General features: G+C 42.4%; 2 protein-coding genes across 3 annotated transcripts; one reads left to right on the top strand and one right to left on the bottom strand.

Moving 5' to 3' along the window:
- Window positions 1–493: 493 nt before the first annotated feature.
- Window positions 494–2,003, bottom strand: LOC130102078 (uncharacterized). Its single transcript, XM_056267972.1, has 4 exons — window positions 1,697–2,003; window positions 1,397–1,498; window positions 996–1,265; window positions 494–534 (listed from the first exon to the last, which is right to left on the bottom strand). Exons 1-4 carry the CDS (start codon window positions 1,944–1,946, stop codon window positions 494–496), a joined length of 663 nt encoding a protein of 220 aa, XP_056123947.1. The 5' UTR covers window positions 1,947–2,003.
- Window positions 2,004–15,659: 13,656 nt separating this feature from the next.
- p2ry13 (purinergic receptor P2Y13) lies at window positions 15,660–52,089 on the top strand. Of its 2 annotated transcripts, none has more exons than XM_056267965.1 (4): window positions 15,660–15,735; window positions 48,739–48,853; window positions 49,820–50,529; window positions 51,754–52,089. In XM_056267965.1, exons 1-4 carry the CDS (start codon window positions 15,727–15,729, stop codon window positions 52,066–52,068), a joined length of 1,149 nt encoding a protein of 382 aa, XP_056123940.1. In that variant the 5' UTR covers window positions 15,660–15,726; the 3' UTR covers window positions 52,069–52,089. The 2 variants fall into 2 exon arrangements, with proteins under 2 accessions (XP_056123940.1, XP_056123941.1); XM_056267966.1 differs by having other exon boundaries at window positions 15,667–15,735; window positions 48,744–48,853.
- Window positions 52,090–60,801: the final 8,712 nt, after the last annotated feature.

Raw genomic sequence — 60,801 nt, forward strand, 5'->3', positions numbered from 1 at the left:
TTTGCAGACACGTCTGTACGCCGGAAATCCGGCGTGGCGCCGGAGCGCTATCAGGCCTGTGAGAGGGAGTATATACGAGGTGTGATCAGCAAATAGCTGTGGGTGAAATTCTGCAGCCACTTCTACAGAAGTGACCCCCACCCAAACCCATAAAGTTCTTCTTACCATTCATTGTAACCACAACTATGGACTGTCCTGCGATGACACTGGACGATACTCGTAGACAACCGCATATTGTCTCTGGCATCTCCAAAGGTACAATACGCTCTAAAAAAAAAAAAAAAAACACATGGATGAGAATTAAAGAATAACATTTATTTACTGGCAACTATTTTAAACAAGATGTACTTGACGGCTTCATCGACCTATCAGAAAACAGTATTTCGTTTTTCAGTCAAGTCTAAGAATGTGACTTTTAAAAACTTACCACACTGGGTGAGAACTCTCTCCACAACACAAGTTGTGGGAGGCACTGGATGAAAAAATGCATGTGTCATCGAATCCCTGTTGTGGAACACTTGACCTCGATGGACCCTGACATCACACTGGCCACAGAGGCAACATGACATCATGACTTTGCGTAAACATACACGCCACTTTCAATTCAAGTGGCGTGTTATCTATACGCATTTTGAAATATCCGCGTGTATGTCCACGCCGAAATCTTTTGCGTGTATGTCTACGCCATTAAATGTCCGAGTGATTCCGCGTGTATGTCTACGCCGTTAAATGTCCGAGCGAAACGAAGCAAAATCTATATCTACATCTGTGGAGCGATATTTCTTTTCCTAGGATGGTAGGAGAAGACTCATAAATGGTATTAACCCCAGTGACGGGTAGGTTTAGGGACGGGGTTGGGGTAGGTCATATATTTATATATACATAATACAGTAATATAACGTTAAGTCAAAGGCGTTGATAAACACGCTGAAAAGCGATTATGCGTGTTGATAGCACGCCAAAAATGGAAATACGAATTGGCGTGTCATACATACGCCATTTCATGAGATCAGTCTGACAGAGGAATGGGTGTGGTCGGCAGTCAGAACAACGGATAACGGCTGGACCATTTCCACAATGTTGGCAGATCCGAGTTGCCGCATGTTGTCGAGCCACCATGGTGTTGACCAGTCGGGGTCTCTCTTTCTCCCACCACCCTGATATGAGGCTCTTTCGGGTCGACCAGTCTGTTGAGGCCTGAAGTGCCGTTTCATCCTCATGTATGTCCTCACCCAGTGAGCTTTTAAGCTCTTGAAGGAAGGACTCTGTTAAAACAATGCAAAATATTTAAAAACAGTAGTTTATGTTAACAAAAGAGAATAGCATTGAACAATGGCCATTTTATAATAAATGAACATACAGTTTTGAACCAGTGAAGTCAAAATAAATAACACACCTGCAGTAACGGAAAGAAAGTCACTGGTCATTTCCGCACTGGTTTCCGGAGCCCTGACATGAGAGACACCAGTCTTTCGACTCTGGCTGTGACTGGGACCTGCTGTAGCAAAAAAGCTGTTGCTTTTTACACTCAATGACACAAACTTTACCTGATGCCAGGCACAGGTACGTAATAATAACCTCAGATATGTTCTAATTCAGACCCATGACTTGAGATCATATTGTATACCATTCCAAGATGCAAAACTAGATCTGGAGTCTACATTTTAATTAACATGAATGTAAAAAAAAATCATACCTGCTTGTTTCCGGGATGATCTGGGCCTGCCGTAAATAATGTTTCCATCACTGTCCCTCTTAATCCACCTAACATCTTGCTTGCTGTTTGATGACCGACTGGTGGATGGATTACTGGTGGAAGGCTGACTGGTGGATGGTTCTGCTTCCTGGTGCATGCTAATGAGCTGTTGGAGGTGAGCTTGATGTTCAGCCTGATCGACAAGGTCACTCATCTCATTCAGGAGACGGTCCATCTCAGGATCAGACATGGCACAAAATATAAACACACTATAAACACACAGGGACAAAAAAAGACAAAACAAACAAACAAACAAAAACCTCACTCAGAGGGGAGGGAGGAAGAGGGGGGAGGGGGGAGGGGGAGGGAGGAAGAGGGGGGAGGGGGGAGGGAGGAAGAGGGGGGGAGGGAGAGACAGTAAGACAGCAAGAGAGAGAGAGAGAGAGAACACAATACAACAGTAGAGAGAGTAAAGATACAAGACAAATGTGGCTCTTAAAAGTGCCTTTTTTTTCTCGATGTAATGAGGTGCTGTTTTTTTTTTAAAGGACAGGGATTAAGGAACCTGTAGAGAAAGAGAAGAACAAATCAAAAAAGAATAGATCACCAAACTACATATTACAATATGAATAACTAGGCTACTAGGCTAAGAATAACTACTAGGCTAAGAAGTTAAGTAAATGCTGCTCTTGTTCATTCATGAAATCACAATTATAAAAAAGGTCATTGTGTGAGCAAGGGTTCATGATATTTTGAACACATCCTTGTTCTGCCTTAATTCAAATGGATAAACAAACAGGAATAACATGATCAGGGTACTTGTATAAACTTTGCCTTGCCAGACTTAAACTTTTATATATATATATAAATATATCCCCCAATAATCATATAATATTATTTATGAGTATTTCACACAAAAACATGGTGTGTATATATGTATAGCCATAGGCCTACATCATTTTTATTTTATTTTATTAAACTCGTAATTTTATTAATTTTGGACGTGTAAATGCTTATTCATTTATATTGCTTTTTAGACTGTTGTAAGCGACTTACCGTGGTGGAATCGCGCTGGGCAATGGTTTCTGCGATGGTCGCACACAGTGACGTGTTGCACAAAATTGCGCCAAAATATCAATCATAATGAAAAAGTACAGTCTTAATATTTTATATACTTGCTCAAAATTTTAAAGGGGTCAGCGTAAATGTCTAAGTGAAAGAAACACGGGTGTATGTAGCCATTACATTTAAACACATCACTTCCCAGAATGCATCCATCTCTTTGCCAAAGGATATGTCCATATTAAGCAATTAACATTTCTGCAGTAGACTATCACAACCTCATAATCAGTATTGAGATGAAAGTTCTATAAAAGTAGGCTATTTTTTTTGTGCAAAAAAAGCAAAGTTGTAGGCTATACTGTTGTAGGCTCACTAAAGCCATTGCAAATTGAAATACCATCGACAATTATAAAATACCCCACCTAAATTAAGGCATTTTTTAAGCCTACAGCAAATAGGCCTATGCAGTCCTGCAATTATGTCGTTTTAATGTAGCCCAAAATTATATAAAAAAAGAGAAAAAAGTTGTCATAGCGATTTAGACAATGGTTTCTGCCCCACGAAAATGTATGGTCACCAATGAATAATTATAACAATATGCGCCGCACGCTACTGCAAAATACACATTTGCAGCATAAAATTAATCGCCTGAAACCATAATTTCCAGCGCAGGCAAACCGCTGGATGGATAACCCCATTTCGTCAAAATTCAAAGATGAGGGATTTGCACTCAAATCTATCGGACGACCCTCTACGTTATCAAGCGACGAATAGGGGGTACCCTCAACGTCGGCTTATGGACGTGAGGGGGAAATGACCAAACGGCAGTATGTGACGAATAGGGGTGAGACCGTGTTGGCCAAAACAGCAGATCCCTCCGCGGACAACATGGACACAGCAACAACAACACCAGCCCCAGCGGATGCCAGCCCCGAGGATAATAAAGTTTGGGTTTAGAGATTATGCGTACATGGCCAAGAAAAGAACGGGTGTGTGTAATATCTGCAGAGATAAGTGATTCATTGGCCACAACTTCAAATTTCATTCGTCACTTCAAGTTGCACAGCGAGAAGTAAGTGGTTTTGATAGTTTTCAAGCACGAGGTTTTCTGTGGTATCTATCTACTTCCCTCATAATGTTTTAAAGAAGAGTGGTTTGATTAAAGTGGTGGAAATAACGGTTGATGGACACAGAACGGTAACAATTACACACCCACCCGCGTGCAACAATACATCATTAGTTTAAATAGATGTTTTTCAGGGATGGTTAGATTATAAAAGAGTTCACATTCACTTTTCTTGAAAATATTTAGCTATTAGATCTATTTGAATGCTTCAGTTTGTTTTCATATTATAATAATATAATATGTAAACAAATTGAAGCATTTAAACTGATATATTATATCACTTCGAATACTTCAATTCGTTTTTTATATTATATTATGCCTATATTTTATTATATTATAAGCCTAAATAAAGAATCTCACAAGGGTATTGTTTAGGGCTCCTTGCCATTAAAAAGTTTGAAACCCCCTGCTAAAGAAAATATTGGAAATTCATAAGCAATAAACAATCATTTAACTTTGATGGTTTAATGCTTCCTGTGCACAATGAATTGACTGTCAAAAACACTTTATGGTTTTCCCAAACCATCTCGGTGCAACAGCTTACTTTTCTTTCATACTATATTATATTATTGTAAAGAATTGAACTGTCCTGCAGAAGATTTAGAAAATTATTTTTCATAAGGATTTCTTGGTAAAGACTACAGTTAACAGCACTGTAAAAAAATATCAGGTAACCTAAAATGTGCTTCATTTAGTGACTTCTTAATTTGTTAATAAGCTTGTTGGTAACACTTTTTTTAAGGTGCTTGTAATAAGCAGTAATTAACAGTTAATAAGACACTTATAAGACCTTAAGATGCATATAAGCATGAACTAATGATAATAAATAAATTAAATTAAATAATAAATTTCTCAAGTATCAATACATTGCACTTTTAGAACAGCCGAACAAACATAAATGGTAACACAAACTCCCAGGCCCTTAAAAATGGACCTTCCCAAGAGGGAGTAGTTTCCCTGATCTCTTCAGGGCATGGACCTTTAATTAACCCTTATATGAAGTAGTTAATGCTTATATGTATGCCTATATATGCATCTTATATATGTGTCTTATTAACTGTTAATTACTGCTTATTACAAGCACCTTAAAATAAAGTGTTACCAGCTTGTTTTTCGAAAATATGATTTATTACCAATAAGTTACATCAAGGGTCAAATAAAATAGAAATGGCACATTCAAGTTCAAAGTTACAACTGAATGTTGAACCCATTGTGTTTCTACGTATGCTGTACAGGTCAGGTATAAAGAATATTTGTGCTCAGGTGGTGAAAAATGTCCGCCCAATAGAAGAAAGTTTTGCTCAGCAAGAAAAAAAATTAGAGGGAACATTGGCTATGATGTTTGTCCATGTATCTACACGGTAAATTAAGAAATGAGAAAGTAAAGTAATAAGTAGTGAAGTTACTTTTCAAACGCAGTAACTAGTAAAGTAATCTCATTACAATTTACAGAAGTAACTAGTAACTAATTACTTTTTTTGAGTAACTACCCCAACACTGGTGTTGATTTCTTGAACGCAATGGCCAATCAGAAGCATTTAAGATAGACTCTCCTCACCGCTCATAACAGACGTTTTGTTCGGTGCTGAATTCTGTATGCTGGCAAATCCTCTGATTATAACAAACAAAGTGTGGATATTATGAAAGCTTCATTGATAACAGAGATGTGTGAGATCGCGATGAACTGATGTCAGCTTTTTAGGAATTATTAAGGGGCAAAACATAAATGTTGCGGGCGGGAGAAAGTAATATAGAAAGTGGTTGAGAACGTCAGTTATAACGACCCACGTATTAAAAAATAGTCGGGTTTAAATCATTTAAATGATTAGATTTGTTTTCTTAAAATTTCCATATAATATTTTGTGTTATGGGATCAAATCACCTGGATATTTAGAGTAAGAACATACAGACTTTGGCATACAGTACTACTTTAGAATGCAATATCTTTTAGTTTTCTTTTTTACAATATGGGAAAAGTTGTATTAATTCTTGTTTACTTCTGTTCATTTAATTTATTTTTATTTTAGAGCATTTAAAGTGCTTCTTAATGATATTTTATTTATTACACACAAGTTAATTAATTTATTTTTGTAACCCATCAGCCCTCTGTGTATAAATAAGTAATAAAAGTCCCAGAGTAAAAAAATGTGTAAAACTAGCCTGTGTGTGACTTGGTATGACTTGATGACTAAGTTGCGACTTGACTTGACCCTTAGAAACAGAATGACTTGACTTGACTTTGACTTGCAATGTTAAGACTTGGACTTGACTTGAGACTCGCATTTAGTGACTTATTCCCACCTCTGCTAGTCAGTGAGTATGCGGCTTCAGACGCAGCCACTGACTCTGTGTTCTAGCTGGGCATTTGCATATGTAATTTGATTGGGTGGACCTTCAAGATTATTATAATACTAATGTGTCAGACTCATGTGTACAAAGGAAATAGGGAAGTATAAGTGAGGAACAAGAATTGTTCATGGTCTAATTTCCATGTTGAGCAGAGATGAGTAATTGGGTTGACAGTATGCAGGATACGAAAGTATGCAAACTCATGTTTAATTTTAATTTTAATGAAGTATAAACCTAAGAAAAGGAGGGATGTAGTATAAAGAATGGAGAAGATGGTGTGGATGCATGCTGAGAAGTGTAATAAACAATGTTTAATATTAAAGTTTGCATCTGGGGCCTAAACCATGGGTGCTTCTCATTTCTTATGTGTGCATCCTCGCGTCTCAGCTCCACCCCTGTGGGAAGCGAGGGAAGAAAGTGAGGACGGAGGAATCGAAGGAAAGCTTATTTGTATATCGGAATATTCTTGATCACTCGAGCGTCACTTCACTGCGTCATCTAAAGCATTTAAAGCACATTCCTCCTTCCTCGCTCCTCGCTCCTCACTCCGCATTCCTCACTCCACACTCCTCACTCCGCATTCCTCACTCCGCGTTCCTCACTCCGCGTTACTCGCTCCTCACTCCGCGCTCCTCACTCCGCGCTCCTCACTCCGCATTCCTCACTCCGCGTTACTCGCTCCTCACTCCGCGCTCCTCACTCCGCGCTCCTCGCTCCTCACTCCGCGCTTCTCGCTCCTCACTCCGCGCTCCTCGTTCCTCATTCCTCGCTCCTCACTCCGCAGTCCTCACTCCTCGCTCCTCACTCCGCACTCCGCGCTTCTCGCTCCTCACTCCGCACTCCGCGCTCCTCGCTCCTCACTCCGCGCTCCTCGCTCCTCACTCCGCAGTCCTCACTCCTCGCTCCTCACTCCGCACTCCGCGCTTCTCGCTCCTCACTCCGCACTCCTCGCTCCTCACTCCGCGCTCCTCGTTCCTCGCTCCAGTGTAGCAATGTTCAGGGAAGAAGGAGGCGGGAACCGGCGGACAATCAAGATGGCTGAGCTCGATCGGTGTCCGGGTCACGGGCTGGCCTCTCTCCTCGCTCCGCGCTCCTCGCTCCTCATTCCTCGCTCCTCACTCCTCACTCCGCGCTCCTCATTCCTCGCTCCTCACTACGCGCTCCTCGTTCATCGCTCCACGCTCCTCACTCCGCGCTCCTTGTTCCTCGCTCCGCACTCCTCACTCTGCGCTCCTCACTCCTCACTCCTCGCTCCTCATTCCTCGCTCCGCGCTCCTCACTCCGCTCCTCGTTCCTCACTTCGCGCTCCTCACTCCGCGCTCCTCGCTCCTTGCTCCTCGCACCGCGCTCCTCACTCCTCGCTCCTCACTCCGCGCTCCTCAATACGCGCTCATCGTTCATCGCTCCGCGCTCCTCACTCCGCATTCCTCGCTCCTCACTCCGCATTCCTCACTCCGCGCTCCTCGCTCCTCACTCCGCGCTCCTCGTTCCTTGCTCCTCACTACGCGCTCATCGTTCATCGCTCCGCGCTCCTCACTCCGCATTCCTCGCTCCTGACTCCGCATTCCTCACTCCGCGCTCCTCGTTCCTCGCTCCTCACTACGCGCTCATCGTTCATCGCTCGGCACTCCTCGCTCCTCATTCCTCACTCCTCGCTCCTCACTTCGCGCTCCTCGCTCCTCAATCCGCGCTCCTCACTCCGCGCTCCTCACTCCGCGCTCCTCGCTCCTCACTCCGCATTCCTCGCTCCTCACTCCTCGCTCCTCACTCCGCGCTCTTCGCTCCTCGTTCCTCGCTCCGCGCTCCTCACTCCGCGCTCCTCACTCCGCACTCCTCGCTCTTCACTCCTCGCTCCTTGCTCCTCACTCCGCGCTCCTCACTCCGCACTCCTCACTCCGCGCTCCGTGCTCCTCACTCCGCATTCCTCACTCCGCGCTCCTCACTCCGCGCTCCTCGTTCCTCGCTCCTCACTCCTCACTACGCGCTCCTCGCTCCTCACTCCTCGCTCCGCGCTCCTCGCTCCTCACTCCACGCTCCTCACTCCGCGCTCCTCACTCTGCGCTCCTCGTTCCTCGCTCCTCACTACGCGCTCCTCGCTCCTCACTCCGCGCTCCTCACTACTCACTACGCGCTCCTTGTTCCTCACTCCGCGTTCCTCACTCCTCGCTCCGCACTCCTCACTCCTCGCTCCTCACTCCTCATTCCTCGCTTCGCACTCCTCACTCCGCGCACCTCACTCCGCACTCCTCGCTCTTCACTCCTCGCTCTTCACTCCTCGCTCCTCACTCCGCGCTCCTCGTTCCTCGCTCCTCACTCCGCGCCCCTCAATCCGCGCTCCTCGTTCCTCGTTCCTCACTTCGCGCTCCTCACTCCGCCCTCGTCGTTCCTCGCTCCTTGCTCCTCGCACCGCGCTCCTCACTCCGCACTCCTCACTCCGCGCTCCTCACTCCGCGCTCCTCACTCCGCATTCCTCGCTCCTCACTCCGCGCTCCTCACTCCTCACTTCTCGCTCCTCACTACGCACTCCTCGCTCCTCATTCCTCACTCCGCGCTCCTCGTTCCTCACTTCGCGCTCCTCACTCCGCGCTCCTCACTCCGCGCTCCTCGTTCCTCACTTCGCGCTCCTCACTCCGCGCATCTCGTTCCTCGCTACGCGCTCCTCGTTCCTCACTCCGCGCTCCTCACTCCTCGCGCCTCGCTCCTCACTCCGCGCTCCTCGTTCCTCACTTCGCGCTCCTCACTCCACGTTCCTCGCTCCTCACTCCTTGCAACGCGCTCCTCGCTCCTCACTCCGCACTCCTCGCTCCTCACTCCGCACTCCTCATTCCTCGCGGTGCAGTTAGAGAACTGAGATGTCCTTTAAGATGGCTGAGCTCGATCGGTGTCCGGGTCACGGGCTGGCCTCGCTCCTCACTTCGCGCTCCTCACTCCGCCCTCCTCGTTCCTCGCTCCTTGCTCCTCGCACCGCGCTCCTCGCTCCGCACTCCTCACTCCGCGCTCCTCACTCCGCGCTCCTCACTCCGCATTCCTCACTCCTCGCTCCTCACTCCGCGCTCCTCACTCCGCGCTCCTCGTTCCTCGCTCCTCACTTCTCGCTCCTCACTACGCGCTCCTCGCTCCTCATTCCTCGCTCCTCACTCCGTGCTCCTCGTTCCGCGCTCCTCACTCCGCGCTCCTCGTTCATCGCTCCGCGCTCCTCGTTCATCGCTCCGCGCTCCTCGTTCCTCACTCCTCGCTCCGCACTCCTCACTCTGCGCTCCTCACTCCTCACTCCTCGCTCCTCGCTCCGCGCTCCTCACTCCTCGCGCCTCATTCCTCACTTCGCGCTCCTCACTCCGCCCTCCTCGTTCCTCGCTCCTTGCTCCTCGCACCGCGCTCCTCGCTCCGCACTCCTCACTCCGCGCTCCTCACTCCGCATTCCTCACTCCTCGCTCCTCACTCCGCGCTCCTCACTCCGCGCTCCTCGTTCCTCGCTCCTCACTTCTCGCTCCTCACTACGCGCTCCTCGCTCCTCATTCCTCGCTCCTCACTCCGTGCTCCTCGTTCATCGCTCCGCGCTCCTCGTTCATCGCTCCGCGCTCCTCGTTCCTCACTCCTCGCTTCGCACTCCTCACTCTGCGCTCCTCACTCCTCACTCCTCGCTCCTCATTCCGCGCTCCTCGCGCCTCGCTCCTCATTCCTCACTTCGCGCTCCTCACTCCGCCCTCGTCGTTCCTCGCTCCTTGCTCCTCGCACCGCGCTCCTCGCTCCTCACTCCGCACTCCTCGCTCCTCACTCCGCGCTCCTCACTCCGCATTCCTCGCTCCTCACTCCGCGCTCCTCACTCCGCGCTCCTCGTTCCTCGCTCCTCACTTCTCGCTCCTCACTACGCACTCCTCGCTCCTCACTCCGCGCTCCTCGTTCCTCACTCCGCGCTCCTCACTCCGCGCTCCTCGTTCCTCACTTCGCGCTCCTCACTCCGCGCATCTCGTTCCTCGCTACGCGCTCCTCGTTCCTCACTCCGCGCTCCTCACTCCTCGCGCCTCGCTCCTCACTCCGCGCTCCTCGTTCCTCACTTCGCGCTCCTCACTCCACGTTCCTCGCTCCTCACTCCTTGCACCGCGCTCCTCACTCCGCACTCCTCGCTCCTCGCTCCTCACTCCGCACTCCTCATTCCTCGCGGTGCAGTTAGAGAACTGAGATGTCCTTTAAGATGGCTGAGCTCGATCGGTGTCCGGGTCACGGGCTGGCCTCGCTCCTCACTCCGCGCTCCTCGCTCCTCACTCCGCATTCCTCACTCCTCGCTCCTCACTCTGCGCTCCTCATTCCTCGCTCCTCACTACGCGCTCCTCGTTCATCGCTCCACGCTCCTCACTCCGCGCTCCTCGTTCCTCCCTCCTCGCTCCGCACTCCTCACTCTGCGCTCCTCGCTCCTCACTCCTCGCTCCTCATTCCTCGCTTCGCACTCCGCGCTCCTTGCTCCTCGCACCGCGCTCCTCGCTCCTCACTCCGCACTCCTCACTCCGCGCTCCTCACTCCGCGCTCCTCACTCCGCTCTCCTCACTCCTCGCTCCTCACTCCGCGCTCCTCGTTCCTCGCTCCTCACTTCTCGCTCCTCACTACGCGTTCCTCACTCCTCGCTCCTCACTCCTCGCTCCTCACTCCGCGCTCCTCACTCCTCGCGCCTCGCTCCTCATTCCTCACTTCGCGCTCCTCACTCCGCGCTCCTCACTCCGCGCATCTCGTTCCTCACTCCGCGCTCCTCGTTCCTCGCTCCTCACTTCTCGCTCCTCACTACGCGCTCCTCGCTCCGCGCTCCTCACTCCTTGCGCCTCGCTCCTCATTCCTCACTTCGCGCTCCTCAGTCCGCGCTCCTCGTTCCTCGCTCCTTGCTCCTCGCACCGCGCTCCTCGCTCCTCACTCCGCGCTCCTCACTCCGCGCTCCTCACTCCGCGCTCCTCACTCCGCGCTCCTCGTTCCTCGCTCCTCACTCCGCGCTCCTCGTTCCTCGCTCCTCACTTCTCGCTCCTCACTATGCGCTCCTCACTTCTCGCTCCTCACTATGCGCTCCTCGTTCCTCACTATGCGCTCCTCGTTCCTCACTCCTCGCTCCTCACTCCTCGCTCCTCACTCCTCGCGCCTCGCTCCTCATTCCTCACTCCTCGCTCCTCACTCCTTGTTCCTCGCTCCTTGTTCCTCACTCCTCTCATCGTGCTCCTCGCTCCTCACTCCGCGCTCCTCACTCCTCGCTCCTCACTCCGCGCTCCTCACTCCGCACTCCTCACTTCGCACTCCTCATTCCTCGCGGTGCAGTTAGAGAACTGAGATGTCCTTCAAGATGGCTGAGCTAGATCGGTGTCCGGGTCACGGGCTGGCCAATATTACAATTTGGTATTGAATCTTTTGTGTGTGATGTTTTTTTTTTTGTGAATGAATTTAATAACTTTATCTAATTTTGTGTAATTGGTGGTTTGAGTTATCCTGGGTTAAATTATTAACTTGAATTCTTTTGGTGAATTTAATTCTGCCTGGCACACCAATTTTTAAAAGTTATTTTAAGGAATTAATTTACAATTAAATTCCTGAAGTTAAGGCTGCCACCGTTACAACAGGTGTGTTTCAGTTTAGTTTGCGCCAAGCCTGGGTTTTAGGCTCCATGAAAGTGGTTTTGTTCATCGCCACATAACTGGCGCTTCACGGCTAACCTGCTCCGGGTCAGGTCATGTTCCAGGTAAGAGATCTCAGACCAAAACTGGACCAATCAGCTGTGAGAAAAGGGACCAATCAGCTGTGAGAAAATCATTTTTAAAGACAAAATAGTCTGGCTTTTGAGAATGATTGTTTATAATAATAATTTTGTAAGATTTAGATATTATGTAATTATTATACCCTTAATCACACATGTTAGTTTAGCAATTGTTATTAAGCGCTTAGTTTAAATTAATATAAATATATAAAAAGGTAATTTTGAGGAAATTATTTATTTAATAGTGAGACTAATGAAGCAAATCACTCAGGAAATGCCTTTAAGTATTTTATTTCTGTAAGAATGGTCGTTCACATACAGACAATTCAATTCAAATTTATTTGTATAGCGCTTTTCACAATACATATTGTTTCAAAGCAGCTTTACAGAAAGTGCATTTCAGAAATGTACATAAAAGAATATAGTTAGTTAATCATCATGTATTAATTTAGGGCATAACATATCGCCGGCGTTGAGTCGTCTCTTCACAGGCGTTGAGTCGTCTCTTCATAGGCGTTTAGTCATCTCATCGCAGGTGTTGGAGCGTCTGAAGTCTCCGTGAGAGGCTGGATACAAACTGGAGCTGACGAACGCCATTTACCTCGGGACTAGCGTCCCGAGATAACAGCAGAAAAGCAGATGGGAAATAATTAGCGTAGCTGCTGTTCAAAATATTAATGCATTCGATCTGATTCAACAGTGGTATAAAAGGTAAGCATTATGTGAATGCTTGGGTAAAGAGATGCATCTTTAATCTAGTTTTGAACTGGGAGAGCGAGTCTGAGCAACGAACAGTATCAGGAAGGCTATTCCAGAGTTTAGGAGCTAAATGTGAGAACGCCCTCCCTCCTTTAGTGGACTTAGATATCCTAGGAATGACCAGAAGCCTCGAATTTAGTGATCTTAAAGAACGCGATGGATTGTAGGGCGATAGAAGGTCCATTAAATACACAGGAGCTAAACCATTTAGGGCTTTATAGATCAGTAGTAAAACTTTGTAATTGATACGGAACTTAATAGGTAACCAGTGTAGAGATGATAAAATTGGTGTTATGTGATCATATTTTCTTGACCTAGTGAGAACTCTAGTGGCTGCATTTTGCACTAACTGTAGCTTGTTTATTGCGGATGAAGGACAGCCAGCTAATAAGGCATTACAGTAATCTAGTTTCGAGGTCATGCATGCATGAACTAACTTTTCTGCATCAGAAACAGAAAGCATGTTACGTAATTTAGCAATGTTTCTAAGGTGGAAAAAGGCAGTTCTTGTAACATATGAAATATGATTTTCGAAAGACAAGTTGCGGTCTAGTATAACACCCAGGTCTTTTACTGTAGTGGATAAAGTAACAGGACATCCATCTAAATTAAAGTTGTATTGTAAGAGATTTTGTGGGTAGTTTTTTGGACCAATAAGTAATATCTCCGTTCTGTCAATTTTGATGAGTTAGTGTTTTCATCTGGTCGTGATGAAATATATAATTGAGTGTCATCAGCATAGCAGTGGAAATTAATTCCATGTTTTCTTATAATCTTACCAAGTGGCAGCATATATATTGAGAATAGCAGAGGGCCTAACACCGATCCTTGCGGCACTCCATAGTCTACTGACGTTATCTTCGATTTTTCCCCATTTAAACAGACAAAATGGTAACGGTCTGATAAGTACGATCTGAACCAGCTTAATGCCTGTCCCTGAACACCAGTGTAGTTTTGTAGTCGATCCAAGAGTATTTTATGATCTATAGTGTCGAACGCAGCACTAAGATCGAGTAGAACTAGTATTGAGATACAGCCTTGGTCAGAAGCTGAAAGTAAATCATTTATAAGTTTAACTAGCGCAGTTTCTGTGCTATGATGTGGTCTGAATCTTGACTGAAATTTTTCATATATCTCATTTTCTAGCAAGAAAGACCACAATTGAGCGGACACAACTTTTTCTAGTATTTTAGACATAAATGAAAGATTTGAAATGGGTCTGTAATTTGCTAAGTTATTTTGATCTAATTGCGGTTTCTTAATAAGAGGTTTTATTACTGCCAGCTTGAATATTCTTGGAACATGACCTAAAAATAAAGTCGAGTTAATAATATTGAGAAGAGGCTCTTCCACTTCAGGTAACACTTCTTTCAGTAGTTTAGTGGGTATTGGATCTAATGAACATGTTGTTGGTTTAGATGCAATGATAAGTTTATTTAGCTCTTCCTGTCCTATAGTTGTAAAGCGGTGTAGTTGTTCTTGAGGGGTGATAATTGAGGCTGAATCAGACAGAGTTATTCTCCAGAGAACGACAGCCTCGCTTTATGATCTACACCAAATAAGGACATTTTATTGTCTTATTCTCTGGGCCCAAAGTAGGAGGTACTGTTTCGAAGAAACGGCAGGATGTCAACATGTAACACCTTTGGTTGCAAAGACATCTTTAAGCTCATCTGAGATGACATTTGGACACATTCATTTTCCACTAAGCTATTCTGTTGTCAAGCAAGCTCATATATTACATGAAGTAAAAGGAATTGCCATCATAGTAATATAAATAAGCTTTAGAATCAATAGATAAAAGTATAGAAATGACTGCATATGAGCTTAAATGTTCAATTCTCTCTATACCTATCAATTTTATAAACTAACTTCGTAACTTTTACTTGCACTGATATAGCAAAAAAAAACTTTTAGTTGTCGTCTTTCATAGGCAACTCTTCTTGCTGAGTAAATTTGTTTCAATTTTTTATATTTTTCAATCTCGTCATATTCTGCAGAAGAGAGAAGTGAATCACGCTGCTTCTCTCGCGAGAAGGGGATCGCAGTTTCACTCTTTCTCGGCGTGTGATTGGCTGTCCGCTACTGAAGTCACGCCTAAACTCCTAAACTCAGGATCGAAGCCTGAGCTGACAGAGAAAGTTGATGATCAGCATCATGGTACCAACAAAGCCTGGTTAAATTGGTTTTGACTCTAAACTAGTCCTGTAACCCTGAGTTTGTTCATCTACCATGATGGTACAGGCCCCAGGTGTGATTGACACTACACAGTCTAAGGAAACCATTTATAGTTTCCACTCTGTAAGATCAAATGGTTTATGAAATTGGCCATGATCTCAGAATGTGTTGTTCATTTGAAAAACCACTGTGTGTGTGTGTGTGTGTGTGTGTGTGTGTGTGTGTGTGTGTGTGTGTGTGTGTGTGTGTGTGTGTGTGTGTGTGTGTGTGTGTGTGGTGTGTATGTGTGCAGCAGATATGACCGGCACAGTACACTGATGGAGAGCCGTCGAGGTAATCACTGAAATAACTCTGATGTTTTTTTATTATTCTCACTGTTTGTGTTTGTGTATGTATTTGGTTCTCAACAAATTATGCTTACTATCTATAATGGACCTCTGTGCTGATTTAGTTCTATTTAGTTTTGCCTGTTGAAAAAGGGCACTAGCCTTTCACAATCTGTGACATTCAAGGCTGCATTAATTTTATGTGCTTTTTAGAGAATAATAAACTGATTCTGAAAACCACTGAACAACTATACTGCCAACAAATGAGATTTTATCTGACTATGCTGCCCTTAATAGGACAATTGCTATAAATGGGAACATTTAAGTAGGTCTAGTGAAGCTTGTGATTATAGGTATAAATACAATGGACTCTCTGCACACTTGCTTCTGCTTTTAGCCTCATTACCATTCAGCGGCGAAGAGAAGTGCATGGAAGTCAGGAAAACCAAGCAGTTGAGGAAGTATCACACAACTGGACACCACAATATTGATATGATACACCTTCATGCTAAAGGTAATTAAAGCTTTCATATACTTTATTACTAAAATGTTATGTTTTAATGCAACATAGGGTAAAACGGGGCTAAAGGCACACCTTGTGCTTTTCACTCCTCCCATAGTGTATGATTGCAGAAAAATATATATGTCTGTATTGAACATTGATAGAGCAACATATTTCTATTGTGTGAAAATAAATCATAAATGTGGTTTGTTGGTTTAGAAATGTCATATTTACCATCGTAATCTTACCATGTCTTGTTAACAATTGAAGAAGTCAGCCAGATATTTATTATCATAAATTATTGTCTTTCGCCCCAATAGCAGGAGCGTTTCCCCCAAAAAATATCGTACTTTTACATATTCTTCCATTATTGAAAATCTGTTGCTGCTATAAGTATCTTGAACAAAATTATTAGGCCTTTGTCTCAAAATATAGTACATTTTATTTATTCTCATTTGCTACATAAGTCTACAACATTTTAAAAAGCATTAAATATTAGATCAAATTAGAGCAGAATCAACCTTGCGTTGCTGTCCTGTCCATGATCGGTCAAGGATCAGACAGATTTCCCCGTTCATCATCTAAAGCGGTTGTTTAGAAAAGTGCTGATCTGCATTTTTGTGCCATCTAGTGGTTTAAAAGAGAAAGAAATTTACAAAAGTCAATTTAGCCCTGTTGTACCCTAATAAAATGTTAGGCAAGGATCTATTTGCTGCTTTTAGTCAAGGCAGGAAGGAAATTAAGGAAAACACGAAGAATACAATCCAAGGGGAATAACAATCTGTGAGGAAATAACAGCAGGATGCAGTATGCAAGTAAAAACTCAGTTTAATGGATAATTCAGACTGAAACAATGAAGCAGGCACAAGTCGGGGACAACACTCAGATGGACAGTGAAGCAGGGACGAGATGGCGATCCGGTGGTAAACAGGCGATGACGTGCTCGAGTGAATCCCAGGGAAAGTGAACATCCAGATGACACGAAGAACTGACGAACATCCAGACGAGGAACAGCAGACGAGGCACGAGCACAGGAAACACACCGGGGAACAACCACAACGATCTGACAACAAGGGAGAGAATTGCTGAGTATTTAAAGGGAACTGGAATGGATGACAGCTGGTGACACTAATCAGCACAATGAGTAACCACACCCACACAATACACTCACGCAGACACATCAGCGTGAGACAGCCGATTCATAAACCGTGACACAATCCTACAGCTGCTTGCTAAAGTCACGCGTAAGCACATCTGCAATATTGTATTACAATAATGTCAAATCACTCAATAATGGAATTGACAAAAGAACACCACTAAAATGCCCGGATGCAGTGTGATTAGGGTTGGGAACCGAGAATCGGTTCTTATCCAGAACCGCTAGTGTTTTTGAAAAATACCGGAAACGTGCGAAATTCCTAAGTTTCGGTTCTGAAACCGGTTCTGGTGTGATGTGTGGGTGAAGTGCTGGAAGCTTAACCTTTAATAGAATATGAATATTCTCATGAATATTAAAATAGTAATGAATGCTGAAAAGCCCTTGCTACCCATATACGTTTTGTGCCAGATATCAACGCAGAGAGATAGTATAAAGACAGTATGGCTGCACGATTAATCTTTAAAAGATCTCGATTCCAACACCCACGCGATCTTATTCCTAAATGACAAACTCCACACCGGAACATTCAAATCTGTTTGGTGTGTCGCTGACCCAGAGAGAGGAGTGGCCAATATATATGAAACCGCTTTACTTTTAGTCTTTTCAACCACACAGTATCGATTACAAATATTCAAATGATCACAGAAGAACTAACATAAAAGTTTATAGTTCGAGTATAAACACTGATGTCTACGGTACCAACGTGTGATGTCTACGGTTTATAACCGCTAGAGCGCCGATTCATCCAGGAATGAAATAAGTGAAGTCTTTATGAATCAATCATTCAAACTGATTTTAAAAATATTCAGTTTCACCTGTCTGGATCTTACATGCTTATTCTACCTCTTCTGAGAGGGTATTCTCCACTGATGGAGATACTATAAGCTAGGAGAGGTCCCAAAGTATCCTAGAGAATGCAAAAATGTTTCTTTTCCTTCAGAAAAATGATTATTTTTTCATAAATTGCTAAGTAATTTTCCCCTTACTACTAGTTTTTATTAGTTGTTGTTTTAAATAATTTTTATTGAATGGGAACCGGAAAATTTCTTTCGATTCCCAACCCTAAGTTTGATATGGATCATTTTGAGGAAATATTTGCTTAACCCTTGTGCGACCTTATGTATATTTTTTGTGACCTTATGGATGTCTTTTTCGGTTTAGTTTTTTCGTTGTTGATATTTTTGCCTGTCTTCATGCAAACTGCATACATTTTGGCACAGGTGTGTATTTTTTATTTTTATTGAAATTTTACAATTTCACCCCCCATTTCCTTTAATAAATATATTTTACACTAGGTACACAAAATAGTTCCATGCAATAAAACTGCAATTTTTAATCCCAGGGCCATTTAACTATAAATGTATGCAATCTTTTTAATAGGCTTTCATTCTGTTGGCAAGGCTTCAAAATTTAAATTTGTACTATTTTTTACCAGATGGTGTCAGTTTCTCAGGTTTGGCCTATAAAGCAAATACTCGTTTTATTCCTGTTTTCCGCTTCTGGATATTATAGAGCCAATTGGGGATGTCAGAGTGTGGTTTGTATGTTTGTAATAAAAAAAATTGTGTGTGCGCTTGTAATATTTGAGAGAAACCCTTACGAAAATGAACCATGGTTTTATTATAGTAAAAGTGTAACCACAGTTTTTTGGCAATTGAGTACAACTATGGTTGGTGTAGCAAAACCATGGTTAATTTGTAGTTACCATGGTTTAACTATAATAATAATAACCATGTTTTTTTGGGTTTATTTGTAGTAAAATCATGGTTAAACTGCAAATCCCAAATCCAACCACTGTGTCCCAGCGGAGCTGTGCTGGCATCTAATGAAGAACATTTGGAACTGCTCCCAAACAAAATCTCACTGAAAGATCATTTTTTGAGATATCGACCTCAAATTTGGAACACAACTTGTTTAGATTTATGGCTTTGGTTTTCTAGCTGTTTTAGAGTTCAACTTGTTTCATAACATATATATTTTATATAAAATAATGTTCATAAATCCCGGTAGTCATTCTTTTTATCTCTTAAAACTCATCTTTGATCACTAAAATTACACATTTAAGCATTTCTTTCCTTGAAAAAAAATGTCTTCATGCCTTAAAATATCTTGAATGTAAGTCGACACCCTCGCCTCATTTAGTATGTGCGGTTCTATGAATATGCAAATGAGCCCCGCCTCCACTCACTCACTCAGGCCTTGTCCACACGGACACGGGTATTTTTATAACCTTGACTTTTTTTACGCGGTTCGTCCACACGGAAACGCAGTATCAGGTCACTGAAACCGAACATTTTTGAAAACCCCTGCCAGGGTGAGGATTTTCAGAAAAGCCGGTTACAGTGTTGTTGTGTAGACAGTAAAACCGGGGTTTTTGCCTTGCGACGTCAGAGTGTGCGCCATTATCCGCCTACCGGAACCTGTATTAACTTTTTGTTAGGCTTCTGATTGGCCAACGCGGCTTTACAGTTAGGGTTACATCGCCGCCTGCTGGTGTGGCATGCTGTTGACAGCGCTTGATAGCGTGTTTTTGCGTTTTCATGTGGACAGGATTTTTTTTTTAAACGCATGAGGAAAAACTCACTTAGAGATCCACTGGTTGACGATCACACGTTGATCTGATTGGTTACAACGTCGTTTGTGATGTCAGAAACACCAGCGATTTCAAACCGTGTTTTTGAGACTGTCTTTGGTTCACTGCAGTTTTAACTCAGCAATGGTGTCGACTTGTGGGTTAAAGTCGGCATGAAACAGAAAAGATAGTTATTTCTTCCCTATCGTGATATACAGGTCCTTCTCAAAAAAATAGCATATTGTGATAAAGTTCATTATTTTCCATAATGTAATGATAAAAATTAAACTTTCATATATTTTAGATTCATTGCACACCAACTGAAATATTTCAGGTCTTTTATTGTTTTAATACTGATGATTTTGGCATACAGCTCATGAAAACCCAAAATTCCTGTCTCATAAAATTAGCATATTTCAGCAGACCAATAAAAGAAGTGTTTTTAATACAAAAAAAAAAGTCAACCTTCAAATAATTATGTTCAGTTATGCACTCAATAGTCAATACTTGGTCGGGAATCCTTTTGCAGAAATGACTGCTTCAATGCGGCGTGGCATGGAGGCAATCAGCCTGTGGCACTGCTGAGGTGTTATGGAGGCCCAGGATGCTTCGATAGCGGCCTTAAGCTCATCCAGAGTGTAGGGTCTTGCGTCTCTCAACTTTCTCTTCACAATATCCCACAGATTCTCTATGGGGTTCAGGTCAGGAGAGTTGGCAGGCCAATTGAGCACAGTAATACCATGGTCAGTAAACCATTTACCAGTGGTTTTGGCACTGTGAGCAGGTGCCAGGTCGTGCTGAAAAATGAAATCTTCATCTCCATAAAGCTTTTCAGCAGATGGAAGCATGAAGTGCGCCAAAATCTCCTGATAGCTAGCTGCATTGACCCTGCCCTTGATAAAACACAGTACACCAACACCAGCAGCTGACATGGCACCCCAGACCATCACTGACTGTGGGTACTTGACACTGGACTTCAGGCATTTTGGCATTTCCTTCTCCCCAGTCTTCCTCCAGACTCTGGCACCTTGATTTCCAAATGACATGCAAAACTGAGCAACAGTCCAGTGCTGCTTCTCTGTAGCCCAGGTCAGGCGCTTCTGGCGCTGTTTCTGGTTCAAAAGTGGCTTGACCTGGGGAATGCGGCACCTGTAGCCCATTTCCTGCACACGCCTGTGCACGGTGGCTCTGGATGTTTCTACACCAGACTCAGTCCACTGCTTCCGCAGGTCCCCAAGGTCTGGAATCGGTCCTTCTCCACAATCTTCCTCAGGGTCCAGTCACCTCTTCTCGTTGTGCAGCGTTTTTTGCCACACTTTTTCCTTCCCACAGACTTCCCACTGAGGTGCCTTGATACAGCACTCTGGGAACAGCCTATTTGTTCAGAAATTTCTTTCTGTCTTACCCTCTTGCTTGAGGGTGTCAATGATGGCCTTCTGGACAGCAGTCAGGTCGGCAGTCTTACCCATGATTGCGGTTTTGAGTAATGAAACAGGCTGGGAGTTTTTAAAAGCCTCAGGAATCTTTTGCAGGTGTTTAGAGTTAATTAGTTGAATCAGATGATTAGGTTAATAGCTTGTTTAGAGACCCTTTTCATGATATGCTAATTGTTTGAGACAGGAATTTGGGGTTTTCATGAGCTGTATGCCAAAATCATCAGTATTAAAACAATAAAAGACCTGAAATATTTCAGTTGGTGTGCAATGGCGTGCGCATTCGTGCGCGAGCAGGACGCAGATCCAGTAGCTCCGTACGTGTTGTGTTATTTTTAATACTTTAAGTGGTTAAAAGCACTTAACTCTTTATATAAAACTTGCTGTGTAAAACCTTATATATCCTATGGATACAATGACTTTTTATGGACAATACAGCGGTGGACAACTTGTTTATTCAAGGGAGAAGCTGCTTTCACTCCAAACAATGCGACGAGCCGGCATTTTTCACCACATACCTGAGGAGTTGAGGAAGAGGCACCGAGGATGCAGAGCCGGAGTGAAGGTGAAGGCTAGACAAGCGGCTAAGCGGTGGAAGTACAACCCCGCAGTTCCGTCGATAGTGATGGGGAATGTGAACTGTCTGACCAACAAAATGGATGAGCTCGCTGCCCTTGTAAGGACGAACAAGATGTTCAGAGAGTGCAGTTTACTTTGCCTCTCTGAAACCTGGCTAACCCAGAACACTCCAGATGCTAATGTAGATCTATTTGGTTTCACTACAGTGAGAGCAGACCGGGACTGGAGACGCAGCGGCAAAAGCAAAGGTGGGGGACTCGCACTGTTTATTAACAACAGATGGTGCAACCAGGGGCACGTTACGGTGAAGGAGATCGTTTGTAACAGAGATATTGAGTTGCTGGCGGTAGGTCTCAGACCGTATTACATGCCTAGGGAGTTCTCCCACGCCATTGCTGTTGTTGTTTACGTTCCTCCGCGTGCGCATGCAGAGAACGCATGTGACGTAATCCACTCCACCATTGCGAGACTGCAAACACAACATCCGGATGCATTCATCGCCATTTCCGGGGACTTTAACCACGTGACATTGGACTCCACACTGTTAGACTTTCACCAGTTTGTAAACTGCCCCACAAGAAAAAACAGGACATTAGATCTCCTGTATGCCAATGTGAGGGAAGCTTACATCGCCACTCCTCTGCCTCCACTGGGAAAGTCTGATCACAATCTGGTCCTCCTCACGCCACAGTACAAACCACATATCCAGAGACAGCCCACGACCAAACGGTCCTTTAGGAAATGGTCTCCTGAGGCAGCGGAGGCTCTGAGAGACTGCTTTGAATGTACTGACTGGAGCGTCTTGCAGGAAGTACATGGGGAGGACATTGAGGGGGTCACACACTGCACTACTGACTACCTGAACTTCTGCATGGACGTTGTGGTCCCCACTAGAACGGTACGCTGCTTCCCCAATAACAAGCTCTGGATAACCAGTAATGTCAAAGACATACTAAACAGGAAGAAGAGGGCATTCAAGGATGGTAACAGAGAGGAGCTGAAGCGTGTACAGGGGGAACTCAAGGTCCACTTGAGAGAAGCAAAGGAGGATTACAAAAGGAAGATAGAACAAAAGTTGCAGCACAATAACATGAAGGATGTCTGGGATGGCATGAAAACCATCACAGGCTGTAAGAAGAAGGGCAGTATCACAGGAGAGGGGGATGCTGGGAGAGCAAACCAGCTGAACCAGTTTTTTAATAGGTTTGATACACCACCTCCCATAACCAGCGACAGCCCACTTCATGCTCCCATGTCCATCACTGCCCCCAATGCCACCACCATGTACATTACCACCTCAGACTGCAGACCACCACCACCCTCCACACACAGGGACAGCTCAACACCCCTCCCCATCACCATTACCAAAGATCAGGTGAGCAGAGAGCTGAGGAGGCTACGACCAAGAAAAGCAGCGGGCCTGGACGGAGTGTGTCCAAGGATGCTTAAAGCCTGCTCTGCGGAACTGGGGGAGCCACTTCAGCATGTCTTCAACCTGAGCCTGCAGCTGGGGAGGGTTCCAGTGCTCTGGAAGACTTCACGTCTCATCCCGATTCCCAAGAAAAAAACACCCAGGGAGCCGGGCGACTATAGACCAGTAGCACTGACATCACACCTCATGAAGACCTTCGAACGGTTGCTGCTCCGTGTCCTCAGACCCCAGGTTCACCACGCACAAGATCCACTGCAGTTTGGATACCAGGAGAAGATGGGGGTGGAGGACGCCATCCTCTATCTGCTTAACAGGGCCTACTCACATCTGGACAAGGAGAAGGGAGCTGTGAGAATATCATTTTTTGATTTCTCCAGCGCCTTTGATACCATACGGCCGCTCCTGTTGAGTGACAAGCTGATAGAGATGAGGGTGGATCCACTCCTGGTAACATGGATTACGGACTACCTCACAGACAGACCACAGTACGTCAGACTGAAGGGCTGGACATCAGACACTGTGGTCAGTAGTACTGGAGTGCCACAGGGGACCGTGCTCTCTCCTGTCCTCTTCACTTTGTACACATCTGACTTTCAATACAACTCCGGGCTCTGCCACGTACAGAAATGCTCAGATGATACTGCGATAGTTGGCTGTATTAAGGATGGACAGGAGGGGGAGTACAGGAGCCTGGTTGAGGACTTCGTGAGGTGGTGCAGGATCAACCATCTACAGCTGAACCCCTCCAAAACAAAGGAGATAGTGGTGGACTTCAGAAGGAAGCAACCACATCTACAGCCTGTGTCCATCGACGGGGTGGATGTGGAGGTGGTCAGGACCTACAAATATCTGGGGCTCCAAATGGATGACAAGCTGGACTGGACAGCAAATATGGACACTCTTCTCAGGAAAGGGCAGAGCCGTCTGTACTTCTTGAGAAGGCTGAGGTCTTTCAACATCTGCAAAAAACTCCTCCTGATGTTCTACCAGTCTGTGGTGGCTAGCGTCCTCTTTTATGCTGTAGTTTGTTGGGGAGGAAACAGCAAGAAGAGAGACGTCAGTCGACTGGACAGACTGGTAAGGAGAGCTGGCTCAGTAGTAGGCTCAGAGCTGGACTCTCTGGCGATAGTGGCAGAAAAAAGGACCCTGGACAAACTGCTGTCCATACTGGACAATGCCAACCACCCTATGTATAACATCTTCGCCAGGCAGAGGAGTGTGTACAGTGGCAGACTGCTGTCTCAGCCTAGCTCCACCAACAGACTTAAAAACTCTTTTGTCCCACTAGCCATCAGACTGTACAACAGGGAGGATAATAGATAATTGGACAATTTTTCTACCTTCCACTTACCTGTACTTCTTGTACTTCCATCTGTATCTGTATGGTTTACCTACATCTCCACTCCATTAACACTATTTACTGTTTTTGCACTGCTTACTGTGGCTACGGTGTTATAAGGTAATTGTATTTTAATTCTATTTTATAGGTTTTAATGTATGTATATTTCTATGTATGTTTTTGTTTTTGTATGTTACTGGATACCTAAATTTCCCTCGGGCTAAATAAAGTATAAAAAAAAAAAAAAAAAAAAAAAAATGAATCTAAAATATATGAAAGTTTAATTTTTATCATTACATTATGGAAAATAATGAACTTTATCACAATATGCACATTTTTTGAGAAGGACCTGTATATCAGAGTGAAACAAGAAAAAAATGTACGGCGGGACTTTGGTTTGTCCTTCTGCTATTAACTGGATGGTGGGATCGTTGTGGTTGGCTACTGCTGTGACCTCATGTAAGTTACAGGTTTTCCCACTTTAACATGTAGATCAAGGAGTGCAGGAGGACAGAAGCATCTAATTACAGCTTTTAATAAAGAAAATAAGCACAAGGAACATGGAGAACAGAAATAAACTACTAACAATGAAACAGGGAAACTAGGTCTTAAATACACATGGGTTAACAAAATACATGTAAAAATACAAAGTACATGAAACGGGAAATTCAGAGATAAAAACTACAACATAAAATTCCAAACACAAGAAAAAACCAGGAACATGTGAAGAGAAGTAGTTTCAAGAGGGAAGGGAAGTTATTTTTATTAAAGCTTATGAGGGAACGCGATTTACAAATAATAACAATAATGATGTGAATGGATAAATCATGTATAATAAATACTGCAATATTCCATAATTTGTACATTTTGATTTCATGGTGACTTTCAAAGGCAAAGGAGATTTTCCTGATGCTTCCCCTAAGTTATGGAATGGATTACCATAAAATTCAGCAACATTATTGATTTGACTGTACTGATACTATTGGATGAGAATGTCTTAAAGGGTCACTTCACCCATTTCAACATTAATCTTTATTGAAAGTGGGTCATATATGTAGTCGAAATGTAAAAGAAATTTTGAATTTGATGCCCTCTTGACCGAGAAAAGACAGAAAATAACTTTAGTGCGCATTTGTATGCAAGACAACAACTCCCACAATGCACCACATTGCACAGCTCCGCAAGCCACTCCCACTAATCCAGAACAGCGCAAACATCAGAGAAATCACTTTTCCGTCTACAAGGCTAACGTTAGCTGCCACCAGAGTTAGAAATTCATTTCACACAAAATTTCTAGTTAGTTGGCTGTGGCGAGCAGGACGAGGGCGAGGGATGTGATAGGACAGCGCGAGGCCGGTGGCGCGAGTGATAATGAACGACAGCTGTGAGACGCACCGGTCTCTCTCGCGTCTCTCACCGAGGAGCGGACGCATAAAACGAGGAGCGACGACAGGGCAGATCGAGAGAGGAACAGGCCTGATTTTATGTTGTGTTTTGTTTCTGTTGTGTGTGGCCAGCAGTGAGGGGCTGCTCGCTTATATTTTTGTTTTGTATTTGTTTATTTTACTATTAAAATGTTTAAATGTTTGCCGGTTCCCGCCTCATTCTTCCCACAACAACGAACCCCGTTACATTGGCAAACTCATTAGTGAATTACTCCTCGTTTGTATTTCTTTCTATATGGTGAATTATTGCATGATGATGATAAAGTTACCTGGATGTTCAGTCAGAACATATGCGGTGCGAAACTTGGATGGATCACAACACAAACGTCCGTGTGCTCGTCTGATTCAGAGGTTTCGTCCAGGTGATATTGCGATCGTTGAAATTCTCTGCAGCAGACGGACTCTATCTGTGTCCGTAGCGCACAGCGAGAGCCGAGAGCACGACATGTAGGCACCAGCAGTCCGCCCAGCTCGAGCCAGTCCGGGCTTCTCGTCTGCGCCGGGCTGGTCTCCTGCGGCGGCCGCTGCCGCAGCCGACGCCGCCGCCTCTTGTTCCTCCATCAGCCTCAGCTGCTCTTCGCTATATTGTGGCTCGTATAAATAGCCACGAACATCAGTTTCGAGCAAAAGATTTTCAAAATCCTCGTCTTCCATATCGTGTGTCGTAAATTCAGGCATTATGGTAAATCTAACTCCTTGAGCGCTTGTTAGCTTAGCTTGCTGTCTTCCAAGCAAGATGGCGGATTAATAGTTTAGTTTCTTCAGGTTTAGTCCCACCCACTGATCTGTAATAGGCCGGTGGGGTGAGTGGGTCCCACGCCCTTGAATAATAATGAGCTAAAGGCTGTAGTTTTCTTAATATGCAATGAAATTTATCTTCCGTCCTATCGTGACGCAAAATGACGATATTTACGTCACGATAGGACGGAAGTAAAACACTTAAATCCTTTTTTCTCCCATCTCAGAAAAAAAACAAGCAAAATTCCACCATCATTATAATATATGACTGGGTTTCTAACAATACAAACCTTAATGCAAATGGGTGAAGTGACCCTTTAAGGCCTCGATATATTTCAAGCGAAATCAAAGAACGAACTGATGTAACGTCATTTCGAACAAAATCAGGCCAAAACGAACTTCGTTTGGAGTATGAAAAGGCTTGCTAAAGCGAACGGCTGGGAAACACCTTTGTTCTACCATTGATCCGTGACGTTCCCCTTCGAGGGAACTCGAACTGCGTCATCGTTATGACACTTTGGGGAACGCCCCCAGCGTAGCGCATCTGAAGCATGAATGAAATCTGTCCAATCCTGATTGGTGCTGCGTCATGACGTAGTAGATGACGGCATAACCGGAAGATACAAAGGTACGCTGGCAATACAAACACTAGCTTTTTGCTCTTCAGCTGAAGCGCTCTGTGTGACTGTTTGTCCTATTTACTGTTGTCTGTCCTTACTATCATAAGCAGTATGTCTAGCGAGCAGTTTAGACGGTGTGTGCATCCGTGTCCACGCTATATTACGGGCACGGACACACACCAGCTGTGTGTGTATTGTCTGGGCGTGCAGCACGCTAGAGCGGCTCTCGAGGGAGCCGCTTGTAGCGAGTGTGAGAAGCTGCCGCTCAGGGCTTTGCGCTCGCGGCTGGCCGTGTTTGATGAGTCAAGCGGCCAGGCTTGCGAGCCTCGCGGTTCTGGGCCCACGGTTGCCGAGGCAGCGCGGCGCCGCAGATCGTGGGGCTCACAGATGGATCTTTCAGCGGGACACGGGACTGCTTCGGCATCTTCCCGATCCTCGTCTGAAGATTCAGATGTTCTCCCGCCCCGTGAGGAAGCCCGCGATGCGGTTTCTTCCCGCGAGGTGGATGAACAGATGCTTCATCTATCTGGTTCTGAGGAATCAGATGAGTTGAGCATCGGGGCGGGTGATGTGGAGCTTAGTTCAGAAACGCTTCACGCACCCGCTCAAGAGGAGCTGGTGGAGGTTCTGACCCGCGCTGTGGCCAAATTAAAATTAGACTGGCCACAGGAAGAACCAGAAGTCCAGCCGCCTAGTAAGCTGGATGAACGGTTTTATAAGCGCCGGTCTCAACCTCCACGCCGGGGCCTTCCGTTTTTCCCTGACTTGCACAATATGTTGCACAATGAGTTGTGCAAGTCGTGGGAAAAAACGTTGGTAACACTTTATTTTGATGGTCCCTTTTGAACATTCTGTTGACTATAAGTAACTTTGCAAGTACATGTCAACTACCTCTCATTAGAGTATTAGTAGACTGTCTGCTTAATATCTGCCAACTCTTTATTGTGATGCTCCTCCAACAGACATTCTACAGACTATAAGTAACTTTGCAACTACATGTCAACTTATTCTAACCCTAACCCTATCAGTATACTAATACTCTACTAACACTCTAGTGAGAGTTAGTAGAGATGTAGGTGCAACGTTACTTATAGTCAACTGAATGTGTTAAAGGGACCATCCAAATAAAGTGAAACCAAAACGTTTTCAGCCAGGCTCTCCAACCCCCCAGTGCTCGATTTTGCTAATGTGCTGGGGGCGGCTGAGCGTGGCTATGGGAAAATACCTCGGGTGGAGGAGGCTCTCGCGAGCTATCTTTCCCCCGAGGCTGCTTCTTCCCTTAAGGCCCCGGTACTGCCCACCAAGCCATGCCGAGATACTTCCTCGCTGGTGGGCAGAGCTTATATGGCGGCTGGGATGGCTGGTAGTTGCTTGCACACTATGGCGGTCTTGCAAGCCTATCAAGCTGACCTCCTTAAGGAGCTGGATGAGGGTGAGGGTTCCTCTCCTAATGACATTTTGGAGCTGAGGAAACCCACCGACCTGTCTCTCCACATCACCAAGGAGACGGCCCGTGCCATCGGCCGCTCCATGGCTGGTATGGTGTGTGTGGAGAGACACCTCTGGCTGAATTTGTCGGGGATGAGGGAGAAAGAGAAACATTTTCTTCTCGACTCCCCGATTGCACCTTCTGGCCTCTTCGGCGGTGCTGTTGGTTCAGTAGTCGAGAGGTTTCAGGAGGTGAAAAAGCAGTCGGCGGCTTTTCATCAATATCTTCCTCGCCGCTCTGGCTCCTCAGGGAAGGCTGCCTCAAGAAGGCAGCCTCAGCCGCCTGCCAGCTCCTCGCACCGTCAGGTGCAAAGACAGATTGTCGCCTCACGCGCCCCTCCCGAGGGAGCTTGGCAACGGAGGCGGCGCTCTCGTGGTAAGCCTTCTGAGCCTAAGGCCGATCTGAGGACCGTCCTTCAGGCAAAGAACGCTTCCTCCAAGCGGTCCTAGTTGCTGGACCGCTGAGATCTGTCCCCCCCGGGGTGGAGCGATCGAGGTCGCCTCCATCCTGGAGCTCTCGGGGAATCAGTGCTGTGTTCCCGCCGTCCAGTGCGCTTCGGGCCACACTGATTTCCCGCGTACGCACGCCGCTCCAGCCGCCTCTATTAAGACTTGCGGCTGGGCAGCGAACGCGTCCGCCGACCGAAAACCGTTGTCGACCGCTCCCTGCCGGCCAGCCGCTTCAGGGGGTCGGGAACGAGTCTCGAATAACACCCGAGGCCAGCCTCGAGAGGCTGGTTCCCTTAGTAGATTATCTCGGCGCATGGTCATGCCTTCCGAATATTTCTGCGTGGGTCCTGCGTACTGTAGAACTGGGTTACAGGCTGCAGTTCAGTTGCCCTCCCCCGAGGTTCAACGGGGTGGTCAACGGGGGTGGTCTGGACTGTGGTCGGCCCAGAGCAGGTTCGGGTTATGGAACAGGAAGTTCAATCCCTGTTGGTCAAGGAGGCCATAGAACGTGTTCCTCTGCCAGACAGGGAGTCCGGGTTCTACAGCCGGTACTTCATAGTTCCCAAGAAGGATGGGGGGTTGCGTCCAATAATAGATCTCAGGCACTTGAATCGGTCTCTGAGGAGATTCAGGTTCAAAATGCTCACAATTCCAGCCATCGTGAGTCAGTTCGAGGACTGGTTTGTCACAATAGATCTGAAGGACGCATACTTCCATATTTCCATCCTTCCATGTCACAGGAGGTTCCTGAGGTTCGCTTTCGGGGGCGAAGCGTACCAATATCGGGTTCTTCCCTTCGGCCTAGCTCTCTCCCCTCGCACCTTCACCAAGTGCATGGATGCAGCTCTGGCTCTGCTGAGACTCCAGGGCATCCGTGTACTCAATTACATCGACGACTGGCTAATATTGGCCAGTTCGTGCGAGATGGCGGTTCGGCATCGAGATGTCGTTCTAGCCCACATTAGGTGCCTGGGGCTGAGACTCAACACAAAGAAGAGTGTGTTGACGCCCTCCCAGAGGACTACGTTCCTGGGAGTTGTATGGGACTCCACGACGATGCGGGCACAAATGTCTCCCGCACGCGTGGAGTCCATACGGGCGATGGTCTCCAGAGCGAAGCTAGGCCACAACCTCACTGTGAAGCAGTTTCAGAGACTGCTGGGGCTCATGGCAGCAGCGTCCAGTGTTATACCTTTTGGCCTGCTACACATGAGACCCCTACAGTGGTGGTTGAGAGCCAAGGGATTTTTCCCGAGGGGAAATCCGTTCCGTATGATCAGGGTATCGCGCAGATGCCTTCGTTCCCTCGTCATATGGAGGAAACCTTGGTTCCTGTCCCAGGGACCGGTGCTGGGAGCATCATGTTGCCGGAAAGCCGTTTCAACAGATGCCTCCCTCACTGGTTGGGGCGCGGTCATGGACGGCCGCTTTGCGAGAGGTCTGTGGGAGACCCGGCATTCTTCCTGGCACATCAATTGCCTGGAAATGCTGGCGGTCTACAAAGCTCTGAGGAGTTTTTTCCCGGACCTCTGCGGCCACCATGTCCTGATACGCTCGGACAACATATCCGTTGTCGCGTATCTGAATCACCAGGGGGGTCTGAGGTCGCGCCCTCTATGTAGACTGGCACACCAGATCACTCGCACTGTGGGTTACTAACGCCAAACATTAGGCTACATGTTTTTACTTCAATCTCATTTCATAATGTCATAACGATTGAAAACTTTTGAAGTAACATGATAATCCATGTTTTTTCTAGTGTAGTGTTACTGAAGTGTTCCTTTTTAATGATTTATAGGCCTCATCCACCCCCCCCCCCAAAAAAAAATTAAGTTTTCTGTAAATAAAAAATGTTTATTATTGTTATTTTTATTTTATGCTGCCCTACAATATATGCCTACAAGGCGCAACAAACCTGGTGTTCTTTATATAATTTTTTTTTTTTTTTGTGAACTTTAAATAGCAATTTTAACTAGAAAAATCACAATTACATTTTTCTTCCCCAAATAATGCAGCACTGGTTTTTCACAGTTGTTTTCTTTTCTTTCTTTTTTTTTACAGGGACCAGATGCCACTGATAAGTCCTGCTGACTTAACTCTTAGAGGTTTGAGCAGAATTAACCCTCTGGGGTCTAAGGTGTTTTTGGGGTCCTTGAGATGTTTTTGACATGCCCTGACATTTGTGCTTTTTTCAGTTGCTTATAAACATATTAATGGCAAAAGTGTCATTACACTCTATTTAGCACAAACAGGGCTACCATACACAAAACACATACTAAATATGTGTCCACAAGACTTTTGACTAATGGATGTTGTCGCCTAGAGTTTTTGCTTCAAAATGATCTGAAAATCATCCTGCCTCATTCACATAAAACAATACATTGATTTAAATTTTGTAAGACACATTTTGTTTAGAAAGGCAATATGTGAATGGGCGTGAATGATCATGAATAATGCTGTGATTCTCACCTAAGAAGACAATGACCCGCATAATGAGCATTTCAGTCAGGTGTGTCACTGAGAGGGTACTATAAGGCAGAATGTGAGGACCAAAGATAGAGATATTGCTTTTAATTTATTTAGAATATAGTTGACAATATAATCCAAATATAAATGAAAGTCAAAAGCACACTTCGAGTACACAGTCATACCTGGAAACAAATCCTGTTCAAATAGGCTATATGGGCCATTCTAGAGAATTGGTTCAAGGTTAGAGTTGGAAACATCTTGGAAAAAATATGTCTTTTTCCACAAATTTTGTTTGCATGCAAATTGTATAATATGCAAGGTAAACATTTCTAGTAATTGACCCTTCGCTAAGCCACGCCCGAAAACCGCCACTGGCCAATCGTGTCTTAGCAACCGTAACTAGGCACGGGAGGTCTGTCAAGCTTTCGAGCGAGGGAAACATGCTGAAGCGTTGTGCGTATGGATTGTGCAAATCTGATACCAGGTATCCTAAAAGTTTGGACGGTGGGGTGGAATTTTTTTCCTTCCCCAAACCTAAAAGCCAAGGGGAGAAATGCCGGCCGTGATCAAGCAGTGTGGGAGACCCATTCACAAGGTCTACAGGATTAACAAAAAAAAAACTTATTTCTTGGAAATAATCACGGTTCTTTGTTCACAATGCATATATTTGAACGTAAAATAAGACGATTAAAGGCAAGACGGAGGCTCACTGACATACTTTAAAATATATTTCAGCATTTTGTTAATCGACGGCCTACTACCCCTGGGTAACCCCAATCCGATCGCGGCTCTCCCGGTGTTAGTATTTATAATTATTAGATTATTTTCACATTTCACTTACCCTGCTGTGCATGAACATAGCTGTTCCTCAAATTGTGTGTTTCCCATTTGAATGGTCTGCTAAGGAGGCGGCTGCTGCTTGCGCTGGGACCTATAGGCTTTCGCTTCAATTTTGATGAAATTATTCTCTAATCGGTTGCATATTGTGTCGTGGATATATCCCTCGAATGCATACTGCAGTCCCTTTTGTCTTGCTCTCTCAGATATTTCACCTGTTCGCCAAAAATGACTAAATATCTCCTTGGGAATGTCTGACACCGGTGCATTCACACTGTAATAGACTTGTCAGGCGCGAAAGCTTGTCAGGCGTAGCAACAGTAACTAAGGAGGGTGGGGCTTAGCGAAGGCTCAATAGTGCAGTTAATTCTCATACTGTATTTTCAGAAAGTTTTAGAATATTTTTCCTATCCCCAAATTTGTCACTGAGACACCATAATAAATAATTTAATAAGAAGGCTTATGTTGACCTATTAGGTTTTGTTTACATCTGTCTTGTAAATATATATATATTTTTGCTATTTTATAAAAAAGTTTCACATGTAAATCAACCACAATTACAATTTTAACAATATTTCAAATGTAATATTTCTTTGTAAAAAGGATAAAGTTTATCATATTTCAAATTTTCGGTTTTAATAATGAATATACATGGGAACAAACACTATAATAACATCCTAGTTGATAATTCAATATACATACTTTATTTTTGACAAAACATCCCATACTATTTAACATATGAGCAGGAATTGACGATCAAAAGCTTCATTGATGTAGCAGTAGTCTATTTTACAGTAAAAACTATATGATCTATCCAAAAGTGGTCAACGAATCGTATCTAATCATTCATTTTCGTCTGTAACATATTGTTTTTATGATATATTAATATATGGCATATAAATGTTAACCCTCTGGGGTCTGAGGTGTTTTCTGGGTCCTGGAGGTGTTCTGACATGCTCTGACATTTGTGCTTATTTCTGTTACTTGTGAAATTTTTCATGTCTGATTACACTGTATTCAGCACAAACTATGCTACAATAATATGTCAGCAGCATGTATGTAAAAGTTTGTAGTTTTGAGAAAATGACGTTTATGTGTCGTTTGTGAAAAAAAAATTGAGAGAAACTGCATAGATGGACTTATCTTCAACGGCACCATTTATTTTCAAGTATTATGGCTGTATGTTAATGGCATCTTTTTATGAATGAAGGCCAGTATCACTGAGATTAATATAACTACTGATATAGCTACTGATGTCTCGATGAAAATGATTTTCCCCCCAAATTTTAAACATTTATTTTAAATTAACTTTTAATTTAAGTGAACTTAAAACAATCCTCACTTAAACCCATAATACATGTCATATTTACCAGTCTGTACCTTTCCTGTCTAACAGGGATGAAATATACAGAAATTCAATAAGATTATAAAACAGTCCGCACTGCATCAATTATAAATTAAATATAGATTAATCCTTATTAAAGCTACAAGTGTTCTTTAGTCAAGAGCAGTTAGTAATTTTCTCTGTTCCCGCTGTTCTTTGGTTAACTTTACTGACAGAGAGAATTTGTGCCTGCTGTCACTTTAAGATCTGCCGCTGCTGACAGGATCTCATACTTCTCATTCTCTCACTACTCTTTACCTCCATTTAAGATTTTATTTAACTCATTTAATACTGTTCTTTTGAGGATACTCGACAAACGGACATTTTAGCATAAATGTGTGTTATAGTTCGTTTAAGCACGAAAGAGAACTCGATACTGATGCGCTGTCTGTGCGATACTGGCGCGCGTCTTTCTGTGTGTCGTGCGTCGTGTGTGTGGAGGGCATTCACTGACAGCGCGTTCTCTTTTGTCTTGTCGCGCATGAATGGTTAAAAAGCATTTGCGTGAATAAGAGCGTGATCATTTAACCCTAGCAAAAGGATGACAGGAAAAACAGATGCTGTTAATTGCGTTAAATATTTGAACGTGTTAAAACTGGACAGAGACTAATCACATGCGTTAACGTTGACAGAACGTCATACATTGCTGACAGAAAATGCTGCGGTTTAAAGTGGACTCGTTTTCATGCCTACACAGACTGTTTTATTAGTAAGCTACTCAGAATGTTCTACATTAAATATTTAGCTAAGTCTGAAGTTACCTAGCAGTAGGGGGTGTAAATATTAATCGATTCGTATCGATCCATCGATTATACAGCTGGCGATTCAATGCATCGATGCGTCCGCAAGAGTATCGATTAATGTGTTTATTTTGCCGCCTGTCTGTTCGCCTGTCTATTTTCACCATCCGCTCCGACATGCGTACAACCTACTCCTTAGCTGCGGGTGGCGCTAACCTCATTATTGTCTTCTACTTCACACACGCGTTACTTACGTTTCACACACACATTACTCAAGAGCGATGGAACCGTCAGAGCGAGCTGGCAATGAAACTGAAATTTTACACACTCCAGTCGGCGTGAAGTCATGGGTGTGGAAGTATTTTGGCTTTAGAAAAACCGATGGAGTAGTGGTAAGGGATGTTGCCTTTTGTAAAGAGAAAGACTGTCAGTCTGAGATAAGATACTGCGGCAATACGTCCAATCTATCCGCACACCTGAAAAGGCGCCATGGTATTGATGGCGACTCCGAGTGTAAAGAAGAAAGAACACAGGTTTCCACGGCCGCCAAATCACTGACAGCGTTTTTTGCTCCAAAGTTGCCGAGCACTTCAAAAAGAGCAAAAAACATCACCAAAGGCATTGCCCTGACATGAGGCAAGACATGAGGCCCTATAGCGTCGTAGAGAACGAAGGCTTTAGATACCTGCTCGAAGTTCTTGAGCCGAGGTACAACATCACCTCACGGCAACAGTCCTATATTCAGAATTTATAAGTCAAAGTTTGTGATGAAGTTATTCAGGGTCTGATGAGTGCAGAGAGAGAGAGAGAGGTAGTGAGAGAGAGAGAGGTAGTGAGAGAGAGAGGTAGTGCAGGTAGTCCCGACTGTAGTGCGCTTCTGCTCTGTTTAATTTTCGGCGCAGGACTACTAACCAGAGCAAAGTAAAATTCCGCCGCTGCTGAGAAACTAGTTCCTGTAAATGTAATGCGATCATTGAGATGCAAGTGTAGTTTGATTTCTAACATTATTCTCTCAACAGACATTTACATCGATAGTCTGGCGTTATAATTTATTTGCTTTTGGTGTACTGTGGAGTGGGTAAAACTGTTTTTAATGGCTGGGTAGCAGTTACCGTTGACTCGCGCTAGCCTAGCACCGGCGAACTATGCAACTGGAACGACTGGATGAAAATTTTTGAAAACTGTCTCCACTGATAAATAACACTAAGGCTTGGAAATGAGGCCCGATGTTCAAAATTCTGAACCACCCCTTTAAACCGCATGCAAGTTCTCAATTTTTTATTTATTTTTCTTACGGCCGCACGCCGGAGATCCGGCATGGTGCCGGAATACTTTAAGCCCTGCATATGTCTCATGTATGTGTGGCAAGCATTCGCTGAGTTACAGATCATTTTCTGTTGCGTTTCCGAATGAACTTCACATTGAGAGAGACGACGCATCATGTTTAATTTCTTTATTTTAACGAAAAACAACATTTTGTTTTTAGTATGGGTGTACACAAATAAAAGAAGACATTTAACAGTTTTGAATGTTATATAACACTTGCGTGTATGACAAAAAATATTTGAGCACTGATCTCTTTCGCACTGATAAGAAAAAAAATCGAGGTGATGGTGCCGGTGCGACCCCAGGGGGTTAATTTGCTTTATAATACGTTGCTTATACAAAGACATTTTATTTCAACATATTTCAGTCGATTTTTACTCATCTCAGTATATCAATATAGTTTGGGGAAAGCTAAACTAGTAGATGTGTTCATGTAAAAATAGCATGTTTACTAATGCGTGTTGTAAACAACAGTGCGCATCTGTGCCGGTCACTCACACATAGATACGCAGTCCATATTTGAACAGTCTTTTTGCGGTTTACAGACACTATTCCATATCGCGATAAGAACAAAGCACTTAAGAATAAAGAACTTACTATTCACAATCCTCAGCTGGATCCGTTGCTCCTCGAAATGAAACCGAAACCAGCACTTTTTCTGAGGTAAATTTTTCCATGATTATTATTACTATTACGCTATTATTTTTTCACAAGACGACATAAAGTACATGAATCTGATTAAACTTGATGCGTTTTATCGAGTTGATGTGCGCGCTGATAGGTTTGCGTGGATTGCCTCAGATCATTTGCGTTTGTACGAAAAAGCAAATACCTTGGAAATGACAAGTATGTTGAACAGGGACTGTTTCAGGAATGGCACAAAGGTGTGTGACTGTTCAAGTCTCTGTCTTTAGATCAGTGATTGTTCAATGATGTGGCTTTTTGTCCTTCATTATGTATCTTTGGATTATGTTGTGTTGTAAATAAATCAAAAAAATCAAAAAGCCATTCTTTTAATCTCCTCACATTCTTTGTTCTAGTTCCCTCACAGTCCCACCTAAGAGGGCCATTATGGGAGGGTCTTCCCAGGTGTGAAATACATCTATATTCATGATGATTCACGTCTACTCGCATACAGCTTTCTGACACAACTGTCTATATATTGTTTTATGTGAATGTGTGGGCAGGATGATTTTCACATAGTTTTGACGAAAATATTTTAGGTTACGCGATTCAGTTTTGTGAACAAATAATCAATTTTATGGCCTTATTTCAGTGACATTTTTTTTTTTTTTTTTTTTACAAACCCCACATAAACTCAAAACTACAAATGTTTACATACATGCTGCACACATATTATTGTAGCAGAGTTTGTGCTGAATAACGCACACACGCTCAGGAGATTTTCACGTGAAACGAAACGATACCCAATCAGAAAGCGAGCTGACAGAAGACTGACCTCCAGCTCGCACTGTAATGTAAAGTTCATGTTCACACCGTCTCCACGACTTAATCAAAACATTTTTATTTTTCCCCCAGCAAATGTTCTGTAAACAGTAGTCCATAGACTATAAGCATAATTTAATCTTGCCGGTCGTCCGCCATGTTTGTTTACTTTAAAGTCACGTTTGATGCGAGATATTTTGCGAGATTTCCCGTGTTCGCAGGCGGGACTCTGGCTGTTTGTGAATCGAATCTGTTAGTGTGTGTTGTGCTTTCCTCATCAAATCGCGACACTCTACACACTAGAGGTACAAAACAGTTAAATCTATGATTTCTTATCGTCATGTTTGTGGTCTCTCATATTTTGAAAATCTTATACGATTTTAAGAATCTTTTAGTGTGGCCCCAGCTTTAGGCACCTTAACTCTTGGTCACTTGGTGCGCTGTATTTTACATCATAGCTCGCTCACTTCATTTCACAGCACGAGGAGCAAGCATTTGTTCAGTATGCCTCAATGGGTATTAATGTTCCCATATTGTCAACACCATGACGCAGTGTCGAAGTTCCACTTCAAAAGGGAACTTTTAAGGTTTCATATGTAACCCGGTTCCCTGAGAAGAGAAATAAAATGCTTTGTCGTGTTGTCATATTCAGGCATGTCTGTGCGTGTGCGTCTTCCTTTAGACAATCTGGAGCTGATAACGTGTTGTTCAGGCACACTTTTTATAGCCTGTAAGTAAGTGCTCCTGTGACTTCATCCAACACAATACGGTTGCCGGGTTATTGTTTTCCATGCAAACCAGAACAACGGGTTATTTCAATAAGCTGATTTTTTTTTTTAGGAGTTATTAGCGCATCATTGTGCATGTAAACATGCTTAATATACATTTCTGGGAAAGTAATTTACAGTTAACAAATTAACCTACAGTACAACCTGTTAGCCAACATTATTATACTGTAGCGATTTTTCAGTGCTTTTCTATGAACATTGCATAGACGTTATTGTGTTTTTCAGTGCAGAAGTACAAAGAGGTTGTTACTTTTATGGGTGGATGGTGGGGAGTTCTGAGATTATTTTTCATGCCATTGAGGTGAATCAATTATCATTTCAGTGATCCTGACTGTCCATTACAGTCTACGTTTGTCAAATTTGGTGGACAATTCAAACCAAATCCATTACAGAGGTGCACATGACCGACTTCATGACTGCCGATTTGGACTGTATAGCTGCTGGCAAAAGAAAGTACAACTTCTGCTGAGCCTCTTTCACAATTAGATTCTTAAGAAACAGTTTAGAAAATGCAATCTAGTCTTGCAGTTTTTAATACTAGAAGAAGGAAGTGTTCTTGAGCGCAGAACAGAAAAAGAAAAACAGCAAAATCAGCCACAAATGCAGAACAAATATACAGATATGAAGGGGTGAGACCTAACACACATGCACGCCCAAACACACACACACACACACACACACACAAACCTCTTCGTTTCTGCTTAACGCTATTGGTTTTACTTATATCTTTTAATAATTTTGGTTACAATTTGGTTTATTGAAATAATTTGTGAATACAATATGACTTATTTTTTCTGTGGCATTTTAGTTATATTTTTACAAATTTATGTGGCATTATTGCAAATACAGAAAACACCTCAAACAACAACAACATTCTAATTTCTAACCTTTCACAAAAATACATATTTTAATGCATTTTATAGTGTGTGTATTTATATATATACACACCAGGGATTCGCGGGTCAATGTATAAACAACCCGCACCCGACCGACGTTTTCAACTAACCTGCCCGCAACTCGGACCACAAAAAAATAGAAAGAAAATATTGTACCCGACCCGCTTCCTGACCCGCATTTTTTAAAAGTAGTAAATGCTCATCGTAGCGTCATTGGGCCATTAGACGTGTAACACAAATGTGTAAATAGCATCGCAAGAAGTAGGGTAATTGTTTATTAATAAACATGAAGTTGACGTTGCTGACTCACGATCTTCGCAGTAGTGAATGCGCCAGAGAGAAATGCACATTTCATACAGATTAGCAGAGAGCAGTCCGTTTTCTTTCATTTTAAATTGTTCTGTTTACAAGTAGACATTTCAACATAGATATATTTTTCAGGTCTGTGAAGTAGGCTACCTTATACGCCGAGTTTCCGTTAATGTATGAGACGCGCTCCAGTTCACGCGCCGGCGCCTCCGTGTCGTGATTATCTTGTCTGCTATTTTTACTTCTGTCAGGTCCATTAAGTCAAGAACACACAGACAAAATAATTTAGAATTTAATTGAATAGATTGCAAACAGGTTGATGTTCCTGAATTGAAATTTGGCGGTATGGCTCTGTTCAGGGAGTCCTCTGACCTTTCATGAGCACCATGAAATAGCAGAGAGTCAGAGGACAGCAGCAGCAGCATTAGGGAACGCTCACACAGTTTTAGACTGTGAGAGCTAAAATATCCCCCTGTGAACAGAGCAGGCAACATGACATAAGCAAATGCCACGTTATGCATAAGGTGGAGCTGGGGAGGTGGCGGGCAGCAGAAGCGAGCAGCGAGCCAGCAGAAGCGAGCCAGCAGAGTGAGCAGCAAGCATGTATGAGCAAGGTGAATGAGCTTTAAATAGGGCGCCTTGTTTGAGCTTTGGCCATTGAGCAGCGAGGGGAGTTAACCAGCTAATACGGCTCAGCTGGAGCAGATCAGCTGACGGGACAGTGTTGATAGCAAATAGCATAAGCAGCGGCTTGACTACCTGGCCTGCCAGAACTGACGCTGACGCTCAATTTCTTATTTATTAAATCCAGGCAATTGGTTGATGAAACATTGATTAAAATAAGATACAATTAGTACAAATCGAAATTCACTTTAAAGAAAGGCTTTGTGTCTTATGTTTGAGGTCTCTGTGACAGTTTTAAAACAGTCTTTAGTGCCACTTCAGAGCGGTCGCGTCCTTACATTGTTTTTTCCTCATAAATGCGAACACGAAAAATAAAATAAAATGAATATTTTATGTTCTGTGGAGAGCCAACCCTTCTTCATCCGGTGGGTAGTATTACTTTTGATTTGCGCAGTGTAATTCACAGAATTACAAAAATATATATTTTGCCTCCTAAAAGTTAAATATTTGTTTTGTCACGCATGAATGCGTGTGTAGCCGATTTCCCTCATATAAATATAAAACGCATGTGTAGACTGATTCTAATGTCTGGACTCCTTTAAGGGGGTATGGATAAACAGACGTTTCAATATATTGGTAGCCTATTAATGCATTTTCTGAGAATTTATAGGCCTATTTCAAGTTTTGACTGCAAATGTCACGTCCATAAAGCTGGAATTCCCCAATTTTAAATAATCTATCATCAACTAGTTTTGTTTTGTTGGTCTACGTATTTTATAATGTTTTTAAGAATTTAAAGATGTGGCATTGGATCTGGACGGGAAGGATAACTCTTGGAGTTGGAAGGGGTGTGTCGCGATTCTTTAGGTTCGTGGATCTGAGAGTTGTGATTTCGGTTTCATATCGCATATTGTTACAGAACCATATCTTTCCTTTCTCCGCCTCCATCTCTACCTGCAGACTGAGCTCGTGCGTCATCTTCGTGCCAGTTACTCAGCCAATAAAGTGTAGGCCTATGTATTTCATAGTAAATTCTGTCTAGCAGCTACTATATAAATTACAAAGGTTTAATTGACATCTTTATTTAAAACGACCCGACCGACCGCGACCCGAATATCATTACAAATATTTTTGGATGACTCGTAACCGCGGGTGACCGGAGGCACCCGCTCATTTTGGATCAACCCGCGCATCACTGATACACACACACACACACACAAGTTATAAGAGGAGCAGTTAAATATTTAAAATGACTTTTAATCTAATATTATACACAACACACAGGAGAATAACCTGGAGAAAAACAAAACCACTTTACCATAAACATTAAAAAAAAACAATAAAAGACAAGTAACAGAGAAACTGAAGCCGCCTTTCCACTGCACACGACATTCGCATACGATTGTCGTATTTCGCCCCCTAGTGTCAGTCGCACGGAACTTTGAAATCGGTCGTGAAGCACAATGCTATTCGGCTATTCACAATGGTAAAATGAATGATTTTAATGAATGTAATGCATGCATGAATATATCTACACAAAACAAATGACCCTCAATACATCTAAAATAAAAACATGGTAGATTTTATAGAAACAAACAATATAAATATTGATTTAATAATTATAAAATATTTTTTCTGCCATAATTATTAATAACCGTCATTTTACCGAAATAACGTATACAGAAAAATATTAAAGAGTTAAAATATTGGTAATTCTAGTATGGAAGTAAAATAATGCCAAATGTTTTTGAAACAAAAATCCTGTTGAATTGTATTACTTGAAAAAAATATGCATTGCATTAACCCTGCTTGTATTTTAATGCATTGTATTTTTAGGGCTTGCATTTTTTTAGGCTGTAATTTAGCATGGTTGAATATTTAAGCTGTGAATATTTCAAATCAAAACATTTCAAACACATTTTCATTAGTAAAATTTTAATAATCCATATTCACCTTTCATATTTCACTTCCAAAATATTTAAACTGATTAAAAATACAACCTATAATATTCAACCTATAATATTCAACAGGCGGTTTTCGGTCCATTTTATTTCGCTTTGCAAATTCGCTTCCACAATTCAGTGGTTCAAATTCAACAGTAAATTCAACGTTGACATCCAGGAGCTGCAGGAAAAGCAGTAGATTGATTTAAAGCAATATTTTAATCAAATGTCATGTTGACAACCTGGTCCACATGCCTCATTGGTCTGCTTCTTATACGCCGGGACACCAAGCAGTTTCAGCCGCTCTGTATCTCCAACCACTACTGTAAGACGCTCCTCCAACTGACGCACATTGCGGAGCATCTGTGTTAACTTGCTGTCCCAGTGTAGGGTGCACAATGGAGGTGGTGTCCACTGCTTGTGCTGTTCCTCAATGATTGTCTCCAGCACTTGGCGTCTTGCTCGGTCAGCATTTGCGTAAGATGCAGAGAGATGTGTACATTCACTGCCTGACTCTGCAACAAGGCCACACGTGAAGGCAGCCTGTTGCATTGGTGACATCTTCAACCTTGTAGCCAGTGACACGACACTTGGTCGGCTAAGGATGTCATGTGGAATGAAGACGTTTGTTCAGGTCTTCTTATGCTTGTGGGATGGTTAGCCCTCAGATGGTGGATAGACTGTGTTAGTATTCTCCTGTCTCCTCATCACTCTCCGACTCCAAGCTGGACATTGCCGTCATCTCCTCCAGCTCCTTTTCACAGCGGGACTGCCTGGCTGCTGCGGCAGCTTGACGCTCCTCTCGCCTCTTGAGCTGCAGCTTTTTGTCCAATACACCAAATGTGGCCACTCTCTCATTCTTCATGCTGGCCAAGAAAGCTAGGTCTTCTGGGTTATCAATCAGCTTTTCAACATTTGGAGGCCACAGCGGAAATGTGGCATCAAGTCTGCACTCCATTTTCTCCAATTGTTTCGCTGTGGTCTCACTGGAGCGATTGGCCTGGGCGATTTTACGCAGCTTGTTGTTAGCATTGACTAAGTCTACCACCAACTACAATGCTACTCTCAATAAACATGAGTCATCTATAATGTGAATATGACATTGTCCACTCTAGAATACTGTTGATGTTAAGCTTAATAGCTTAGCTAACATAGATCGCTAACTGTGGTTAGCTAACGTTAGCTAGATGTAATGAGCACCAAATACCTATAAATATGACTTAAATGACTTATGATAAATAAGTATACAAAGATACAATTCCAGATATAATAGTAATATGTAATAATACATACCCAACACAGAAAGATCACCTCAAACAGAAAGATCACCTCAGATTTCTTGAGCTGTAGTATTGTTTACCTCAGATCTCAATGGCGACCATTGAGCACTGTTAACCACTTTATCCAACAAAAACAGATGTACGGTGGCACCCCTAAATCATCATGTACTGGAAAAATATTTTGCATGTGTTGTTTCTACATATATTGGAACACGTTTAGCACCCAGCCATATCAAAATTCAAGAATTGTGTTTTTTGATGCACCTTAGATATATACACTCACCTAAAGGATTATTAGAAACACCTGTTCAATTTCTCATTAATGCAATTATCTAATCAACCAATCACATGGCAGTTGCTTCAATGCATTTAGGGGTGTGGTCCTGGTCAAGACAATCTCCTGAACTCCAAACTGAATGTCAGAATGGGAAAGAAAGCTGATTTAAGCAATTTTGAGCGTGGCATGGTTGTTGATGCCAGACGGGCCAGTCTGAGTATTTCACAATCTGCTCAGTTACTGGGATTTTCATGAACAACCATTTCTAGGGTTTACAAAGAATGGAGTGAAAAGGGAAAAACATCCAGTATGCGGCAGTCCTGTGGGCGAAAATGCCTTGTTGATGCTAGAGGTCAGAGGAGAATGGGCCGACTGATTCAAGCTGATAGAAGAGCAAGTTTGACTGAAATAACCACTCGTTACAACCGAGGTATGCAGCAAAGCATTTGTGAAGCCACAACACGCACACCCTTGAGGCGGATGGGCTACAACGGCAGAAGACCCCACCGGGTACCACTCATCTCCACTACAAATAGGAAAAAGAGGCTACAATTTGCAAGAGCTCACCAAAATTGGACAGTTGAAGACTGGAAAAATGTTGCCTGGTCTGATGAGTCTCGATTTCTGTTGAGACATTCAGATGGTAGTGTCAGAATTTGGCGTAAACAGAATGAGAACATGGATCCATCATGCCTTGTTACCACTGTGCAGGCTGGTGGTGGTGGTGTAATGGTGTTGGGGATGTTTTCTTGGCACACTTTAGGCCCCTTAGTGCCAATTGGGCATCGTTTAAATGCCACGGCCTACCTGAGCATTGTTTCTGACCATGTCCATCCCTTTATGGCCACCATGTACCCATCCTCTGATGGCTACTTCCAGCAGGATAATGCACCATGTCACAAAGGTCGAATCATTTCAGATTCAACATGACATCATGACTTTGCGTAAACATACACGCCACTTTCAATTCAAGTGGCGTGTAATCTATACGCATTTTGAGCTATCCGCGTGTGTGTCCACGCCGAAATCTTTTGCGTGTATGTCTACGCCATTAAACGTCCGAGTGATTCCGCGTGTATGTGTACGCCGTTAAATGTCCGAGCGAAACGAAGCAAAATCTATATCTACATCTGTGGAGCGATATTTCTTTTCCTAGGATGGTAGGAGAAGACTCATAAATGGTATTAACCCCAGTGACGGGTAGGTTTAGGGACGGGGTTGGGGTAGGTCATATATTTATATATATATAACACAGTAATATAACGTTAAGTCAAAGGCGTTGATAAACACGCTGAAAAGCGATTATGCGTGTTGATAGCACGCCAAAAATGGAAATACGAATTGGCGTGTCATACATACGCCATTTCATGAGATCAGTCTGTCAGATTGGTTTCTTGAACATGACAATGAGTTCACTGTACTAAAATGGCCCCCACAGTCACCAGATCTCAACCCAATAGAGCATCTTTGGGATGTGGTGGAACGGGAGCTTCGTGCCCTGGATGTGCATCCCACAAATCTCCATCAACTGCAAGATGCTATCCTATCAATATGGGCCAATATTTCTAAAGAATGCTTTCAGCACCTTGTTGAATCAATGCCACGTAGAATTAAGGCAGTTCTGAAGGCGAAAGGGGGTCAAACATAGTATTAGTATGGTGTTCCTAATAATCCTTTAGGTGAGTGTATATATCCCATAATATCCCAGTGCTGGAAAGATTTTTTAACGATGAAGACAAGTGTCCTGATTTTTGGCTGAGCAGGGAGGCCCTGACAGTGCTACTGGATCTGTTGAAAAGTGAATGGCAACATGGATGGGGTGCCACAATCTAGACCCTGGTCTCTCTTTTCTGGCTGGCGTGTGGTACATCATACCACACGCCAGCCAGAAACTGGGCTCCAGAGCACTTGATATACCTCGTTCCACTGTCCATTCGCCACCAAGTCATTCAGTTCCCTAACACCCCAGAAGACCTGGAGGCAGTTTGCCACGGGTTTGCAGGGCTGGCAAGACACAGGGCTTTCGTGAAAGCTGCAGGAGCAATCGACGGCTGCCATGTCCGCATCAAGCCTCCAAGTGGGCCTGTTCCCGTCCATCATCCTGCAGGCTGTTTGTGACCATCAGGGCCACTTCATTGACACCTACGTGGGCTGGCCTGGGTCAGTGCATGACGCACGAGTGCTCCTGTACTGGAGGTCACACTAGGTGACACCTCCTCCGGGGCACTTTATCCTCGCAGACGGAGGGTACCCATGCCTCCAACACCCACTCCCCCTCATCACTTCCTACAAGAGGCTAGTACAAGGTGTGGGAGCCCAGCGCTTTAATCTCCATCATCCCAGGGCACGCTCCATTATAGAGCGTGCTTTTGGGATGATGAAGACCAGGATCAGAGCCATCTTCCTGCAAGTGCTGGAAATGCACCACACCTTTGTACCTCACGTAAGTGAATTCAAAAGACATTTTAAAGATACAGAAAAGAATAAAGTAAATAATTTTTTTGAAGATATATATATATTATATATATATAATTTCAGGTCATAACAGCCTGTGCCATCCTCCACAACATCTGTCTTGGGGTCTGTGACATCATGGCCCCGGAGGATGAGCACGAGGAGGATGATGCAGAGGATGAGGGAGCATGGTTTGGAGACAGTCAGCGGTGCTCCCTGGGGAGACAAGCTGACTGCAGAGGTGTGTGCCCTGGAGGAGGTTCCCATTGACCATAACTATTTGTAACAGGCAAGTAAGAGAATTGTATAGCTACAATGCCTAAGACAAATATTGAATGGACAATAGAACGGTTTTGCATGTTGAAATATTTTATGGTATGGTTTGAGGATGTGAGTTAATTTATTTTACTCTTTCTGAAAAGTGACATGGCAGCCGTCGATTGAGTCAGCCCTGCAAACCTTTTGGTGGCCAACCCAGTGGACAGTTGAAATATGCACTCAAACACTCAGAGACCATCCCAGATGATGTCCCACCATCAGGAGGCATTACCAGCATCTCTTATTGTGGAGCCCATCCTGGTCTCCCTGCTCAGCTGAATAAAAGTCTACATCATTCTTTCTTATTTTATGTACTGTAAATTTAAATGTTTATGTAGATTTTGATATTTTTAACATATATAGTTGGAAAAAGTACTTTTATGTAGCCTATAGAACAAATGATTTTCATTTACCAATTTTATTTGGAAAAAAAAAGGTATAGAAGAATTTGTTTCATGTAGAAATTATACCTGTCATTACAAAAATAAACAATGTCCAGAACAATTAATCCTCTATTATTTAGACATTTAAAGTTGCATAAAAATAGATAATGTACAGAAATTGTTTTTTTTTCTTTTAAAAAATAAAAGTGAAAAAAAGTTAAACAAAAATTATAGAAAAAATATATATTTTTCAATCATTCTCTCAAGAAGAGAAAACAGCTTGTCCATCCTGTCCCTACTCTCCTGTGCTCTCCTGGCCTCTACCTCCCTCTGCAGTTCCATGTCTTCTCTAATCAAGTCCAAAAACTCGTCCTCTCTGTCTCGCCACCTTAGTGCTAGTGCTGGTGCTGGCTAAAGTATTTAAGTAGCCTATACTTTGAAAAATGCCAAAATTTCTTATAGTGTGTGTGCTACCTGTTAAAAATGTGCTTTCACCTGAGGCTATTTAAAATTCCACAGGTGCAACAGGCAAAAAGTCAAGTTAAAGGGCTTTTTCCACCCCAGATGGCATCACTGAGTTCATTCGAATCGTCTAATGGAGATCTATCCCCGGTGTGAATTTGAAGTGTTTTAGTTGAGTTTTCTTTGAGATGTGAGCAAAAAACCACCGGGAGCGATTCAAAATCACGGCCCCCATCAGCGCCTTATCCCGGTGAACTTTCGCTCCTAACTTGAGACTTTCTGATTTGAGTGATCCATCAAGCTAGAATGTGTGGTGAACGTGATTTCACCAAGTACCACATGTTCCTGGATCAACATATTTGTTGATCCTAGATCAACTTTACAATCAACCAATCAGATTTGAGGGACAAGTTTACAGTTTATGTCAAGTTTAGGCTTAGAACCAGGGTGAAGTACTTAAATATCAGTGTTATTCACCTATCATTACCCTCTGATTTTAGGGAAAAGTTATGCGTAGGGTTAGGTTTAGGGGTAGGGATTGGGTAAGGACTACATTTTGGGATAGGAATGTTGATCCAGGATAAACAAAATATGTTGATCCAGGACCATGTCTTACTTGGCAAAATCACAGTGACCCTAAATGCGTCTAACCTGTGAATTCTTGGTAAAAAAAAAATGCAGTTCTATTCTAGGCTGTTGGCATGCATTTTACTCTTGATGGAGTGGTAGAGGTGCGCTCAGAGCAAGAGTGAAAGTTGCTCAGACTTTAAAAAAAAAACCTCAGAGCCAAGTTTTTTTTTAAAAGACACCAGGCTTTTAACACTTGTTTGTCTATTTAAGTAAATTAAAACAATACTTACATTTAAAAGTGTAGGATTCTGCCGCAACAGAGTCACCCGCCATCCTGTAGTCACCGGCACACAATGAATTCTAGGGTAGGGTAGGCCAAGAGAAGCGGAGGGCGCATTTCAAGTCACTTTCGAATTGCAGCATCTTTCGTTGCGCCGCGATGATGCAATCGGCCTTACAATGCGACCTTAGAAGTGCACAGCCTTCACATTGGGACACAGCTAGTCTGTTATTTACCTGTTTCCATTGTACCACCAGCCTTACATGGCTGCGATTGGGTTTACTAGCATCGTGTGTGGGTGTATCTTTGACAATTGCTTCCTGTTTCCTCTCACTGTGTCCTTTTGCAAAGAGGCTAAATATCTATATGACATGTTACCAACTTTATGTATAAATTAATATGGATGCTTTTTTTCTAGGAGTGAATAACAAAGTTTCACCACACCACATGATGGGCAGCCCATTGCAGCCAAACAAGAAGCTAGACAGGAAGAGTAACTGGCTTTGCCATTAGACTTACTATGATGAGAAAAATCTTCTAGGCAGCCATGTGAAAAATGTGTGTGTGCATAACTGCATGTGTTTGTGTACATACTTAGCAAACGTTTAGGCACAGAAATGTCCCCAGCAGTGAGCTAAATCTGACAAAAGCTTCCCATGGGTGACATCCGGGGATGTCCTCATTTGGGGAAACAAACAAACAAACAAAAACAAATACAGCATATCATTTTAACAATATCCAATAATATATAAATATATACTTAACATGTCAAAAGTGTTTAGGGGTACAGTTATAATGGGCATTAGTCTGTAGTACTTATACTTCTATTGGTTTTATATACAGTTTTATATAACTATATGATATATCTACACTGTCAAAAAGTCTCACTCACTTTATCACTCTCTCTCTCTTTCTCGCTCTCTCTCTCTCTCTCTCTCTCTCTCTCTCTCTCTGTATGTGTGTGTGGCTAAAAGTGCAGACACACTTCACTGTGGATACAGTTTGCGGAAGGCATTAAGACATTTATTGATTCCTCTTTTGAGCTTTGCTTACAAGTCTCCAAAACTCTTCTCCAAAACAATTTTCCTGGTAAGTGTTTGTTCTTGCATACATATATTTTACATTTTTGAGTGTGTAAGTCTGTGTCTGTTTCCCCTATTCCCCCAAATGAATTTTAGTGCGTCAAAATTATTGTCATTATAAGCATAATGATATACATTGGCTTTGTTATTTGTTATTTCCGTGTATTTTTCCTACTTCTTCTGTTTGCATGTTATAGAAATGGGGTTTCAACAGAATTAAACATAACAGGAGATCCTTTGTAAAGTTCAGGGTAAATTGTTGGTGCATTTTGCCGCATTTCCACCGCAGGAACTAGGGACTTTGGGGTGGTACTCTGTGTTTCCACCGCAGGAACCAGGGTCTAAATGAAGTTCCGGGTAAATATCTCCCCCTCCGAAGGTCCCTGCTTGCGAGGTAGAACTTTTTCAACATTCAGGAACTTTCAGGGGTGGGACTTGGGCACTGAACATGCTGATTGGTTAAGTTCATGCTGCATTTTGATTGGTTGACTCCACGCAGCATTTTATTTCAACCACCATTTTTTTAAATCTGTTGCGGTGCGTGCAGTAACAGTTGTTTGATATTCGAATCAACAATGAAGTTTGAAAAATACGACCGATGGACTGACAACGAGGTTCAGGCTTTATTAAGCTCAAATTCAGAGGATGAAGTCCAGCGGGAACTGTTAAGTAGCGTGCAGTCCTACGTCACCGGACTAATTTGCCTAGTCTTCAGTCTTCACGGTACTTTAGACCGCGGTGGAAATGCAGACAGCAACAGGTCTGGGGAAGAAAAAGTTCCTGGGACAAATTGTTTCAGGTAATTTCGGTGGAAACGCGGCTTTAGTGTGTCTCATCATAACTCATGTATTCCACCAGTGATCATGAATATTTACACCATTATATTGGTAAAGTTTGCTATTTATAGCAGTAAGTGGATATTACTTGAATTTTCCAATACTGCGTTCAGCTCTTTTGATGTTTTTCCTTCCAGGCATCAAGATGAACGTGAGTCAGGTGAACACTTCACTCAAGTGTGATCGGGACACTAGCGTAACGTCCATACTCTTCCCTTGTCTGTACACTGCTCTTTTCCTGGCTGCTTTTGTGTTGAACACTCTGGCTGCCTGGATCTTCTTCCAAATCCGCAGCAGCTCAACATTCGTTGTGTACCTGAAGAACGTAGTCGTGGCTGATCTATTGATGACCCTTACCGTGCCTGTAAAGGCATTGACTGATGCGGGGTTGGGTTCCTGGCATCTCCGGGCTTTTCATTGCCGATACTCAGCTGTACTCTTCTATACCACTATGTACATCAGCATCCTTCTTCTCGGATTCATTAGCTTGGACCGATACCTAAAGATTGTGCATCCATTCGGGAAATGTGCTTTTCAGAGGGTCGGGGTGGGTCGGATCCTGTGTGCAGTTATCTGGGTGGTTATGCTGTCTTTGGCTCTGCCCAATGTCATCCTGAGTAACCAAATGCCACAGATCTCCGCTGGTGGAAGGCTGCGATGCACCAGGATGAAGGGGGTGATGGGACTCATGTGGCATGAAGGTTTTAACTACTTCTGCCAGATTGTTTTTTGGGGTACGTTGGCGCTCATGGTTGTCTGCTATACCTTCATCAGCAGGAAAGTGTTTGAATCGTACCGTGCATCACAAAGCAGCAGTGACGCAGCCAGTAAACAGACCACATCTAAGGTATAGTGCACTTTCTTCAACCTCCCTTATGCAAACCTGAGAGTGCAGACACTGAAGTTATATTTAAGGCAGTGTTTCCCAATTTTGTTCCTGGAGGCACACCAACAGTGCACATTTTGGATGTCTACCATATCTGACCCATCCATTTCCGTCGTGAACTCGCTAACAATGAGCTGATGAGTTGAATCAGGTGTGTTTGATTAGGAGGAGTTAAAAAATCTGTACTGCCTGGTGTGCCTCCAGGATGAGGGATGGGAAACACAATGTCAAAGAATTGGAAATGATATGGATTAATAGAAACATAAGCTGCATCTGAACTTGCATACTGTCTAGTACAGGGCTGGGCAACTCAGACCCTCAAGACACACTTTCCTGCAAAGTTTAGCTGCAACCCTGTTCAAAACTCAACTGGCAATAACTTTCTAACAATCCTGAATATCTTGATTAGCTTGTTCAGGTGTATTTGATTAGGGTTGGAGTAGGCTTGTTCGACACTGGCGGTACTTTAATGTCATAAACGAATCGGACTGTGTAGCGCCGGTTCAAGGCGAACAAGCCTATTAACTCTGCAGGAAAGTGGATATCGAGGACCAGAGTTGCCCAGCCCTGATCTAGTAGTTTGGGGGCGGGTTTATCTAAAGTGGATTTTACTGCAGTAATAGACCAGTGCCCAGTACTGATTATCTCACAGACGTATTTGCCTGCTACAGGCCCTGCAATTTCAGCAATCCTATAAGATCACACCGTACGACATTGATCTAATGGGGATGATTACGATGATGACACCTATTAAATCTTAAGTTAGTGTTGATCAATATGCCATTTCATATTGCAATTATATTGGCTAGTCAGTAGACATAGGTCGTAGCAGCAAACACTGTGAGATGATCATGCTAAATTTCTGACCTTGTCAGAAAATTATCGGAGGCTATCTTTGGTCGCAAGACCAACTTTGAAGCTCTCTCACTGTACACCTTGTGAGAGAGACACATTGAAGGAGGGACCCGAGCCAGAGAGACCAGAATGTCATTAGTTGGGTTTCAATCCAAATGGGTTTTAATCAAGCTTCAGTGTAGTTAGCAGGGTTATATAAATAGTTTGTACTAACTGCTTTTCCCCCCAAAAGGAAGCTCACTGTAGTTGAATTGAATTCTTTATTTTGTCAAGCTCCAGTTTCTGGTGTGCTGCATGCTAACCAGTGCTAAACTCTCCTCTCCTCCACAGGTGTTTGTGGTAGTGGGTGTTTTCTTTGTATGCTTTGCACCCTTCCACCTGGCCCGAATCCCTTACACCCTCAGTCAGACCCGGAATACTTCTGCCCAGTGCTGGGCCCAAAACCAGCTGTACTTTGCCAAAGAGATCACACTCTGGATATCATCTACTAACGTGTGCCTGGACCCTCTCATCTATGTTTTTCTGTGTCGAGTCTTCCGCAAGAAGCTCACTGCCACACTGAGCCGCCGTCCGCTCCCACATGGGTCTCTGACAGAGACCTCCACCAGAATGGAGATGCCAATCAGAGGCCAGAGGCCATTGTGACACAAATACGGATTTAGGTTGTCGTTATGAAGTCCAAGAGTCCATGAAAATACACTGCAAATTTATTTTCTTAATCAGTTATTTTGTCCAGCACAGATATTTAAAAGTGTTTATAAACTTGTTTTAAAGATGTAGATATTTTCATTTGAATTTTTTTTTTTTTTTTTTTTTTTTTGCAGTGTATGGGGGAGCAGAAATAACAACATTAAAAAGACTCCCTTATCTTACCAGTACCACCTTGTCTTTCTTGCGATAAAACTGTTAAAAAGTAAAAAGAACATTTGGTTACACTTTACATTAAGGTTCCATTTGTAAAAACTGGTTAAATCACGCGACAAACGTATTGCTCATTGTTAGTTTATGAATTAACGGTAACATTTTACAAAAAGGTTCATTAGTTTACATTAGTTAACAACATTAGCTAAAACTATGAACTAAAAAATTAACTGCACTTATACAACATTTATTAATCTTTGTTAATGTTAATTTCAACATTTACTAATACTTTATTAAAATCTTGGTAACATTAGTTAATGCACTGTGAACTAACAGTGAAGATAGTTAACTAACGTTAACAAAGTCTAACAAATACAGTAACAAATGTATTGCTCATGGTTGGTTCATGTTAGTTAATGCATTAACTAATGTTAGCTAATGAACCTTATAGTAAAGTGTTACCGAATTAACTAACGTTTCCTAATGCGATCTTATTGGAAAATGTCACTGAAAATGTTATAGTAAAATGTAACATTTTTGTGATGTACCAACCTTGAACGTCAGTTCATTGAAATTCAGTGTTAGATCAACATTGACAGGGTTATTTAAGTGTGACCTTATGTGTGCTTCATTATCAGAAACCACAGCAGTTTTTGTTTCCCTTCCAGTTATCTTGCCCTCACCATCTCCTCTTCCTGTTAAAAGCCTTTTTATTTGAGCAGTCAGTGTCAGCTTATTAAATGAATTGTTACAAGTAGGAGGAAATAAAAAAATATCTAGAATTTTTAAACAATGCATTATATTTATATAAGTATAATATATTTAATATATATTTATATTTCTAAGTAAAATACTTTTTGGGGTTAACTTTACTTGAATACAAATTAGGACTACCAGTAGAGTAAACTGAGCATTATTTTTTTGCTTTTTTTTTTACAGAATAAACAAGTTTTAATGTATATGGGTGATTCTCCAACTATGGTACTTTTTCTGTCCGTGACAGATATTAAAAAAAGTAAAAAACATTTCCACTTTTTTTTTTCACACTTACTACATGTGTAGGGGAACCTATATATAAAAAAATAATTATTCAATTCTGTTGTTTTATATAAAATAGGAGGCATTTTATATGCGTTTTTTACTATTTTGCCTCTGTCCCTAGGCCAGACTTTGGGTCTTCAACCTTATCTCACTTAAAATCTAATACTGATATAATTTTAAATTCAAACAGAAAATATGCATTATAACCCAATTCATTCAAATCTAATATTTTTTTATTTTTTTATTTTTTATTTGACATATTTTGAACATGTTGAACACTTGTCCCTTGGGTTCACTCTCATTTCCACACCTCTGCATTAAATGCAATCCCAGGCTCAGTGTTCTAGATTTGTATACTCAGTAACCATAGTAACTGACACTCCAGAGGACACCCCATGGCTGAATGAAAGCAGAGTCCCAGCAGATCTCCATAAATTGGAGATATATCAAGGTAAATATGAGAAGTACTGCGAGTATGTTTATTGTATGTCATTTCTGAACCGCTCATAATTCATTCCGACGGAAACATTTCTGTATTTTTACAATTTCATCAGGTGATATTTGAGATTATTTAATGCTAACTCTAAAACTAACACTAACAGGCTAGTCAAACATGAGATATTGGAGGGAAAGGGGGAAAATGTAATTTCCACAACCGTCTTTTCCACAACTGTCTCCATGGAAGTGATAAAGACAGGTTGGCTTGGCAAGGACATTGTCTGTGTTTAAAAGCAAAGTAGTTTGCCTATAGTACTAAAAATATAGTGTAAACACATACACTTTACATATGTGACCCTGGATCACAAAATCAGTCACATGTCACAAGGGTATATTTGTGGCAATAGCCAACAGCCATACAATAGTATGGGTCAAAATGATCAATTTTTCTTTTATGCCAAAAATCATTAGGATATTAAGTAAAGATCATGTTCCATGAAGATATTTTGTAAATTTACTACCGTAATTATATAAAACATTTATTTTTGTGAGTGAATGCAGCACACTCGAGAACAGAAATGGACAACTTTAAAGGAGATTTTCTCATTGTTTCTATTTATTTGCACCTTCAGATTCCAGATTTTCTAATAGTTGTATCTCGGCCAAATATTGTCCTATCCTAACAAACCATACATCAATGGAAAGCTTATTTATTCAGCTTTCATGTGATGTACAAACCCATGTGACTGGTTTTGTCATCCAGGGTCACATATAATGTCATAGAGAATGTTTTAAATTGAGATATTTTATTGTTTACAACTAAATCTGACATAGTCTCTCTGTTGTTCTTTAAGATGGCACCCAAAACATCAGCAGAGAAGTCCAGACTATTCAGGGAAAGACTAAAATCTGATCCAATTAAATATGCTGAGTTCCTAAGGAAAGACAGAGAAAGATATGAAAAGAAAAAACAGCAAGGACTTATTAAGTCTGTGAAAGAAATGTCAGTAAGCGACCAAAAAAAAATCAGAAGACAGTCGCGAACTGTACAAAGACACAGACGTAAGAAACATAAAATGGTATCAGCATGTGAGAGTTTCATGGCAGGGGCAACACCACCGCAATCACCAGACGCTGATGACGTCCCTGAACCACGTCAGCCGAGTGGGCCAGAGAGAACTCCTCAAAGACGAAGAGGGAGAAGGGCAAGGCTTACAGAGACCTTGCTGAAATGAAAGAAAAGCTTGCCCATGCCCTTAGAAAAGCAGAAAAATATAAGAAGAGGTCTGATCGACTTACGAGAAAAATGGAGCTAATTGAATCTCCTAAACGGAGAACTAAGAAACAGATAAAGTTGTTAAACCCACCTTAGCAGAGAGAGAAACATGCCTGTGTAAGCTCCATTGAAACATGCAGTTCATGGCCAATAGGCTGTTCTTTCATAAAATCATCAAGACCTCTAAACTTACCGATCTAATTAATTCAGTTTCTTGTGATGATGTCACTAAGGAATGCATGTACAGGGAGTGCCTGGATTGCAAAGACAAAAAACTTGAAACATCTGCCTTTGATGATGGGGAACAGACGTGGTGGTTCCAATGGAGAAGCATCGTGGAAGACAGGGAGAAAAAGAAAAAAGATGGGTCCAAAGAAGTGATTAAATTGCACTACACAGCAAAGGAAAAAGTGCATGGGCCTATGCATAAACTGTTCGAAGACTTTTCAGACCAACTCACCAAAAAGATGGGAAAGCACATCCAAAACATAAATACCTTTCTTTGAAAGGGTTAAAAGAAAACATCAAGGAAGACAGTATTGTTTTACAGATAGACTTTGCAGAAAATTATATCTGCAAGTATGCAGAGGAGATCCAGGCCACCTATTATGGTGATTCACACAAGCAGACAACTCTTCATACTGGTGTTGCTCACTCGAAGAATGGCGTGGTGTCCATTTGCACCATCAGTGAATGCATGCGCCACGACCCATCCGCAATCAGGGCCCATTTGAATAAAAGTGCTTCCCTATCTAAAAGAATTGAACACAGCAGCAACCACCCTGCATGTTATAAGCGATGGCCCAACCACCCAATATAGATCCAAATAGAACTTTTTCTTTTTGAGCAAAATTCCTTATGAGATGGGATTCCAGAAGGTAACATGGAACTTTTTGGATCCTGGACATGGAAAGGGTCCAGCTGATGGAGTTGGTGCTGCAATCAAGCGTCAGGCTGATGCAATTGTGGCCCAGGGCATTGACATCCCAAACGGCAAGGTGTTGTATGAAAAACTTAGGGACCAGCCCTCATCTGTTCAGCTTATGTACGTCACTGAGGAGGAAATTGAAAGGATGGACAGTGTCCTGCCTGAGGACCTGATCACCATCAAAGGAACAATGCAAATTCATCAGGTATCTCACTCACTCACACCATCATCATCATAATCATGAGAGTTAAGCAATTAAACATTTTTCTTTTAGATTGTGTCTACAAGACCGGGAGACATATCTTGGTGGTTCTTAAGCTGCTTCTGGTCAGAGCCCCAAATCTGCCAGTGTTTTGGTCTGCAACATGTGGAACGGCCCGGAGCACAGAGAGCACAGAGGCCTGAGTCGGCTTTGGGCCCATCAATCCCAACTCTCAAATCTCAAGACATCACTCTTCTACATGAGGGACTGATTGGAAGCTGGTGTGTGGTCCGCTATGATGCGAGTCCTTTCGCAGGCCTAATCCAAGATGTGAACTCAGAAAATGGAGCCTTGGTGAAAACCATGAGCCAGATAGGCAAGAACAGGTGGTACTGGCCTATGAATGATGACATAATTTGGTATCAGCCTGAGGACGTTGTAAGGTTGGTCCCAGAGCCTCAGCCAGTGACGAAACGTCACATGATGTTGGATCCATTAGTGTGGGAGGAAGTACTCACCGAACTTGACTGTGAGTGAACCTTGGCTAATATACGGGTGATTTTAAATTCAAACAGAAAGTATGAATTATAACCCAAATCAATCAGATCTAATATAAATAGTTTCTTGTATTTCTTTTCAATTTGGCATATTTTAAACATGTTGAACACTTGTCCCTTGGGTTGACCTGTTCATCTGTGAGTGAACCTTGGCCCATATACACTGCTCTGGTTCAGGGAGTGGTGAAACATGTCACATTTTGACAGAAATTATCATTTTGATTTTTTATGAAAACATGAGAATGATTGTGTTTATGATATTGTTTTTGTTTCAAATAATTTGTTACACATGGAATGAGTTATGTTTTTTATTAAGTGCTGTTAGGCCAGTTGTTCATCAATACACTATCCCTGTTTGAAATAAAAATAAGAATAAACTTCAAACTTGAATTTGAGATTCATTTTGTCCTACACATTGAGGTCATGATTCACTTTTGCATTTCCATCATTTATAATTACAACTACAGGTTGTATATCTGAAATGTTGTTTTCACCATAACCCGCCTTTCCCTTGTCATTTCCACAACCACAAATAATTTTTTGGTAAAACATTTAAAAAAAATAAAGTTAAGGTAATGATGGTAGTGGTGTTGATTATTTAGCATTTAAGGGTAAAGTATATGTATATGAGTTGAAAAATATCAGATTTGAAAATGTCAGAAATATGAATGAAAGGTTTCAGTGGCTAGTGTTCAGTGCTTTTTTTGGTGTTAACTTTGTAAAATCTTAACAGTTGCATTTCAGAGAAATAAATCAATTTACAATTTGGAAAGATGCAAGTGTGATGTGTAACCCAATATATTTATAACTTCAAATATTTCAACATTTTTGGTTGAAAACACATGTTTTTGTTCGGTTGTGGAAATGACAATTTATTTTGCGATGTCTGGAAAAAATGTAAAAAAATAAATATTATTTCCTAAAGATCAGCACAGCCAACTTCAGGGCAGGTATCTAGACATACTGGGGAAACAAATTATGCCAGTAATATTTTAATTTAAAAAGTTTCATTTTCTGAAAATGTCCAGGTCCAAAAAGTACCTTAGTTGGAGAATCACCCATATGTTGGCAATCAGTTGAATATTTTATGCTCTTTTCTCAGTGATGGCAAATACACATGGATCCAACGTCAGTGCAGTAAATGATGAGACCGGAACAAAGGCGGATTAAAATGAAAACCCAACAAAGTCTTTCTAAAATATCTTTGCAGAAATGTCAACTACACACTTTAAATGTTCCATGTAGTCAGAAGATGGTAATGTGAATGAGCACAAAGATGATGACAGTTCAAATTCGTGTCCCCAAAGGATCCGTGTCCCCTACAAATCCAATCCACTGAGGATGACAGGAACAAGAAATCAAAAACACGGGAAAAGATAAATATCAAGAAACAGGTAATGTAATGTAATGTAAACCAAACCAAACAAACAAACAAGACTTCATACTGAATGAAGGCAAACGGCATTTAAATAGACAGGGTGATGATCAAATGAAACAAGACACAGCTGAAACAGATAAACTAATAATGAGCAAAGGATTCTGGGAAATGAAATCCGGGAAAAACTGAAGCTGCGTCCCAATGTGCATACTACGCCCTAAATAGTATTGAAAATTACTAATGTCACATACTATTTAGGATGGATAGTATGCACATTGGGACGCAGCTAGAGTCTAATGTAAACGGTGAGGGACTAGGATGCCATCAGTTGGCACATGCAGCTGACAGATGTAACACCTTGCAATAGACTGAAATAAGTTTAAGTTGAAGCTCTACATTTTTTTTACTGGAAATAAATAAAAACTTAAACTGAAATATAGCTAAATTGTATATAAATAATTTAAGCTTAGGTGTCTCTGACTGGGGTTCGCTCTGGTCTGCCTCCTCATCACAGTGGCTGTCATCTGCCAAACATAAGACCACATAAGCCCAGTTTAGCAAACAACTTAAAACATACCTAGACTACTTACAACTACCTTAACAGCAAGCTAATAGAGCAACACCTGTATTAGTGCTCATTCAAATAATCATATTGCATATATTGCTTCCAATTTTTACAAATGCCCCGGGCTAGCAGGGATGAAAAAATACAAATATATCATTAACCCTTGTGCATCCTTATGGACATTTTTGTTCTTTTCAGTTGTTGTTGTTGTTGTTGTTAATCACTTTGCCTGAGTTAATGCTAACTGCATAAAATTTGGCACAGGTTCAACATGTTTCAAAATATATATATATATATTATAGAGCCAATTGGGTAAATTATGCAACGATATTTGTGTGGGTGTGTTGGTATGGATGTCAGAGTGTGGCTAATTAAATATATGCGTGTGTGTGTGTGTGTTTGTAATATTGAGAGAGAAAAAGTCAACAACAATAACAAATCCAATCACTGTGTGCACCAGTGGAGTTTTGCTGGCACCCACTGGGGAAAATCTGCCACTGCGCCCAAAGAAACTCTTACCGAAAGCTCATTTTTTGAGATATATGGCTTTGATTTTCTAGCCGTTTTAGAGTTCAACTTGTTTCACAAAATATATATTTTATATAAAATAATGTTCATAAATAATTTTCATAAACTTAAACCTATATAACTATATTTACTTATATTTTTTTACTTCAGCAATAATCTGCCTTCTTTAAAATGATGCCAAACTTAAGTCTGTGCTCCCAAGCTTAACATTTTTATGACAGTTTTTTGACACGGACATTTTTGTCCTCTATGTAACTTTTTTTAATTGATGCACAAGGGATAAATATACAGAGAGAACAAACTTAAAAGACAGTTGGCTTTGTGTGAGAGCATATATTAACTGTCAAGAGCTAACGAGAGTTAACATGTGTCTGCTAACCTCTGGACACGTCTCCTTTTTTATTTCTGACAGTTCACATCACAATACAACAAGTCTACAATTGAGTAATCTACTAAGAAGTGTCAAACATTCAACCCTGTCACAACGATTCAACCCTGTTATACTAAAAAATGTGACGGGGTTGAAGTTTTTGGCTAATAGTAGCCATAACTCCTTACTTAGCAAAGACAGCAGCACCACATGGCATTTAGGACATATTAAAATAGTAATGTTTTGCAAAACTATTATTTAACTCTTCTCAAACCGTTGTTTACTATCATTTAGCCATACAACAGAGTTGAAATGTTGAGCCTGACAATCTTAATCTGACAGCGAAAAACATGAAATATAGGTAAGAAAAGATACTGACACTTGCCTTTCTTTGCAGCATGTTCTTTAAGGCCGTGTGTCCACCAAAGCGTTTTTAGCCAGCTGAAAACGCTAGCCGCTCTGCTGAAAACGCCTAGCTGTGAGCGCATGAGAGCGTTTTGGAAGCGCTTTTTCCGTTGAGACGTTTCGTTGCTATGATACAGAATATCCGCAGCACAGTTTACTTGTAACTGATTTCGCAGGTAATTTGTTTCATACTAAAAAAATATTTTTCATCCATTTTGTTCGGTTTGCTCTGCTGGTTGATGTCGTTGTACAGAAAGAATGTTGTGACAGTTGGTCGGTGTGATATTAGTCCCGCCCCTCCTCCACTGTGATTGGACGGTTGGTGAAAAGTGACAGTGATGAGCGCTGCGTTTTATCCAAAAGTTGAACATTTTTCAACTCTCGGCGACCAGTAAAAACGCCGGGCGCTCAGCGCTTGAGCGTTAAATACACTTTAGCGCCTCGTTGCGCTCATGGCGTTTAAAAAACGCGGCGCTCCCATTGAAAACAATTGAAAACGTACGCCAGGCGCGAGTAAAAACGCTTTGGTGGACACACGGCCTAAGAGACTTGTGTGATGTCACTTCCTGGATGAGATGCCACAGGGATTGATCCATTATTTTTATAGGGGGGTAAATAGTATGGCGTGACGGGGTTGAAAACAAACTGGAGGACGTGTATAAATATTGCAATTTCATATATAATTAAAAAAAATATATATATATATATGTATATTTTAGTTAAAGTAGACCAACATATGATTATATTAGCGGCAACATTTTGGTATTAATTGCACTTTTTATTTGTTTGATATGCAATGAAAATGTAATGATGGTTAGTGAGGACATGC

The sequence above is a fragment of the Rhinichthys klamathensis genome, unplaced genomic scaffold (genome assembly GCF_029890125.1).
Source record: "Rhinichthys klamathensis goyatoka isolate OS25496 unplaced genomic scaffold, OSU_Roscu_1.1 h1tg000267l_1, whole genome shotgun sequence".
Classification (NCBI taxonomy): Eukaryota; Metazoa; Chordata; class Actinopteri; order Cypriniformes; family Leuciscidae; genus Rhinichthys; species Rhinichthys klamathensis.

Bases quoted from the DNA above. Each gene is read 5' to 3' on its own strand.
- LOC130102078 (XM_056267972.1), bottom strand. From the start codon at position 1,946: ATGTCTGATCCTGAGATGGACCGTCTCCTGAATGAGATGAGTGACCTT. The intron at 1,499-1,696 runs GTATGATTTTTT...TTTTTGCTACAG, and splicing joins ATCATCCCGGAAACAAGCAG to CAGGTCCCAGTCACAGCCAG. The intron at 535-995 runs GTATGTATGACA...GTGTGATGTCAG, and splicing joins GACTGATCTCATGAAATGGC to GGTCCATCGAGGTCAAGTGT.
- p2ry13 (XM_056267965.1), top strand. The intron at 48,854-49,819 runs GTAAGTGTTTGT...TTTTCCTTCCAG, and splicing joins TCTCCAAAACAATTTTCCTG to GCATCAAGATGAACGTGAGT. The intron at 50,530-51,753 runs GTATAGTGCACT...TCTCCTCCACAG, and splicing joins GTAAACAGACCACATCTAAG to GTGTTTGTGGTAGTGGGTGT.